The following is a 72,089-nucleotide window of genomic DNA, read 5'->3' as shown; positions in this document are numbered from 1 at the left end:
TGGGACAGGTATATTTACTTTCATTCACTAGAACACTTCCCAGACATTAGAGTTGCTTCTTCTCTGAAATCCTTTAAATGAGTCTTGAATCCCTGGCTCTTTTCCCAGGCCTTCAAGTAGAAAATATGTGCCTTTATGGACATTTTATCAATATGTCAGATATCTTAGTCCTTGGTTTTTTGTTTTTCTTTTCTTTTTTTTAAATTGCATCTTGGATCTTGCTTTTAAAGAGTTATTTATGAGTTGGGAGAACTTATCAATTTAATGGAAGGAAGGAAAAAAAGGTAGAAATCAGCTTTTGTAGCTTGACCTTGCCCATTTCCCGTTTTGGGCCTCATAAGAAACCCTTGGCTCAGAAATGGTCATTAATCCAAACATCCTGCACCTAGTGTAAGGCACATGATAGACATATTTTGCCTTAGGCTTTCACAGGACATTTCCCAAGTGATGGAGGATCCATGCTTTTTAATGTGCACATGATTTTTAAATAGCTTTGCTATAATGCATACTTATTATTTTCTAGTCAGCGCTGCTCCTGGGGAATTAAAAAGCTTATCCATGAAATAACAAGGAGGATTGAGGTACATCCAGTTCTCTGCAGGCACCCTTTCCCTTTATGTCCCAATGTTACAGGAAGTCAAAGAGGGTGCAACACTCTGTCAAGGGATGTTTATTTTATTTATATAGATGTGACTAACAACAGTGGTTTTTCCTGCCTTCTTCCCATGATGTTGCCTTCATCTTGTCAGCAGTCCACAAGAGACACAGATTTAAGATGTCCTTAGCTGTACCAAAGTTACAGCTATTTTTCTTTCTTGACCCAGCAACATCCAGTAGCAGTTGCTAGATGTATAAAATGACCGGTAGTGGGGTGGGATCAGCTTTACTTTTATTGTCCATTACAGCCCTTGTGGGCAGACCTCTCTCTTCCTGCTTCCAAAAGGTCTCTTTTATTGCCATTCTGTTCTTTTCCCACCAAAAGCTTTGGGCTTGGCCTACCTACCATATAAGGTGATTTCAGGAAACATGGGAACCACGCTTCATGGCTGCTCAGTAGAAGGGGCTTCTTTTTCTCTTGGATTTGATTATCCAGCCTTGTGTTTTCAGCAAGGTGTGAAAGGACTGCAGTGAGATCTGGTGGTTCTAGAAAATCAATGCTACTTTGCTATTGGTTTGATGACGTGGCCTGTGGCCAAAAATTTGTGATGTGATGTTGCAGACTTGTGTGGAAATTGCTAGAGCTACATGTCCCCAATGCACTCTGCTTTCAGTCCCATTTCCAGAGAAAAAAAGATGCATAGAGCTTGGCATCCTTACCCCTTATGTTTCTCTACTGTTGCTCAGGCATTTCTCCTCTGCAATTGTTTCACTCTGTTCCCCTCCCTTTGCCATTGAAAGGAATGGGAGCAAGAGCCACAAATTGCAGGCATTGCACAAAGTTGTAATTGTGCAATGATGAAAGATAGGCCAATTCCCTGGCCGCCCAGAACTAGGGAAAGTTGATATCTGTGTATTTTCCATATTCATGGGACTCTATGTGTGCTTGTGTAACATAGTTCCCTTTTTGGCCACAGTCACTTCTCAGTCTTTGTTGGTGTACAGTGAAATAGCACAAAATCTTAAAAGATGCGAAATCCCACACCATTGTTGTATCACGATGGAGATTAGGGAATGTTTTTGTAGTGGCTGATGCTGTTCTCAGTTCTTAAGGGTTAAGCCAGTGGTGGTGAACCTATGGCATGGGTGCCAGAAACGGTACTCAGAGCCCTCTCTGTGGGCACATGTGCCGTCGCCCCAGTCTTAGATCTTCAGCTGGGTTTTATAAAACCTTTTCGCTTTAGGCCTCCGCCACCATGTGCAAAAAAAAAAAAAAGTTTCACTCAGTCAATTTCAACTTCTTATGGGAAAAAAAGATCTTGCAAAGTTGGAATTGATTGATTGAACTTTTTAGTCCCACCCAGTCTGCCGTTACCACCATGGCCACACCCAGCCAATGGGCCACATCCACCCGGCACTTGACGATGCATAAGTGGGTTTTGGGTTGCAGTTTGGGTACTCAGTCTCTAAAAGGTTCGCTATTACTGGGTTAAGCTAACCACTTTGTTTAGGGCCCTGCAGCTGTATAATCAGGACACTATCACTAGATAGCAAAACAGAGGCACCAGAGATAAGATAAAAACCTCACTGGGGGCCAGCAAATGTCAAACTGGTATACGTTTCTGCCAGTCTCCATCTCAGAGATGTGTGAGTATCTCTTTAACACAGCAGAAGGGAAAGACCAAAGATGGTTCCTGAACATGAAACTAAAATGTGGCACATAATTAGTGGTCTGTGGCTTAATCTAAATGGAAGGAGTTGTCCTAATTAAACAGATAATCATTGACAGACACCTCCATTAACTGGGAGTTACCAAGACATTTATTTGCCTGAGCTGAATCTCCCATTGCACTTGAGCAGGCTAGTTTAGAGGGCCAGGCATGGCCAGGAGGCATTGTGCTATTTCCTCCCATCCTTACCGTTGTCCAACGCCTACCACTTGCCTAAGGATAGGGCCGGTCCTGAGAATAACCTCTTCATCAAGCATGCTGATGAAAACCCTGCTTGTTGATTAGGCCTTTAACCCATATTGTCTTGAGAGATCCAGGACAAATAATATTTACAAAAGAAAATGTAACTTGATGGTGATTTGTCGTACAACACAGTTTACACAATTTTGTACAGTTCTTACTCATTCCTATCACTCCTTGTGAAATAGATTAGCTGGAAAAAATTAGGACATTCCCAGGCTTTGAATTTCCAGCTACTTTGCAGGGCAGCATGGTTACTGTTGTGCCTAATCGGCCCTGGTTCATTACTTACAAGGCCACAGAATATGGATGATGCTTGAAGGAATATCCATCAAGACATTAATAATCTATGTTCTTAACATGCCAAATCCTCCATTTATAGTCTCTTCAAAATCTCTTGCTGGTTTTATAAAGAAGTTTATAAGAAAACAATTCCTATCTGTCTATCTAATTTCAATTGATGTGTCAATAATTGATGTGTCAATAATCCCTGGAACTTTTCATCCAGGAATTTAAATTAATATTATAGTTGAAATGGGATGGGTGGGTGAAAGGGCAGTTGGAATTTATGCACAAACATGCCTATAGAGTGTAAAACCTGAGACTTTAAGCAACTCCAGAGAAATCAAGAGGTAAATATCAAGAGATCAGAACACACAAATAGTTCTAGGGAAGTGGTGGGCCAGAAAATAGTGTCCAGTTGCAAAAGTTTTCTGCTAAATATATTCTATGGTATTGGAGTTGGCAATTCTAGGCAAACAAATGAACAAAAACAAAACAAAACAAAAAAAACCTAGCGCATAAGTTCACAGAAGTCTTATCTATCAGAACTCTTTGAGACCTCTGCCTACATAATCAATCTTGTGTAATTCTTTTACCTTTCTCCCACTGAAGTGTCTTTTTGTCTCACATTGTATTCCCTGTAATAATGAAATAGGATCCGAAGAAAAATGTTTTGTGCTCCAAAGTTTCTATTTGGCTTCCTTGAAGCAACAGAAGGAAATGCTGCAATATTTCAGAAATCACAGGTTTCTGCGATTGTCTTCCATGAGAGTATATTTATAACAGGCCGGGGAAAATGATGGCTTTCCAATTATTAGAGAATTATAAAACCAAGTATGAAGTCCATGTGAAAGTTATCAGGAGTTGTAATTTATCAATATTATGGACCACGATTTACTATTTTACACTGTAATCTATTTTGGTATCCCTTTATTAAATCTATTGCCATGACATATTATGAAATGCAGAACCATTCCTCCACATCATTTTTAGGTTTGCAATATTCTAATTATTCTTAGATTTCTGCAACTTTCTCTTTTTTTGTTTCCTATTCTGCAACTACTGTTCCCTTATCTCTGTACTACCCCCACATTCAGTCTCTCATTGTTCAACTCTAGGAATTTTCAACCAGATAGTCTCTCTCTCTCTCTCTCTCAGCTTCCTGGCATCAAATTGGCTCTTGGTCAGTTCAGGATAGGTTAACTGAGAATAAGTAATTCCAGGATCTGGCTTCTTAATTATCCAAGAATAACAAGCTGGGCCAAGTTTCCAGATTCAGAGTCTGACACCTTAGGAAAATAGCCTTCTGTGAAGACTTGGGCTGATCTCTGGCTCCCACACTTTCAGGAGGATTCAGAAGGATTGTTATTGCTCTCATGTTTTCTTTAAAGCAAGAGCAACTTAATTTGTCTGATAGTTAATTAACATAGTTTGATTGTTATTTAGAATAAAATTAACTTACCTGATATTATGCAACAAATTGTTCTCAGGACATGGTGCTGCTTATCCTAGAAAACAAGTCTCTGCATTCTTTACGTTAAAAAGAAAGAAATAATGAAATCAAGCAGACTTCTATAACGCCTACAGCCAAAACTCTTTTGACTTATCAACATTCATATATTGTCAACAAATTACCAATCACAAATGAAAAAGGATATAATTTTAGTATCAAAAACCAGCATGATGAAGTGACGTAAATATGGTTCAGAGCTCTTTTCTAAGAATGTTTGTTTCTGAGTGACATTTGAGGCACCACGACTTGAGCTTCCCTGAAACCAGAAGCAGTCAGACCACAATTAATAACACGTACGCTCGCCAAGCCTAAAGGAAATGTGGAACATTGCAAAGAAGAGACTGACTTTAATCTGGGGCAGGTTTTCCCATCAAGAACTGCCAGGAGGAGAAACAGTTACAAACAAGGCTGATTTTCCTTCAAAAGGCCAAGATTGCTCTGTGCTCTGGTACTGGCAATTTGTTTAAAGAGCAAGAGGGATGGTTTAAGAATACCTAACATTGTTCTCCTAAGGAAAACAGGAATTAAAAGCTAGCAGACTCTATGGAAGCTGAGAACTCTAACAGAAGGACATCAGTGCAAGCTGGGCATTAAGTATGTCAGGGAAAAGTCAAGAAATAGACCAGGCAGTCTGCTGGTTTTGTGGCCTGTGCTTGGTGACCACCCACGTCTTAAATACATTGCTAGAGTGCTTGATTTCAGGTCTACTGAATACAATAGCAGTGATTTGGATTTTTGCAGTCTAGTTCTAGTCTCAGCAGAACATTTTTTTCCTCAAGTATAGTAAATTGCCAATCTGAATGGAAACCTGAAGGTCACTTTCTATAGAACCATGGCTTTTTCAATAGACTCTGTACTATAGTATAGTTCTTTATGATTCTGCACTGATCTTTGGATTTTATTCCTTAGTTATTAGTGTTTCCTTCCTTCTCTCTTTCGATTTTTCTCTTTTGATATTTTCTCTTAAAGAAAAGAAAGACAGTTTAAATAAGCATAAAGAAAATATTTTAATAGCATGACTCTAATAGGGTGGATCATAATCTGCTTGCCAGCTGAAGACCATTACCACAAAAGGTTTGTGCCTTTAATCACTGTCAAGGAGAGTGACTTTCTTCATGTGGATTCCCCCCCCCACACACACCCTGTTAAATTTGGCACTATAACTTATTTTTATTCTCAAAAGAGGATGTTGCAACTCTTTTGCTAGTCATTTACGATGAGTTCCAGGATTTTATCTCCAGTTCAAAGACCACTACATTAACTGTGCAACTTAGCTGAGCATAACTATTAGCTCTGGACAATTCTGCGCCAAAGCAAAAACAGCTGTTCCCAGACTAGCAAAATGGCATATTTCCTTCCCTGTATTAGCCATACAAAATTAATTAAATACTTCAACTACTTCAATAAAGCTGTTATTTAGGATTCCTCATATCTTCAAAGATATTTGTTCCCAGATGTATTTGATCAAAACTGGTTTGTAAAAATATTTTTTCAATAGAGAATAGAAAATTACTTCATGCTACTTAATATGTTTGTCTTAGGTGTTGTTAGTCACTTCCTACTTCCTCAAAAGGTTACAGTAGAAGGCCACTATCAATGCCACAAAGTTTCGTTTCTTTTGAATAAGAAACTAAAGGAAATTTCTTGTGATTTTATTTATGCTACTACTTCTTTATTTTGCTATGGAAGCAATCACACTGCTATAAGCAGATGACACATCACAAACTTGACAGGGACTGGAGAAGCCCTCCAGGGTTGACTTCAAAGGGATCATTCTTGAGCAAAGCAAAACAGCTGAGTCTCGGTTCATCAAGAGATTCAGTTTTATTTTCATGGATGAAGTTGAAATAGTATGGCTGCTTTCACGCAACATGATTAAACCAGTTTTAGCTTGTTGCTGTTGGATTTGGTGATACATATTGACATAAATTGGGATGAGGGCTCCATTTTAGGGGAATAGTAACTTGATTCACCATTGCTTTGAATATTTTGGGTTGAACTTGCCCCCTTTGTGCTGTGGAGCTAATTCTGTTATGCTGATCCTACCCCCAACCAAGTTAAACATGTTTTGTGACACCAGCATCATTGGGTTTAACTCATTCATCAGTGCAAGAATTATTGTAATACACCAATTAATATTTAATAACTGATCATAATCAAATAATATCTTCATTTAATTTTTCTCTGGCATCAGAATTTACTACAATACCCCCTCCCCTAAGTATTTGTTGGAGAATATTATTCTCTGCAGCTCATTTTTGTGAACTGAATTACATGCAAAAAAGTAGCTTTGGTGGTGACATTAGGGTTTGTTTAACTTGCATTTTCTCCTTAGAAAATTGTTATTGCAGTTACCTTGAAGTGGACACCAGTTAACTTGCCTTCACACACTTTCTAAACTCAAAACCCCCAAACTTATTCCAGATTGCATTTCTAGCTGTCTTTGAGCCAGTTCACATTCTATTTCTTCTTCCATCTACTTTACTGAAAGGGAGTGAGAGTAAAACTGTGAGATGCTCATTTATTATTATTTTTTTGAGAGAACTGCTACCCTTTTCCTGTGTATTGCCTTTCTTGAATTCAAGAGTGCTCAAAGGGTGAAAATCCAGTTGCAGCCACTTCAGGCCCATGGTTACTACTTTCTGCGAATTTCAGCCTTTTGTCTCTGGACCTCTACTTCATCTCATTTGGAAGAGCAAATGCTCCATGAAAATCCTAGAGGTCAAATAAAAATGCTGATGAAATTTCAAAATAATAATACATGCAAGGGAAGGAAGTTGGGATATGGAATTTTGGACCTGCCTGGCGACAGAAAAGTTAAAGAGAAACTTGAAATATATTCCCCACTTCCCCTCAAATATTTTGGGTGCTCGGGGTGATGGTGTTCTGGATATTGAAACTTTGAATCTGGGTTGTAAGCCCCTGGTGAGGCTGCCCATCATAACTTTGAACAGTTGCTAAGTGACCAGCCACAATTTGAGGACTATCTGCAGTGAAGTTAATTTAGGACAGCATATTGTATGAATCCAACCCACTGGTTGAATTCAGTAAATCATAATGATGCAATCTGTTCCATAACTCCTGATATCCCACTAGTGACAGGGTCAGTTCCAGAGCTGTGCTTCATCAGGTTTTCTGGTCTCTGTTGCAGTAGTTGGACTTGGAGGAGGTAGACAAGATCAAGTGATCCCACTGCATCTGGTTCTCATCTTGCCCTGCCTTGCTGATAGGAACTCACCGTGTGGGTATATAGTGTGAGGGAAGTCTCTTTCTGTCTGCTGCTGCCTGTGCTGGCTTCTATCCTTGAAAGGGATAGCAGTGAGGTCTCTCATGAAGGGAAGTGGATATGGGTGAAAGCAAGACAACATCCACACTGTGGAGTGTGGAGTAGCAGTTTTCTGTTTAGATATAGGAGAAATAAATACAGTGACACACTAATAGAAAATAGACTCAACAGAGCAATACAACCCAGGGGTATGAATAAACCAGACTAAAGGATGGATAAATAGGTTTTCAGTGACCGGTTGACACATTTCATGTTCTTAAGGGGGCATGCCATCTGTGGGTAGAATTAGAGTTCACTTTTTCTTAAACTTTGTTGAGCCTATTTGGGAACTCACACTGCATCTCAAAAGAGCAGCAAATCCCACAAATAAACTCCAGTTATTGCAATGCCAAAATTCAGTAGCCTGGTTAAAAGAGATCCAGGAATAGAAAAAAGAAATCTTTGATGGTGGGATTGCATGAAGTCCTTGGCTCTTATAGCAGTTACTTGGAGTTTCATGTTTTGATTTGTATGAACTTTCAAGAAAACAAATATATTTAGAATAGGTTTGGATTTAGAACATTTTCCAGGTACTGTTGCATTTCTCCATTTCTGGCATGAGAACTTGGTGTTGCAAGCAAAATTCACAGCTGCCTTTCACAGCATTAGCGAAATGACTGAAATAAACTGACTGTCCAGCAACCTCTTGCAGAAAGAAGCTGACTTACACCCACAGGCAGTACTTCTGCCTAAATAGGGGCAATAGGAGATGACCCTCATGCAACACAAGTTTCAAGGATAGCTTCATGAGCATGAATTGGATGTCAAGGAAAGCACAGATTCCTTCCATTAAGTCATGGGGGCAAGCGATGCATCTTCAAATAATAACCAAAGGAAAAAAAGTGGCAATGGGCTCACTTCAATCAAATTTTTGATCTGTGTTGCTAACAAGTTTCTCCTTCAGAGAGTGGAAGAAAGGACAAGAATCTTTTATTTGACCATAATCAGTAAGGAGACGTAGTTGAGGTAACAGAAGTAGCAGAACCATTGGGGGGATGTGACTCTTGTAATGCTTGAATTCTTGATTTTAAGGAAAATTAAGGCTAAAATGATGATGATGATGATTCATTGCACAGTCAGCCAGAGGTTCCGACTGGATTTGGCATTATTGGTTGCAGAGTCATCCCAATGTTTAGACTGGACATACCATTTTTATCCATCTATCAAGACCTTCTCAAGGACTTGGGATAGACAGATGGTGTTGTGTGATGGTGTTAAAGGTATCGTTATTATGGTTGGTCTCACAGTCAGCCATATTTTTGGACTACATTAAGCATTTCCATCTATGAAATCCTTCCCAAAAACCTGGATAAGTAGATATTGTTGTTTGATGGTGTTAAAGATATTAAAGATATTGTCGCAGGATAGAAGCTGTTCCAAATGAAGGTGCTTTTCTCAACTGAGTGATGGTGATTTTGTCAATGCCAATTGTGTTCAAGTGGTATTCCAAATATTTTGAGATTGCACCCAAGGTTTCTATTACTACGGGTACTATCTTTGCTTTCTTTTGCCACAGTTGTTTTACTTCTATTCACAGGTCTTTGTATTTTGTGATTTTATGCAGTTCTTTCTCTTCTACTTTGCTGTCTCCAGGCATTGCAATGTCCACTATCCAGACTTTTTTGTCTTTCTTATATATAGGACAATGTAAAATTATATCTGCCAATTCTTTTACTGGTGTTGGCCTTCATTTGCATTGAGTTATTCCTAAAAACCTAGGATGTCATATTGAATTGATGTAGTATACTGTATATACAGATTCAAGTAGGGTGGTCTTTTGTAATTAACAGATGGAAATTTTGTCAATGTGCACATTTTCTAAATGTTGTCCAAGGTTTTTAAGTACTGAAGAAGCAAAATCAACTCTAGTTTACCCATGTGAAATTCTGATTAGTTAACAATGGCATTTCATAACCCCCATCCACCATGTGCTCACGTTGCCCAATCACATCCTTTCTGTTTGTTATGGGAATGGTCCACTTCTCTGTCAGACACCTGTTTTTGATGACTTTGGGTCCTATGGTCCCTGGACAGTTTCTTGAAACTCCTGTTTCTTTCCCAGGTTTTCCTTTCTCTCTCTCTCTCCCCCCCCCCCCGGTTTCTATGCCAAGTTGAGTAGCGGCAGAGGTTAGCAAGCATCTTAGCAGTTCATCTTTCTTTGAAAAAGTCAAGGGTGGCTCTGTGATCCTGGGAAAGGGGGCCACTGCTTTAAGGGGTTTAATAGGGTTTGTTCTAAAATTGTTTAGAAATGTCATGGCTGAGAGAACATTTGAGGGTGGCTGACAAAGTCTTACCGGTAGTTGAATTTGGTCTTTGCTTAATTGACATAAGTGCTCCCAAATAAGCTTTCAATAAAAACCTCTTTTATTGGGGAAGAGGTTATCATCTGCAACTGTCTCTTGTTCCTTCCCTATTTAGAATGGCTTGTTTTCCCCTCCCTGGAACTGCTTCTTCTTCAAGTAGTCCAAGCAATCTGCATAGCAAACACGATGACTCATGGTCTGAAATGTTACTCCAATGGATGGGATGGTGAATCTGATGAAATCAATAAAGGCAAGCAAAACCATTGTATTGTTTCCATTCTAAATAGCTTTGGGAATTAAGTCCAAATAGCAGAAGCAATATCATTAAAGACAGATTAGGAATACAAGTCAAAAAAGGCAAGGAAATGGTAAGACAACACCTATCCACTTTAGATGAGTTCAGATCACCAGGACTAAATGGATTACATCCCAGAGTTCTAAAGGACATGATTTTGGAACCACTGAATCACATATTTCAAAAACCCTGGACCAAGATGGTCTTTAATTCCCATCTTCAAAAAAGAAAAATAAACCAAGTTGAGGAAACTACAGCTCAATCAGCCTAACATCAATACATGGAAAAATCCTGGAAAAAGATAATCAAGCAACAGATCTACGAACACTGTCTCGATTCCTACCATGGACGCTGATGGAATTAGCAGAGATGGCCAAATTGACTGTGCTGATAAAAGAAAAGAACATAAGTACTTTTGCTTCTATTTGGAAATCACTTCTGGACTTTGTGCTTGAGGTGGAAAAAAAATGATATCGTGATTTTTGGGTTTTACCAATTAGACTGATTTGCCAATACAGAAATGGCTAGTGCATACTGCTATAGAAATGTAAAAAGTTGAGATTAGATTTTAATGTCTGATTTTACTACAACAAAGTCAGAAGTCAATGCCTTTTGTTTCTTCCCCTCCCCTTCTTCACACATTTTTTGTTTTCTCTTTCTCTACTGTTGTCCTTACTGTACTATTTGCTTTTGTATTTTCACATTTTATGTTATAAATGAATAAAATTTAAAAAAAGCAACAGATCTATGAACACCTAGAAACAAGCAAAACTATTACTAGAAGCCAACATAGGTTTGTCAAAAACAGATCATGGCAGACAAGCCTTATTGCATTCTTTGACAAAGTGACTAAATTAATGGACCAGTAATCTGCTATGGAGATAGCTGTAAGGCATTTCACAAAGTAGACATAACCTACTTCTTGGATTGAAAGAGAAATATGGGGTAGCATCACCGCCAGATGGATTCGTAACTGGCTGACCAATCACACTCAATGTGTAGTCCTCAATGGAACTGTTTCTTACATGGAGGGAAGAATGCAATGGGGTATCCCAGTACTCTTCAATAGCTTCATAAACAATGTAGAAGAGAAGCTTGAAGAGGAACTCATCAGATTTTCAGATGACATCAAACTGGGGGGAATAACCAACACTTTGGAAGATAGGCTAAAACAGGAGTGTCAAACTAGCAGCCCATGGGCCAGATGTGTCACGTGCAGGCCATGGCTCCACAAAGGCAAAACATGCTGCAATACATCACGGTACATCACGTGACGCGATTGAGTTTGATACCCGTGGGCTAAAAATACAGGAGGACCTTGACAGACTTGAACTCTGGGCTCTAGGTAACAAGGTGCAGTTCAATAACGAGAAAAGTAAGGTTTTACACTTAAGCAAGAAAAATCAAATGCAGAGGTATAAAATAGCTGATACCTACTCAACAGCAGTAACTGTGAGAGATATCTAGGAGTCCAAGTGGGCAACAACTTAAATATGAGCCAGCAGTGTGCTGCAACTGCCAAAACTCAATGGAGTCCTAAGCTGCATCAACAGAGTGATAATATCACTCTGATCTGATACTCCACAACCTTTGCTCATTCTTTTTCAGGCTGGTGTTAATTATCATCTCCTCCTCCTCCTCCTCCTCCTCCTCCTCCTCCTCCTCCTCCTCCTCCTCCTCCTCCGCTTCTTCTTCTTCTTCTTCTTCTTCTTCTTCTTCTTCTTCTTCTTCTTCTTCTTCTTCTTCTTCTTCTTCTTCTTCCTTCTTCTTCTTCTTCTTCTTCTTCTTCTTCTTCTTCTTCTTCTTCTTCTTCTTCTTCTTCTTCTTCTTCTTCTTTTTCTTCTTCTTCTTCTCCTCCTCCTCCTCCGTCGAAGGAGAGACAAGTTCTGGCACTAAAGTTTTAATCCTGGCACTAGCACTCATCCTATGAGTGACCTGGGGTGGAAGAAAATACCAGTGGCCTTTTAATATAACCTTCAGCAACTGTCTGGAAGGCAAATCCCAGTTATGACATTTCTAGAATTCAGCAGCTACCACTTTAACTGACCATGAAGCTTTGATCTTTAATATCTGCTAATAATAAAGCATTTTACTGTTATCAATAAAGAAGAGTATTTGTAGCTAGAAAGGAGTGCTATTTGCTGTTTAAATAAATAAAATAAACTGACAGCAAACAGAATTCCTTTACTAGCACTGATGATGTGACCTAGTCTGGGTAATGAAAAGTCTGCAAGAAAATAAGCAAGATCAGAGAGTACTAAGGAACCTTCATTTTATTGATGCCTGATCTTCCCTTCCTATTTACACCTGACATGTGCTGTTGCAATCCTCCCATTCCTTTATTCATTTCCTCATGATTTTGTCATGACATGTAGTAGTCAGGTATGAGATATTGGCAAAATCTTCCAAGGTCATGCCATGAGACAGAATGCTGGAGATTTTGTCTCGAGGCTACTCAGAGTTCCAGAGTGACCTATGTCTCATCATCTCACAAGCTTATGAGCACAAAAACACAGTTATAGCATAGAGGCCTGAAATAAACATTTATAGGAGGAAATACTTAGATGTCATTATCAACCTTGATGCTGACAGTGAATTAAATCCTGAGATGTTTCATTTCCAGGATATTTTTTTCTAAACTATGTGGGATAATTATAGTTTGCTCTTCTAGCTCTTTACAGCTAGTTGCAGCAGCAAACTCCGTGTAAATGCACTTTGCAAAGATTAGTTGTAAGGAAAGGCCATAAGATGGGGGAAATCTAATGTTATCTGTATGAAACTTTTTTTTTTTGTTCTGTAAGCAGCTGGAGGCTGAACTTTTGAAAGCTTACTATAAATAGTTCAAATGACCCTTCTATGGACTAGGCAGCTCTATCTCACTGTCTTAGCCACACCCATTTACAATATCAGAGTAAAACCCTTTTCCGGCATAGAAGGCTTTCAATGACTATGTCATCCCCTCCTGAGGCTGTAAAATAGGAATAACACATTTGTGTTGCTGCCACACAGCATTTTGATAAAATAAACAGAGAAATTCAGCTACCATGGGAGGAATTTTGAAGTACCATTTCAGTTAAATTCTACTATCTGTTTGGTTGTGGTCACATTGGATTTTTTTTAAACTTAACCCTAAGTGACAATTTTGTTTTTACTATCTCCTAACTCAGTGGTACTTAATCCTTTTCCAGGATATGTCTGATTAATGTTTGCACCCCTTACAAAAGTGATTGTGAATTGACTCATCATTCAGGGACACATTCAAGGACAAGAAGCAACAGATGGAAACTAATCAAGGAGAGAAGCAACCTAGAACTAAAGAGAAACTTCCTGACAGTTAGAACAATTAACCAGTGGAACAACCTGCCTCCAGAAGCGGTGAATGATCCAACACTGGAAGTTTTTAAGAAGAGACTGGACAGCCATTTGTCCGAAATGGTATAGGGCAGTGGTGGCGAACCTATGGCACGGGTGCCAGAGGCGGCACTCAGAGCCCTCTCTGTGGGCACGCGCGCCGTCGCCCCAGCCCTAGGCCTTCAGCTGGGTTTTATAAAACCTTCTGGCTTTAGGCCTCCGCCGCCATGTGCAAAAAAAAGAGGTTCAATCAATTAGTCAATTTCAAATTCTCGCAGGAAAAAAAAGATCTTGCAAAGTTGGAATTGATTGATTGAACTTTTTAGTCCCACCCAGTCTGCTGTTACCACTGCAGCCATGCCCACCCAATGGGCCACACCCACCCAATGGGCCACACCCACCCAATGGGCCACACCCACCCGGCACCCAACGATGCATAAGTGGGTTTTGGGTTGCATTTTGGGCACTCTGTCTCTAAAAGGTTCGCCATCCCTGGTATAGGGTTTCCTGCCTGAGCAGCGGTTTGACTAGATGACCTCCAAGGTACCTTCCAACATTATTATTATTATTATTATTATTATTATTATTATTATTATTATTATTATGTCGTCATTCTTTGTCGAACCTTCTGAAATTACATCTCACAGCCCAGATTGGGAATCCCTGCCCTAACTGATGTAATGAGAGCCAGTTTGGCATTGTGGTGATAGCATGAGCTTAGAAACTGAGAGACCATGAGTTCTAGTCCCACCTTAGGTACAAAGGCAGCTGAATGACCTTGGGCCAGTTACTTTTTCTCAGCCCTGGGAAGCAGTCAATGGCAAACCACTTCTGAAACCTTGCCAAGAAAACTGCAGGAAACTGTCTAGGCTAGGGGTGTCAAACTGCCGACCGCAGGCCAGATGCGTCATGGCAAAACCGCGCCCACTCCATTGTCGGCAATGGAAAAAAGTCGTGATACGTTACGACACGTCACATGACGTTGTGAGTTTGACACCCCTGGTCTAGGCAGTCTCCAAGGATTGGACACAATTGGATGGAAGAAAAAAAACTGTGCAATGGGTTAATAAAGAAGCACATTTATTACTATATTATGTATTTATAATTTTAAAAATATTTTCACAATTGTATTTGAGCATAACTGGTTTTCTTTATAATACAATCTACATGTATTTTATTTTATGTGTTCAAATAGAATGTGTAAGTTTAACCAGATTCTCAAAAGTGTTCATGGCACAAAAAGATTAAGGGCTCCTTGTTAGAAGTCAAGTGGATTGGCAAGCACATTATAATAAGCCAAAACAAACATAAATGCATAACCTTGTTTGATGAGAAAGCTGAGATAAACAATTTGTAATTCTCAAATCCTTTCCTGCCCTCCTAATATTCCTTTCATCATGTTGTCAAATTTTGATAATATCTTTTTCTAAAAATCAGGAACTTGGATAATTGGCATTTTTAATTCAGAAACATGCAAAAATTGTGACTAGGTCTTACAAAGTCTAATACAAGGAGGGGGAGGGAGGGAGGGAGGGAAGGAAGGAAGGAAGGAAGGATTTCTCTGTTCACTGCATCTTCGGTCTTTATGATCTATCAGCCATACAGACCTCCTATATTTGATACATAGCAGTGGATGTGAAAACTAAGCAGGCCTAGAGCTTGTATATACGTGGAACAGGCTAATTATCAGAAGAGGGAAACGATTTATTCATTGATTTGTTCTGGATTCAGAATTCTATAAACCGAATGCAATGTTTATAGAGAACAAAATATTTTTGTGGACTAACTTCTTTCCTCACTTCTCCCAAATCAGTTTGCCCTGAAAATCTACCAACTGTACATTTTGTTTATTTGCCATTCTTTTAGGAACTCAAGATGACATACATAGTGATTCGTTTTCGCATTTTATGCTCACAACAATATTGAAGTGAGATAGATGAATCTGAGAGGCCGGGACTGTGTGCGAGTGGCCTAAAATTATCCCCTTTGTGTCTATTTGAACCTGGATCTCTCTGGCTACTCAACATCTGAATTATTCTGCCAATGGGAGAAAGACAATAGTGATGTTGTCTGCTAACTTTGCCCATATCAGTGGTGAGGGTTGAGGTACCGTAAGCAGCTGCTAGCTAAGATAAAACAATGGCAGGCCTGGCCTTTTGGGAATACTGCTCTTTTGTTCAAAGAGGGTGCATAATTAATGTACCTTTGATTCTTCTATTGCTTCAAAAGGGGTGATTATCCATAGAAAACAATAGAATTATTGACATATTCAAACTCTGATTGGGTAAAAGCTACTATGCTGATGTTGAGGAGGGAAGCAGTATTGTTCCTAGAATAGATACTTTATAGATCAGAGAGGTCCAATTGTCAAGTTGTCCCAATAAGAAGATGCCCATTATGTTCCTGGACCTTTTCATAGGTAAGGAATAATTGGTGCACAATTATTTAGCAGTCAAGACTACTAAACTGGAGTGCCATATGTGTCTAGTCGATAATAATATCAATGGAGAGCAGGAAAGAAGGGGGAGAAGGAGGAAGGGAGACTAGAAAAATGAAAGAGGAATATCTCAGAATGGCATGTGACAAGTAAAAAGGAGGCAAGCAGAAGCTTTAAGCAAGTGTAGCAAAATCCTTTGTGTTCTTGAAATCTGATCTGAAGATCCCAATCATTGCAAGGTGTTTTGCTGGGGAATGCTAGGTGCTAAATGTGAAATGTAGAGTTAATAAAGATCATGTTCCTCACATTATGCAGGATCTGATTGCATTCCTTATTAAAATATTTGATCTCCTACATGCTCATATATAAAGTGAACAAAACAAAAAGATGATTGGTGCATAGGAAGCTATCCAATCAGGTTCTATAGGATTTTAGACACAAGTGTTTCCCAGCTATTTATAAATCCAATAAGGACAAAGCCATGCAAACTTATGTTTTGCCACTAAGCTATAATCCTTTCTTAGACCTGGAGTTGTATAGGCACTAAATATTATCGAAAAACAGACAGTACTGTCATTCATTTTTCTCTTGAAGTAGTTGCTAATCCAGTCTAGCGCTGTATAATCAGGAAAAAAACCAGTCCAACAAGGAAACTGAGGCTGCCAGAGAGAACAATTATAAAAAAACTAGATATGAGGCAGTGACTTCCTTGTTCTCCTTGGTAGGGAAAATCTAGTTATTACTGGAAAGGAAAGTATGTGTGGATATGTGCTAGCATTATATTTGGTCACATTATCAACTGTCTCATCTAAGACATGCTCCAACTCACCCTCCTAGTATTATTTTCCTTACATATATGTGATTTTCCCCCTCCTTTCGATGTGTCAGTTGTTTTGAGTGGGCACATTTTCCATCAGTTGCCAAATGCAATGGGTTCCAATGCATCTGTTTACTTCTGGAACATTACTAAGACAGGATCCTCTTTGTATAAACACAAAATCACTTTCCATAAGCTAGTTACAACAAGATGATGACATCTATTAGATCAGGCTCTCAGATAATACGGAATTGGAAAATTGATGAAAAGCAGGAAAACTGGCCAGCAGGACTACAAAAAGATGATATTTCTGAAGTTTTTGATGTGCACACTATTACCTCTAACCACCGCATATGCTGAGAGCCTAAATAAATAGAATTCCTGTTTTGTTTTTCAAAAATCCTTTCTCATAAAATCAATTTTAGACAATGGCCTGATTGATGAAAAACAGCACTTTGGTCATTTGGGCTCTCTCCATTACTCTTCTTTTTCTGTACCAATGACTGCATCTCGAAGGATCCCTCTGTTGAAGCACTGAAGTTTGCAATGATACAACAGTCATTGGTCTCCTTCAAGATGATGATGAGTGTGCCTATAGATGGGAGGAAGATCAACTGGCTCTGTGGTGCAGCCAGAACAATCTGGAGCTGAACACTTTTAAAACTGTAGAGATGATAGTAGACTTTAGGAGTAATTGTTTTGTTCTACCACTTCTTACAATATTAGACAACACAGTATCAACAATAGAGACCTTCAAGTTTCTAGGTTCTATTATCTCCAAGGATTTGAAATGGACATTAGAACCATCATTAAAAAGGCACAACAAAGAATATTCTTCTTCAGCTCAGAAAGCTCAGATTGCCCAAAGATCTGCTGATGCAGTTCTACAGAGGAATTATTAAGTCCTCAATATTATTTATTTATTTATTTATTATTAGTACCTCAATAACCATCTGGTTTGGCACAGCAACCAAACAGGACAGGTACAGACTTCAGCGATAGATAGGACTGCAGAAAAAACAATCACAACCAGCCTGCTTTCCATTGAGGACCTGTATACTGCATGAACTAGAAAGAGGGATGAGAAAATATCTACAGACTCCTCACATCCTGAACATAAACTATTTCAACCTCTCCCTTCAGGATGCTGCTATAGATCATTGCACACCGAAACAACCAGGCCATCGCTCTGCTTAATACTTAATTCCCACAGCACTGTCTCATTTCTCCTCTTTCCTACTATCTTCTCCTATTGGTATCTTATGAATAATAATAATAATGATGATGATGATGATGATGAATGATAATAATGATGATGATGATGATGTTGGAAGGGACCTTGGAGGCAGTGTTGGGATTCAAATACATGAACATCCGGTTCTCTGCGTGGATGCAAGCCTGGGCCTCTGAGGCCTAGAATGGACTTCCGGAAGTGACATCCATGCACTTCTTGTGGGCTGTTCTAGGCCTGGGAGGCCTCTTCCAGGCTTCCAAGGCCTAGAACAGACTTCCGGAAGTAACATCCACATACTTCCAGCAGACCATTCTAGGCCTGGGAGACCTCCTCCAGGCCTCCAAGCCTAGAACAGACTTCCAGAAGCAGCATGGGTTCAGCCAGTTCTCCGAACTCAACAAAATTTAGCTACCGGTTCTACTTAACTGGTGCGAACCGGCTGAATCCCACCACTGCTTGGAGGTCATCTTGTCCAACCCCGTGCTCAGGCAGGAAACCCTATACCATTTCAGACAAATGGCTGTCCAGTCTCTTCTTAAAAACTTCCACTGTTGGAGCATTCACAGCTCCTGGAGGCAGGTTGTTCCACTGATTAATTGTTCTAATTGTCAGAAAATTTCTCCTTAGTTCTAGTTTGCTTCTCTCTTTGGTTAGTTTCCATCCATTACTTCTTATTGTGCCTTCAGGTGCTTTGGAGAATAGCTTGACTTGCTCTTCTTTGTGGCAGCCCCTGAGATATTGGAATACTGCTATCATTTCACCCTATCATATCAATTGTTGTTTGTAACTTATGATTAATGATTGTAACTATGACCTATTACTTGCTATTTATATGTACACTGTGAGCTTATGCACCAAAGATAAATTTCTTGTGTGTCCAATCACATTTGGCCAATAAAGAATTCTGTTCTATTCTGTTCTGTTCTGTTCTAAAATATTTATGCAGAAGTAACTGAAGGACAATATAAGAGTAGACTCCTCTTGAAAACAGGTCTTAATGATTTTTTGGAAAGATTTGGACTGGGCAATGTAGGAGATGATAAAGTCAGGCCACAGATCTTTCATGACAAAGAATAACAATCTGAGCAGGATTTATGTCTTCTGGAATCCAGGGCAACATGTTCAAATGTTTGGTTTCCATGCCACACTGAATCCTACTGATATACCAAATAAGCAAACTTTCTTAGTTCACTATGCTTAGTAAACATGTGTATTCAGCTTATAGTCCAAATCATGCTTATCACATTACTGGCACATACTGTACTTATAACAAATCTGTGAAACATATGGATTACACTGCAATATGATAATATGGAGAAGCAACTTTGAGAGCACATTGACCCTTTAGCGTGAACTGCTTTTCATCAGCCTCTTTAGTACCTGAGGATGCTTGCTTTAACTTTTCCTTTGTCTTTTGCCTGGGTAGGTGGGCATACAGGCAAACAGAACATTGGCCTGCATTTTTATTTTCTGAGACTGTCTGAAGGATCTTTGGGGTCCACAGATCCTGTTGGAAACACAGGATGTGGTTAAGAGTTGTGCTTTGCAGCATCTAGCCTCCTATGCATTCTTTAAAATAAAAGAATAATTAAGAAATAACATAAATAAAACAGATAGCCTGGTGAGCACTAATAAATTAACATGGAGGATATTGTTGTGCCTGAATATCTCCTTGGTAACCCATGCCTTAAGCTAAAATGGTTTAGATCAGGTACCTGAGGAGAACATTTTGCTACTCCTTCCTTCCTTCCTTCCTTCCTTCCTTCCTTCCTTCCTTCCTTCCTTCCTTCCTTCCTTCCTTCCTTCCTTCCTTCCCATCAGAAGCCTTGTTCATAGTTCCATTGCTAGCAGAAACCCCTTTATAGATTCCAAAACTGAGATCTTTCTCTGTTGGAATGCAATAACTTTGAATTGTCCTTTGGAAGGGAATAATAACTGGTGCCAACTGTACAGGTAGTCCTCAACTTACAACAGTTCATTTGGTGACCGTTCAAAGTTACAAGAACACTGAAAAAAGTGATTTACAACCATTTTTCAGATTTACAACCATTGCAGCATCCCCATGATCACATGATTAAAATTCATGTGGCAACTGACTCATTTATGATGGTCGCTGTGTCCCATGGTCATATAATCACTTTTTGTGATCTTCTGACAAGCAAAGTCAATGGGGAAGCCAGATTCACTTAACAATTATGGCAAGAAAGTCATAAAATGGGGCAAAATTCATTTAACAAATGTCTCACTTAGCAACAGAAATTTAGGCTCAAATGTGGTTGTAAGTTGAGGATTATCTGTATCCTTTCAGTGTCAAATCACAATCATCTTTTCCAAAAAGTATATATTTATTTACATTGTTTTGTTTTACCTTAGGTCTGTTGGGTTTTATTGTGCTGATTTTGTTTTTATTATTGCAGATGCTATATTTTTTAAAATTTGTTTGATAAAATAACAAATAAGGAACAGAAGTCTCACATACCGAATTTTTACAGAAATGTTTGAAGCTGGTGATTAAGTATATGAATAGCATATATTAGATTTTATCTGGATTTATTGAGCTCTGTTTGTTAAAATTAATCTGAATCAGCCACATCACTCAAGTGATTGCATGACCAGAAAAGCTCAGAGGCACATTGTTCTGGAGGCATCACTAGGTTTGTTTGCTTTAAAAAGGGTTGGTGTGCATTCTCAGATCACCAAAATGGAACAAGGGTGTGGGGTTGATAACTGGCTGGAAAATTACTAGATATTAAAATACAGCCTGTTTTCTGGGGCAGTTAAACAGGAGTAGTATTTCATAATGGAAAAAAAATGTCACCTGATATCATCTGGAAAAGAGCACTGAAAAAAGTGACTTATGATCATTTTTCACACTTACAACCATTGCAGCATCCCCATGGTCACATGATCAAAATTCAGATGCTGGGCAACTGACTCATACTTATGATGATGTCCCAGGGGGTCACGTGATCACCTTTTGCGACCTTCTAACAAGCAAAGTCAATGGGGAAGCCATATTTGTTAAACAACCATGTAAATAATTGAACAGCTGGAAGGATTTACTTAACAACTGTAAGAAGAAGTGTCATAAAATGGGGCAAAACTCACTTAACAACATAAATTTTGGGCTCAATTGCGATCGTAAGTTGAGGACTACCTGTACTGTGTACATGTTTCTAACAATTAATTAATTAATTAATTAGGTTCCATTTTCCTGTCATTCTTCTCAGCCAGTTACTGTGCTTCAAGTAGCTATATTACAGACAGAAATTAGCAAAATAATGTTGGCAATGAATGGAGACAAATCTTAGCTACAAACATCCATCCCACACATCTAATGACTGTTTAAAAGACACAGCAACAGAACAGTTGGCAGCCATGCTTTTCTTCATCATCATCATAAGTTACCTGAAACTAATACAAGAGAGGTGAATAAAATGAGTATGAAACTGCAATTTTTCTTGAACAAATTTCCAAAATTCAAGTCCATAATAAGCTCCTGGTGTTGAAAGCTTTGGCAATGCTGAACATCATAGTTAACTTAATGACATTTATTGTTATGCCAGATAAGATATGACGGTTTCTGCTAAACATACATTCTCTGTTGGAGTGGCATTTTTTTAAAAAAAAGTTTTTATTTTCCATTTATTCATACAAAATAAAATAAATTCCTAACCATTGGTACCGCCTGCCCATTCCCCCCAGGCTGCGTCCACCCTCTCTAATCCTTCCCTACTTCCCTCCTCTTTCTCTCCTCCCCTCCTACTGTCTTCCCCTCCCCTTCTCCTCTAACCATCCTACTTCCTCCCTACTCCTTCCTCCCCTCTCATCCCTCTCACACACATGAACGCAGCATAGGGGAAATGCCCAAGCGTTTACCATGTCTATATTATCATTACCCACCCACTCACCCACCCACCCACCCACCCTCAACCCTCCCCCCCTCGCTCCCCAGAGCAGAGTACAGGGTTATTAATAAGAAAGTTAACAATAATAAAAAAAGAAAAGAAGAAAGAAAAAAGGAAAAAAAAACATACTTAACCTTTAACTCCCCTTAAATTAAGTCGGAGTGGCATTTTTGATGTTACCCCAACATTCCAGAATAATGTGGTCTCCAAACCTAGTATATAAAGGGATAATTTATAATTCTGGGTGAGTGCTGGTGTTCATGCTGAAAACACTAAAGCAGTGTTTCTCAACCTTGACAATTTTAAGGCATTGCTGGCTGTGGAATTCTGGGAGTTGAAGTCCACACGCCTTAAAATTGTCAAGGTTGAGAAACACTGCACTAAAGAGAAACTGTTGGGTAGGGTAAGAACCCTGGCAGCAGCAGATCTGAAGGACGGAAATCAGTAGTGCAAAAGCTTACGCCTAAAACTCATGACATGGAGTTGGGTGTCACGTTACATAAATCCAAGGCTCTGAACAATGCCTATTCAAAGCTTATTCAACAGGAACCAGGTATTGTTCAGGCCTGCTGCAAGAACACAAGAACAATCGGTCCCTTTCCTGGGAGTTCCCTTGGCCCAAAGGAAGAGGAAGAGGAAGGAAAGGGAAAATGGATGTTGAAAGGAGTGGCTTGTTTAATGCCTCTTTAAAAATCCCCTCGCCACCTAGCAGCCCAATTCAAAATAGACCCTATGTGGTAGGAACAGAATAAATAAAAGTGTTGAAATGGCTTTAAAAAGATGAATTGGTAATGATAAAGCTGCTCATCTAGGCAGAAATGCTGGTGATGGCACTGTTCTCCCTTGCAATTTATAAATAGCAACTTTTGATTTCATTTGCACCAGTCCAAAATTAACTTACTTCCACATTGGCCTTTGCCACATTTTAATCTCAATATTGTTGATAGTTTGCAAGTGCTTTTTCTACATTAGGTTTTATTGTATTTTGAATCTGTGTGATACTCCAGTTAGGCTGAATAGCAGATAGTTAAATTATTGTATAAATATAATACGTACTGATCAACACAATTTACTATAGCTTTCTCTCTTTGTCTTTATCCAACATATACAGGTTCAAATAATGTTTTAAAGGTGATTTTCTCTCTTGATTATACGTGAAGAGGTTTATATATTTACCTGAAAGGAAATAAAGATAAAACTTATTGTAAAGAAAAGGACGAAAAACATCTGAGAAATCATAGTCAGTGCAGTTTCCCAATTTTGTCAGCTAGAATTCCACCTCTCACTGAAACTAGCTTGGAGATTGTGTACAAAGGACACACTTTTTTTATTCATACATATGTTTGAAAACACATATGTAGACACATATACAGCAAGAAAAGACAGACCCAGGACAAAAATTGCCAGTAAAGAAAATACTATATTTGCAAAATTATTGCATACACACAGATATAAGCCATCTTCTTGTACACACACATATACACAATTGCAGTCATGAAGAGAAAATGCAGAAATCTGGGCTGACAAAGCATAAACCCACAAATGCTTACTCTATAGTACTAAGTACAATTAAGAGACTCTTACTCCCAGGTAAGTATGTATAGAATATTATTATACTGAGGGCAAAAATCAGAAGATATAAGGGAAAAAAAATCAACATATGTTTCTGTGCTTGGCTTCAGGCACAAAAGCCAGCATGGTGTAGTCATTAAGTGTTGGACTATAATTATGCACATCCTAAACTTTGATATTTGCGGGAATCCAACTGCAGCCTTGTTTGAATGACTCTTTATGGGAGAACTGTCAGATTCATAAAGCTGAACTCCCAGAAAATTATATTTTACATTTTCCCTTTCGCAGCTTGCGTATTACAGTTCTTTGTATGCCAGAACTCTTTTGTTGGGTGCTTCCCCTTGCCTGATGAGCTGAACAAAATGCTCCTTAGGAAGCAATAATTTGTAGCATTATCTGAAGCAGTGCCCCTTTTTAAGAACTTGTGATTCTGTAATTCATGCTGGCCAGGACTGCTGGAGGGCTAAGCTGTAATGGGGGTGGGGGTGGTGTCATAAGAACATCTTGACTTTTACAACTGTTTCTTACCATAATGTTCCCTCCACTGGTTCCTCAATCAAAATGGTGCTATGAATAGATCTCTTTTTGACACATTGATTGAGCTAATTTGTTCAATGACTGAAGTTTCCTGAACAGATAATGAAATTATTGCAAACGCTTTTTTTAATAAAAGGTAAAAGCAGTAAAAAGTGTTTAATAGGAAAGGCACAGGAAAGATGTAACAAAAAACGAGGATAGACAAATGCATGGATTTTTAATGCTAAACTAATTAACAGAAGAAAACATATACACATATGGTGTTAACAAGACTTCAAAATTAATTATCACGGTATTTTTTATAAAAAAACCAGGAAAAAGAAAAAGAATAAAAAGCTGAAAAATTATGTTGCAAACTGAACAGCTCCTAAAAAGTTTGTCCTTATTTTTCAGGTTTTCTTCCCTGCTCTTCTGAAGAAAAAAATCTAATTCTAACTTTGACAATACTTATCAGCAACGTATTGCTGCTAATCAGGTGCAGTTTTCTTCTTCCAGTTTTGTGCGGGTCATTCTCTGAACTTGTCTCATACCCAAAATATTTATAATTCTTGATTGATTCCACATGATTCCAAAAAGAACAGATACATCTAAAGAAAATATAGTTACTGCGTTGTCTATTTTCAGTTAAAGCAAAGCCATTGATTACAAGTTTGGTATGTCAGGAGCTTGGCTTGTAAATAGATTGGTGAGATCATATTATATTTCACTTAAACAAACAAAAGAAATACTCCAAAGATGCTTTGGAGGCAACTGGACTTTCTTGGTTTTCTTTGAAGATGTTTCACTTCTCATCCAAGAAGCTTCTTCAGCTCTAACTGGATGGTGGGAAAGAAATACTCAAATACACCTTTTCTGCATAACAAAACAAACAGAAGCTTGAAGGAGGCAATTTGGATGAAGAAATAAAATCTCTGCCAGAGATTGTGACCCAGGTCTACCCTCACAGACACACCTACTCTTGAAGGAGTTAAGAGATGAGATGTATCCCTTGGTTTGTATCACAGATTGCTACTGAACATTTCTGTGATGAAATTTCTGAGAAGCAACACAACTCCCTTCTGCACCTATAAATTACTGCAAATTTAAGAGTGCTATTGTTTTTTAAAATTTGTTCTTAAGCTTCTTAAAGTTAAACCACCCTACCCAAAATTCTGATCAAGCCAAATCAAACACACTTGGAGTTGCCTAAGTAGCCCTTATTCTTTAAAGGATGAAATGCATTAAACTTGAGGGAGAAATGTTGGATCTGCCAGAATGAAGAAATCTGTGTTATGGACATGAAGCAACATGACTCTCTTCATACAGCTGAAGAGGCAAGGCTCATTCTGGTCAACAAAGCCTTTGCTTTGCCTTGCAGTTCACCTGGCAGTTCTGGCAGCTTTGGTGGGGGCTTTATCAAGACTTCATCAAAAAAGCACACACACCTACAGGTGCTGTGAACAATAAGCTGAAATTATCAGAGGTGTAAAAAAGCTGGAAGCCTAGAAGAGCCGGGTCTGACCACCTTTCCATTTGGCTGGCTCAGCTATTAATTTTTAAAAGTAGAATATTATTATCAAAAATTATAAAATTGTACAGATGGAAAGGACCCGGGGAAGCACGATGGTGCTCCCATAGTTGTGTTAGGTGGCTTTATTTTTTCCAAATCCAGACCCAAAAAGGAAACCTTTCCTAGCTTGGGAATAGTCCAGAATATGACCTTCATGACACTTGAGGCTTGGGGGCATTCTGGTGGTTTCCTATCCCCTAACAACATCAAGGCATGGTGCTTTCCATGTCCAATTAAATCATTCTCCTTGGCTCCCTTTGGATTTAACGTACTTTCCTATTTTATTGCCTTTGGATTTTTTTTTCTTTTCTTGGGCATGAAAGGTGATTGATTTGTGTACAGTCTACTGAACAAAGTAATGTTGTTCCCTTCAATTCCCATAGCACTCTTTTTATGAAGAAGCTTTGATATCTGAGTAATTCATTACCATAGCAAAGTTGTTTTCATGGCAAAGAGGCTAAAAATAGAGTCATTCAAATTGTCAGGCAAAGTCCTTGTGGAGAAAAATACTGTTATGTAACAGTTTTCAGAGCAAAACTAGGAAAATGTTAACATTAATGTTGCATCTACACGGCAGTCACGTCTGCAGAAGGATCAAAAGAGACAAAATGGCAGCTACAATTGTGCAAGATGACGGCTGCCTGACTCATGTAGGAAAGGGGCAAAGCCTCAATTATGTAGTCATGGCTGCCATTTTTAATTTTCTGGCATTCCCTGCAGATGCCCTTGTGCCTCAGTGATTACAACATTGTTCACCATCATCATCAGAGATAACAATGCTAAATACTGTATAATGTGATATATTACAAAAGGAGACAATTATAAAGGACTATAAAAAGAAATTAAATGAATATTTTGACAATAATTTGGACAAATGGAAAATTTAATGACTGTTTGGGAAGCCATTAAAGTGGTCAAGAGGAGTTACATTATATAATATAATTTAATTTAATATAATTTAGGGAAGAAGAAATCTCAGGAAAAGATGCAAAAGATACTAGATGAAATTAGAAATAAAAAAATTGAATTGCAAAAAAACATCAATGGTTCTAAAATCTTACATCAAATTAAACTTCTACATCAACAATTGCATCTGTTAACAGTCTAAGAAATAGAAACTAAATTGAATTATACAAAACAGATGCATTTTGAATTTGCAAATAAACTAAGAAGATGGCTGGCATACAAATTGAGAAAGGGAAAAGAAAATGATAGAGAAAATCCCAAAAGGTGACATGATAATAACAGACCTCATTAAAAAGTATTTTTATAATTTTATTCCAATCTTTACAAGAAACAGGAACTAAATACACAAAAAATAGGGGATTATCTACAAAGGCAACATTTATGTAAGCTCTCATAAGTTCAGAGACAATTTATGAATGAACCAGTAATATCTTTGAAATATCAGAAGCTATCTGGGTCCAGATGTTTTCGTAAGTCAATACTATAAATGTTTTCAGGACCAATTCTTACAGTTTCACATTTTCTATGGTTTTGATTGAGTTGCTGGTATTTGGCTATTTCCTAGCTAGAAGATGCACTTAGTTATTTCAGCTTAAGTGTCAAAATAGGCAGAAAGGCTTAAGCAGTTTTTGTTTTGTTGTTTGGGTTTCACTGACAGGGTTGATGGTCGGGGTTGGTGAGTGATATGAATAGCAAGTTTGGCATTTCCTTCTCTTTTTGTCATCCATCCATCCATCCATCTAGTTCCAGGGTCCTGAAATGTTTTTATGACCACATCTCATGTGAAGGCTGAAATTGACAAAGCTGGAATCAAAGATCCTGAGATAAGGCACAATGGTTATCAAAGCATGAGTTAAATATTCTGTTCTGTTCGTTTATTTAATGTATTTGCCAGCCATCTTGCTTCAAGGTGATTCTGTTATTATGTAAAGGTAAGGGAAAGAAATCTGAGATTTATAAACTCTGAATATAATGGGTTGGATTATTAGATTTTATAGTAAATTATATGTTTAGTTTTGGGGGTTTCTTGATATTCTTTGGATTTGTCAGATTTCAGTTCCAAGAATTTCCCATCAATTCTGATGATCTATATTGTGAATTTGAGGGTTTATAGCTTCAACACATCTGAAAATCGCATTCAGATGTGATACCAGGATAATTTTTTTTAAAAAAGGCAGAACAAAAACTCAGTTTGAATTTATTTTATTTATACTTAAGTGAAATTAATTAACTTCAGTATATACATACACTCCATGTACCACCTTATTAATGGGATGTGAGCAACAATATGTTGGATTTTTTTTTAACCCAAGCTTTACCTAAAGTGAATACCATGCACATGTTTGGTAAAACTTGATTTTGTTTATTACTGTGCCAATTGGCCAAAATGTACTAAAACTGATTCCAAACATGGTAGAAACCTTTCTGTTAAAATTTACATTAAATTTACATTTCTCTGATCTACCTGCTTTTCCACTGGGCCTTTTTTTAAAATGACTGTTAATACCAGTGCACTATTGAAACATTAGATTTTCCTTTCCTTTCCTTTCCTTTCCTTTCCTTTCCTTTCCTTTCCTTTCCTTTCCTTTCCTTTCCTTTCCTTTCCTCTCCTCCCCTCCCCTCCCCTCCCCTTCCCACAAGTAGCCCAAATACAAATAAAAATTGATGAAATGAAAATAATAAATGCAGTGAGAACATTGTAAATGGTAGGGCTAAAGATGTGATTGTGTAACTGGAGAGCTGTTAAAAATATAGATATAGGTTGCTTATGGAGCAGCTATGTGATTTGTTTAAAGTGTATGTGACGATTAAATTTGTGCGATGCTTGAAAGAGTGTCATTGTTTCTTATCCAAAGGAAAGTGAGCAAGAATGAACACAAAAAATCACAGCAAGATTAATTTGTTAAGTGTTCCAGGGAAGGTGTACTGCAAAATGCTAACAGAAAGACTGTGAAAGGTGAAAATGAGGAAAAATTGTGTAGTGCAATGCAGTTTCATCCTATTAAGTAGATCATAGTTTAGGCTCTCAACAAGTCAATGAGAAATGTATGAAAAAAATTATTGCACATGGAAAAGTACCCAGTTTATTGTAAACTTATTTATGTAATTTATTGAAACATTTACTGTGCATTAAAAAGTTTAGAAAAAAGATGTAGTAAAATGAATGGGGTTGAATTATGAAATGTTTTGCATAAATGTGGACTTAAAAGTGGGTTGATGAATGTGATAAGAAACCACTGAGGTGGCTGGACATATACTGTTTCCCCCAAAATAAGACCCGGTCTTATATTTTTTTTGCCTCAAAAAAAGGCACTAGATCTTATTTTCGGGGGATATCCTATCTTAGAACCGCTGCAGCCAGCCAGGAGGCCCTATGGTGCTTCACGCCAGTGCTGCTGGTTGTGGCAGGACGCCGTGTGGTGCTTCAAGCCATTAGCAGGAGGCTGCATGATGCTTGGGGCCATTGCCGCTGGTTGTGGCAGGACGCTGCATGGTGCTTCAGGCCATTTCCAGGAGGCCTCATGGTGCTTGGCCTGAAGTGCAGTGCGGCATCCTGCTGTGACCGGTGGCACCAGCCTGAAGCCCCATGCAGCGTCCTGCTGTGACTGGTGCTTCACCAGCGGAAAGCACCATGTGGCCTCTTGCAAACAGTCTGAAGCACTGCACAGCCTCCTGCTGAAGCACCATGCAGCCACCTGCCATGAGGAGTGGCACCGGCCCGAAGCACCATGTGGCATCCTGCCACAAGGAGCGGGAACGGTGTGATGAGCCACGCAGTGTGACAAGTGTCAGGGCATAGGAGGTCTGATTGTGGCAGTCCTACTGGTAAGGTAAGCGGGTGTAGGGTGTGTGGGGCAGCTCCACCCCTACCCCCACCCTAGTTTGATTTTTAGGTTTGCGCCTCACCCCAAAACTTGGGCTTATTTTGGGGGTAGGGCTTATATTAGGCCTACCCAAAAAATCAAGCTAGGGCTTACTTTTGGGGTATGTCTTATTTTTGGGAAAACATGGTAAAGAGATGACTTTCAAGAACCCTTCAGTTCTTACAATCTATGATTCTATGTATGAAGATCAACCTGCAATGTAAATAACATGAAAGAAAAACAAAGAGATTGAGAGGAAAGGGAAGACTCCCCCTCCAAAAGTCATGAAATTTTTGAAATCCTGAACAAAGTAAGAGGAGTAAAGTTTAAAGAGCAAAATCCAGTTATTAAATGAGAGAAGTAAGGATGATTTGCATGGCTAGAAAGGAATGGAGTGGTATAATGAACGATATTGGTTTAAATTCTTTTCTTATCTCAGGTCTTTAATTTTGTTGGTTTACTATTTCTTACATTTCTTATGTACCGTTTCAGCTTTCCCCATAATGTTGCTTACCCCAAAATGAAACATGATAAAAGAAAGATATGTAAAAAAAGGATGCATGTTAACATGATTCCTCTCTATCCGTGGTTCTGAGTATTTCCTCATTCAATCAATCAATTTGGTAACAAGTTTTTTTTGGGGGGGGGGGGATGCACAGAAAGCTCTGGGAGAACTCATGAAATAGTGAGGCCTCCAATTGTGCCCTTCTAATATAAACCAAGGGGTTAAGGGGTAGATTGGAATAACCAGGAGAAGATGGCAGCAAAAGAGGTCTACAGAGATATCGTAGATCAAAAGGATAGTAGGTAAGTACCGTAAGATAGTGTTGGAAAACACAGAAAGGCCAAATCTATTGGTTAAGCCAGTAGTGGCGAACCTATGGCACGCATGCCAGAGGCAGGACTCAGAGCCCTCTCTGTTGGCACGCACGCCACAGCACCAGCAGTAGGTCCATCAGGCTGCCACCGCCGCCCAAAGCAGGAGCCCCACCCAGCACAAAGGAGGTGAAGTGGCAACTAGCAAGCTCGAGTAGAGGTGGTAGAGCAGAGGTCACCAACCATTGTCAATTGGTGGACTGGAAGAAAAGGGAGGGGGAAGCATTTTACATGCATGCATGAGTGCACGGGGCCGCGAGCACGCACATGCTGCAAATGGGGTGGGGCTAGTGCCTGCGTGATACTCACTAGCCCTGCCTGTTCTGACATGATACAGTGCCTTGTATCTGCACCCTGCGGCACAGTGGCCATTTTTGTGCCCCCCGGTTTTGGCGTGCCAGAGGCAGCACTCAGAGGTGCCTCCCTGCCCCCCCCCCCGAGGGCACCACAATGCTGATGTGGCCCTGGCACTTTGCAATAAATAAATGGTTTTGGGGTTGCGGTTTGGGCACTCAGTCTCTAAAAAGTTCATCATCACTGGGTTAAGCCATCACTCTTTTGATCTCACTTTCTAAGTATCCAAAGGCTGATTATACTTTTTAATATAACAGCATCAACTGAATTTCTGCCAGCCGGAGTGTATTTTGAAAGCCAGAGCTAAAAGCTCAGATGCCCTGTGCTAAGATCAGAGGCTTTGCCAACTTTCGCATCCATGGCAGTTTAACAATTCCAGCCTTAGTCCAGGGAACAAAACAAAAGCTGGCCTCATCTTAGAATCTGTTTCCCTGGTTTTTCATCTCCTTCACTGAAAGTAATTAAATCAAGTGGGGAAAACATTTTGTTAAAAAAAACCTACAGTGAAACAAAATAGCTGTGCATAACTTGTGACCTACAACACTGAAATCAGTGAGGTTCCTGTCAATTCTTATCCCATGCTCTATTTTATAGGCCAAGAAAAAGCAGAAGTTTTCAGCATAAGCAGAAGGCTGAAAGAATGAAAGCAAATAGAACCCTACTTATTTTGATTTGGTTGGTCACCGTGTGCATAGATCTCAGCAGAAAATATTCCTTCTGTACTTTCCCCTTTCTGAGTCTCTTAATGATAAAACCTAGTGTTCTCACATAGTGCAGAACTGTCAGATTTACTAGGAAGACAATACCTCTCTTCCCATCCTAACTTCCTTCTTCTGGTTTCTTCGTGTATTAAGTTTAATTGATCTGATTCTCTAAGGCAGGGATGTAGAATCTCTGGACTTGAGTGGTTGTTGAATTACAGTTCCCAGCAGCTTTCGCTGGTGTTAGCTGGGAGTTGCTTTTCAGCAGTATCTGGATGGCCAAAAATTCCCCCTTCCATATCTAAGTCCTTATGAAACAGGCAGTAGGACAGCAATTTCTGCTGGATTTGCAGAACCATTTTGCTGCCATTATTTGTACTCACTCCACCAAATCTAGTAGAGAAGTGATGCTCCAAGTCTCTTCTATCAAAGAAGGTAATTTTATTGAACTCTGGAACTGTGGATAGGACATGCCCTATAAAGCATCCTTACCCTGGAATTTTGGATGGCCCCAACTTTGTTAGACCTTTTTAAAGTACTGAAGACCAGGCATACGGGTGAGATGAACTCTGTAGCTGTTGCTGTGCTTCCTCTCCGCCCCCCCCTCCCTGTGAATAGGATTACCATTTGTGTTTGGATGTCTAGAGTTATAAGTTGTGGATTTTTATGTATATAATCTTGTATATTGCTTATTGTCAGATGGGTGAGATTGGTGGTTATATAAATAAATTATTTTCTCATGACATTATTTTATCTCAAACTCATAGAGCAAAATACTATCCCCCTCCACAGTTGTTATTTATGCTGACCAGGTAATAAGGATGTTTGCATATCTAGAGCATCATTGGGGAAAGCTAACACAGAGTGCTACCAGCACTCCCACTACAATAAAAGTTAATAATAATTCCAGAGTACGAGTAGGCATCATGTATCTCTCTGTTTAAAAGCCTTCTCTGTAGTTGCAATAGCTGTTCTGTGTATATTGCTTTATTTATTTATTTTTGATAACACTTTAATTTCCTTTTCCTTTTCCTCTCATCATCTCCCAAGACTCCTTTTATTTATGTAGAATGATAGGCTTTTTTCCCTCCTGATTACACATGCCTGGCCTCTCCTGCTTTGTTCTTGAGCATGACGTAAGTTGACAGTCCCATGGTTGGCTTCTTAACTTATCATTATTACTGCTTGGATTGAAATAGCAAGTTACTTATTTTCTTTTCATGGATTTAATTCTTAAATATAGTTCTGATTAAGATTTCTTATTCAGCTTCAGCCTTATCCCAGCTGTTATAGTCATATATTTCTATGTTTAGCTTTGCACCAGTGAGGGTGCTCTTTGATGCATTAATAATCATTTCACTGAAATTAATAGAGATCAGTACAAAAATATACTTGTGTATCTGAATCATTCTGATTTTGATTTGAATTCATAAACTGATTCAACACATGGATCAACAATTGTTCCAATTGTTCAGACTTTCACACTGATTTGGTAAAAAATGCATTTGTACATATGCAAAACGCCTGTCAAATCCCATTCACTCTGGCTTGTATGTTTCTAGATCAATTCAGAGGCATCCAATTTGATTCAATGCTTTGGCTTCAGAGATTCGATTTGAAGACCTGAGCTGAGTGGCCAATTTGGTTTAATCACCTTCAAATCAAATATTTGTAGACTGTCCTTAAAAGTAAAAGTCCTCTGAAAATAGCTTTTATAATATAATAATTTCCAAATATAAATACATTAATACAAAATAAAATTAATCATTACACAAATATGAAAACAGGCATCCATGTCAATACTGAAAATGAATACACGTTTGCAACTAGAAGGACCTTCAGTTAAAAAGGACATGAAAGTAAAAATAATACAGGAATGCAGATTTGGAGGACCTAAATCTGTATAGCCTCTGATTACTTTGGATCAGAGTTCAAAGCTGGTTTACAACTAGCTCTTTTTAATGTGCCATGGAGAAGAGGGCAAGCCTTAATAAAGCTAACCATCTGCCTTTAATATAATGTAAATCACATTTACAATTTGATTACAATAATCCTCAACTTACAACCAACTGCACTGAAAAAAATAACTTATGACCATTTTTCACACTTATGACCATTGCAGCATCTCTATGTCACATGATCAAAATTTGGATACTTGGTAACTGGCATGTATTTAGGATGGTTGTGTCTTGGAAGTCATGTGATCACATGAAGGTCATCAAAGATCGCTGTTGCGCCCTTCCGACAAACAAAGTCAATGGGGAAGCCAGATTCATTTAACAACCATATTACTAACTTAACAACTGCAGTGATTCACTTATCAACTGTGGGAAGAAAGGTCGTAACATGGGGCAAGACTTGCTTAACAACTATTTTGCTTAGCCATGGACATTTTGGGCTCAGTTGTGATTTAAGTTGAGGACTGCCTCAACTACACCAAAACCCTTAACTGCCCTAGCATTGATTAAGGGTTGGCCTAGCCATGTGTACTTTATCACATGTAGCCCTTTCATACCACTAAGATAACAGGACTGATTAGGACTAGTGGTTTACTTTAAAGTTGATAACACATGAAGCTGGTTTTTACAAGAATCCAGGCCATCTCAGTTTAAAGACCTCTCTCTCTCTCAGTCTTTCCCCAATGGGGGCATCATCTGCACTACACAAAAAAGTTGGGAGCAAAAAAGGGGGATTTGGGGGCTGGCAAGTGGACAGAACATGGGAAGGGATTGAGGATTTGATAAGGTGGCCTAGTAGAGGCTGCCTTCGGCCAGAGGTATCCAACCCCTGCTCCAAAGGTTTAAAGAAATGGCTCTCTATGAACAGCTTTCCATCTCCAGAAATTGACAGAGGAAAGCAATGGCTTATGATGTTGATTGTGTGTGTGTGTGTGTGTTGTGTTGTGTGTGTAGGTTTACAGTGACACTTTTCCCCTCTCTTATATTATGCTTCAGGATTTTGGTCCATGTTGATTATGCAACCAAAAGAAGTTTATGCCCAGAACCAAATGGAAGATTTTGACCAAACGATCCAGGTTATAAAAATAGCAATAATTATACAGTGCCAAGATTATAGCTTTCTACTTACTGTTTGGGATCCAAAACAAGAAAGCAACCATTAAAACAACCTGAGTGAGAAATTCTCTACTATTCTGCAACCCTTTGGTTTCTAAAATTGCTGACATTCGGTCACTATTACCCAAGATCTATCTTCTTCTCCCCACCCTTCAACCACTGTGGCTGCACAGCAAACCATGCTCTGTGTATTAGGAAAGATTTAGAGAAGCTATTTGGTAAAACTGTCAGTTCTCAAAGGCTGTGCAACAGATAAGAAATACTGCATGTAAGGACAAAGGAAAAGTAGCAAGTGAGCAATACATTTTTTTTTAAACAAGAAAAAACTAATTCTTTTTTTGCAACCTCTTGCATGCTTGAAAATGGTTGCTAAAATAAGATTGCAAAAAGGAGAAAAAACAAAGGGCAATGTTGAGTCCTCGGCTTAATGGCGAATAAGCACAGAACATCTCGTAATGTCAAGAAGACTTTATTGTAGTCTCTTCTGCTCCATTACAGCTCTGAGGCTCATAGGCCTATCTGCTTCCCTTAAGAATGTTTCCCCTTGCTGAATGGCAACAATTGGCACGCTCCGCGCCTCGTGCGCGCGAAGCCGGCACCAGCCAGTCTGGTCCCGGGCAGCTTGCAACTGCCCGGGACCATTGCAACGTCCTGAGCCTGCCTTTGCAGGCTCAGAACACAACACCCCTTCCCTCCCAGCTAAGACTAATAAACTATATGAATAGTTACACGCGACCACAACACGAGCATGGTGTGCCAACCCATGCTCCAAATGGTACAGGCTATTGTTCTGGGCATTAATAACCAATGCCCGTACTTCCATTGTTCCCAACAACAGACACCCTTTCACTGTTTCTGCTTTGCCAGCAGAGTTACAAAGTCCTCAAGATACTTAGGAGATCTCTTGACTCTCTGTGATTTCCTTAGACCCTGAGAATCCCCAATTTCTTTTTGCCCAGAGGATGACATGAAGTTGCCCCCTCTTTCAGACCTTGGTGGTCCCCATGGACCGTGCCCCGTTGCCTGGTCTGCTTGCTTGCCCACCGGGCTCATCAGACCAGGACTTTGTTCTCTGGTTGACCTGCCTAGTTGCAGGCTCTCTGGCCCCTCTATAAAACTGCCACTGTTAGGCAATTCTGTAGAGCCTCCCAGGCCCACACTGGACCTATCAAGGGGCTGCATTCCTTCACTCCTCAGTCCCGTAACAGGACTGTCTGGGGTTTCAGTATTTCCCCAAAACTCAGTTGCCCCCCCATCTGTGCTGGAGGTGTCAGAATTGGGATTTGCCTCCCCGGCCACCTCTCTGTGTGAATACCTCCTTCTGGAAACAGTAGCAGTACTGTGCCAACTAGACTGTTTGTGTGCCAGCTCTCTTGCAATGTTTGAGTTATTAGGATGCTCCCAGTTATTCTCCCTGACTGGAGTGCTGAATGGTATTGGTGAATGATGAGTATGCCCCCTGGGTAAGGTGACCAACTTTTTTACAACAAAAAGGAGGACACGAATAAATTGAAGAAAAAAATATCGTAAATAAAAGAAACATTGTATTTATTGTATTTATAATACAGAATACACTATAATATGATAAATGCATAATAAAAAACAGTTGTAACAATAATATTTTATATTGTAATTATGCTTACATGCCTATTAATTATTTAAATGAGTACTTTTCCATTGAATGAATATTTTTTGTCAATGTATCATCTTCTAACAATATATTGGAAATATCTGAACAAGAAATATCCTTCATATTGAATTTTACAGCAAGTGCTGCAGCTAGAGTATCAACATTCAATCTCGATTTCTCACTTGTCCAAAAATCTACATGGCTGGACTGCACGGGGGTGGGTGGCGGAAGCAGGTGTTGTGAGCCAGGCGCTCCAGCATGGCCACGTAGGTGCGCAGGGCAAGGTGGTGGCAGCACAGGTCAGCACTGCGTAGACCACCAGCTGGCATGGCTCATGGAAGGTCAACTGCCCACTGTGCCCCTGCCCACAGCTGCCCCGCCAGCACCGCTGCCCTGCCATGGAAAGCCGGCCCCGCAGCTCACAAAGCACCAGCCGCGCCAGCTCTGGCCCTGCAGCCGCCCCCCCAGCCACCCCCCAGCCCCACCACCTACCCTGAGCATCCCCACAGAGCCGGCCCCACGGCTCTCAAAGGCAAAGCACAGCCATGCTGGCTCCGGCCCTGCAGCCGCCCCCCCAGCCGCCCCCCCAGCCGCCCCCAGCACCACCGCCCACCCTGCGCATCCCTGTAGAGCTGGCCCCATGGCTCACAAAGGCAAAGCACCAGCCACGCCAGCTCCAGCCCTGCAGCCACCCCCCCCCAGCACCACCGCCTACCCTGCACATCCCCGTAGAGCCGGCCCCGTGGCTCGCAAAGGCAAAGAACCAGCTGCCCCGGCTCTGGCCCTGCAGCTGCCTCCCAGCCGCCCCCCAGTACCACTGCCCACCCTGCACATCCCCGTAGAGCCAGCCCCGTGCTTGCAAAGCACCAGCCGTGCCAGCTCCAGCCCTGCAGCCACCCCCCCAGCCGCACTCCAGCACCACCGCCTACCCTGTGCATCCCCGTGTAGAACCAAACAGGGAAGATCAAGAGAAACTTACCACTCCAGTCTCCTCCAGGTACCTTCGGAACTAAGTAGGAGATGGTGTAGTTGGGTAGCAGTGAGGGGTGCAAAGTTCCTGCAACTTGCACGTGCAAAGTTTGCCCTTTGGGTGTTTTGGCGCGCTCAGCAGCAATTCCTATTGGCTTTCAAAAGCCAATAGGGGGAGTAGCACAGCTCATGCAAAAGTTGAAAAAAACCATCAAAAAAGGTCCCAGAACGCCTTCTGAGCATTCTGTGAGGGGAAAAAAGCCCTGCAGATTAGTCTTCAAATACAGAAAAAGAGGACATTTAGGAGGACACTTTTCGAGGGAGGACAGAACTCACAAAAGGAGGACTGTCCTCCCAAAAGGAGGACGGTATATGGAAAAGGAGGACATTTAGGAGGACACTTTTCAAGGGAGGACCGAACTCACAAAAGGAGGACTGTCCTCCCAAAAGGAGGACGGTTGGTCACCTTACCCCTGGGTGACTCCCTGGCTGGAGTAGGCACTGGTGCCTGTGTGCTTTCTAGTTCCCATGGATTTCTGTTTGGAACACTTGCGGAATCTTGGAATAGGCCATCTATGGCCTCTCTGTTGGGGCCCGGTTGCTGCCAATACCCATCCCTTTGCCCATAGTGGTTCCCCTCCCCTCCCCGGAAAAGGCCCAGGAGTTTCTGAGGGTAAGTCCAGTCTTGTATGCAGCTGATCGATATGCCACTGAAGGACACAATCGTCATCCAACGAGACCTCGTATGACAAAGGGCCAGTAACCTTGCATACTACAGCAGGAACCCACAAGTGACCTGGCCCGTAATTACGGGTCCATACCGGGGCATCCACTTGCAGATACCTCGGTGCCCTGGGTTGTGTAACCTTAGGAGGCAGTCTGTCCAGGTGCAACCTGCCAAGTTTGGTGATCAGTTTGCGCCCCCAGAGAAGTTCAGCTGGGCTTTTCCCAGTAGAGGTTGAAGGTGTGGTGCGGTAGGCAAGAAGAATGTCTGCCAACCTGTGGTGCCAGTCCCCATAAGTCAGTTTCTTTAAAGCATCCTTGATGATGCGGACCATCTGTTCAGCCATACTGTTGGTGGAAGGGTGGAATGGTGCAGAGGTGGCATGACGAATCATGTTGGCCTGTAAGAAAGCTTGAAATTCGGAAGAGGTGAATTGAGGGCCATTGTCAGACACCAAAACATCCGGAAGCCCGTGTGCAGCAAAAATCCCCCTCAGTACTTGAATGGTCTTGGCAGCGGTGGTTGATGAGACAGGTACAACCTCAAGCCACTTTGAATAGCTATCAACAAGGACCAAGAAGAATTGACCCTGAAAGGGCCCAGTGTAATCAATGTGCACCCTAGACCAAGGTGACTGTGTTTCCTCCCATCTATGTACAGGAGCCTGGGGCATTTCTGGGCGTGAGCGCTGACACAGGTGGCATGCATGCACCTTAGCCTCAATTTCCTTGTCTAACCCAGGCCACCACAAATGGCTGCGTGCAAGTGCCTTCATTCTTACAATGCCAGGATGGCCCTCATGAAGGGAAGCCAAGACCCTAGATCTCATTGAGGTAGGAATAACAACTCTGCTGCCCCACAGCAGACAACCCTGAAAAGTGGATAACTCATGTTTCTTAAGCCAGAAACTCTGAAACTCAGTACCTAGACAACTCTCTGGCCATCCAGACAAAACCCAGGATAATAAACGAGAGAGTGTGAGATCTGTGGCTGATTCAGCAGCCACATCCCTGGCATTTAAAGGTGACTCTGGCAGCGCCTGAATGGAAAGGGTGTTGATGGCAGGGGCGGGGTCTGCCTCTACCACTTGTAAGGGTAATCTACTGAGGCCATCAGCCTGGCCCATTTCTTTGCCAGGTTTGTGAACTAAAGAAAAATCATAGGCTGACAGAAAGATGGACCATCTCAGCATCCTGGGGGAGATGATATGGGGGGGGGTTGTTTGTTTGTAGTAAACAACCCCAACAAAGGCTTATGGTCAGTGTAGACCGTGAAGTGTCTGCCATATAAAAAATCATGGAATTTTTTAATCCCGGCAACAACAGCTAAGGCCTCCCTGTCTACCTGAGCATAGTTTCGCTCAGCAGCAGACAAGGTTCTGGAGTAATATGCAACAGTAACCTGAGTTCCATCAGGTCTTAGGTGGCTAAGTACTGCTCCCACCCCATAAGGGGAAGCATCACGAGCGATGCACACAGGGAGAGTTTCATTAAAATGTGCAAGCACATTATTGGATGTAAGTAAGGCCTTAACCTCATTGAAGCTTGCTTCATGTGCTTGTGACCGCTGCCACACTGCCTGTTTGTCCAGAAGCCTATGAAGTGGTTCAGCTACATTAGCTTTGTTAGGAATGAATGCATTATAGAAATTCAAGAGGCCCAGAAAAGCTTGTAGTTCAGCTTTGGACTTAGGCCTAGGAGCTTGCATGATAGCTTTTAGCTTGGACTCAGCAGGATGAATGCCATTTGCATCTATTTTGAATCCTAGGAAATCTGTAGAAGGCACCCCAATTTTACATTTGTCTTTTTAAAGCTTGAGGCCTGTTTTCCGGAACCGCAGCAGGACAGTCCTCAATCTCTCAGTTAAATTTTGAGTGGAATCTCCAGCTATTAAGACATCATCAAAATAGGGGCAAATATATACCCCTCAAAGTATTTTCTATTATGCTTTGGAAAATTCCAGGAGCCACATTTACTCCAAATTGTAGTCCTTTGACTTTGAATGCCCCCCTGTGTGTTACAATGGTTTGTGCTACAGCAGCAGCTTCATCAATAGGTAACTATTGATAAGCCTGTGCTAAATCTAGCTTTGCAAAAACACGCCCCCCCTTGAGGGAGGCCAGAATATGGCTGACTACAGGTACAGGATAGGCATGTTGTTGCAATGCCTTGTTTAGAGTGCATTTGTAATCTGCACAGTTGCGAATGTCCCCATTAGCCTAAAGAGACGTGACTATGGGAGTTTCCCAAGGACTTGAGTCAACAGGTTCTAATACTCCTTGCTGAATCAATTTGTCCAATTCAGCATCAATTTTTCCTTTTAAAGCAAAAGGTATTCTCCTTGCTTTTACTCTGATAGGAGTGACAGTGGGGTCCAGCTTTAAGGAAACTGTGGGCCCTTTGTATGTACCCAGCTGCGGGCTGAAGTCATCTGCAAATTCTTTGCAGACTTCTTGTAGACCTACTGTTTCCAAACTGTTAAGCCCTGTAACTTGTATTCCCAAGGCCTCAAACCAATCGAGTCCTATGAGACTCGTGCACTCGCCCCCAACTACCAATACATCTAATGGACCTGCAAAATCCTTGTATTGTACATTAAGGGTGGCCTCCCCCTTAACACACATTTTGGAGTTTTGAAAGTCTGTTAGAACTATATTGGATGGCCTAAGCTTGGCCTGGAACCCACTGCTAGAGCAAATCTTTCTGAATGTGTGAATGGAAATAATTGAAAGTGCAGACCCAGTGTCTAGTTCCATAACCAATGGAACTCCTTGCAACTTCATCTTAAGTGACAGTTTCTTTTTGAGGGCTTGTATGTGCCTGTTCTATAAATGCTTCTTCGTGATGCACAGAAACCCACCCTGTTTTGGCTGGGGACCCTGGTACCTTTCAGGCACAATTCTTCTCGGGGTTGTACCTTCTGACGGCCCAGACACACAGCTGCTATGGGGCCTTGTTTTCCACATGCTCTACAGATTGCAGAAAGGAACCTGCAGTCGGTCCTCTTGTGGTGGCCTCCACACCTGAAGCACTTGGGTACAGCTGAAGACTTTTCTTTGCCTTCCTTCTGCTTCCTTTCTTTGGCTGGGTAGAGATGATCCACCTCGTTTTCAGGATCCTCTTCCGAGCTCTCCTGGACTCCCTCATGGTGCACGGAAACAGCTTCTGGAGTGCTCCTGATAGGCCTCATAGTCTTGATTGCCCCACCTGCTGCCTCTTCTGCAGTAACCTCTCTCAAGGCATCTTGGAATGATATGTCTTCCTTTGCAAAAAGTCTCTGCTGCAAGTCTCTGTTCCTAAGCCCACATACAAATCTGTCTCTCAACCTTTCTTCTAAGTCTTTAAACTCACAAGACTTAGCTGCTCTTCTCAAAGCTGCAATGTATTTTTTAGCTGATTCACCAGCCCGTTGATCCCTCTGTTCAAAAGTATGTCTCTATGCAATAACAGACAACTTGGGTTGAAAATGTTCTTTTAGTAAATTTTTAAAATCTGTGTAGGTGACAGATTCAAGAGGCGCAGGGGCTGCTAAGTTTTCAGCAATTTCAAATGCATCTTGACCACAGACACACAGCAAAGTAGCGGCCTTTAAGCCATCTTCTCTTACCTGGTTTACTCTAAAATAGTTTTCTACTCTGGCCACATAAGACTCCCATCTTTCTGGGTGCGTAACATCAAATTTGGAGAGTCTCCCTATCTTCGCCATTTTCTCCTTTGTAAGGAAGGAGTCTATCAGCCAGCTTATCTCCAGCGACGCTGTACTGGCAGGCAGGTGCTGAATTTAATGCCGTCTTCCTAGCTGCTCTCAGGACTCCTGGGTAAGCTTACAATTCTTCTTAATTAATTGTAAGGCATCCCACCTTCGTCGCCAGTATTGAGTCCTCGGCTTAATGGCGAATAAGCACAGAACATCTCATAGTGTCAAGAAGCCTTTATTGTAGTCTCTTCTGCTCCGTTACAGCTCTGAGGTTCGCAGGCCTCTCTGCTTCCCTTAAGAACGTTTCCCTGGGCTGAATGGCAACAATTGGCACGCTCTGCACCTCACGCATGCATGTGAAGCCGGCGCCAGCCAGTCTGGTCCCAGGCAGCTTGCAACTGCCCAGGACCATTGCAACGTCCCGAGCCTGCCTTTGTAGGCTCAGGACACAACAGGCAACATTCAAAACATGGCTTTACCAGTAATCCCCTGAATGAACAGAGATATTTCTGCTCACCCCTCATATCATAACTGTGTGTGTTTGTGTGCATGTGTGGATTGGGAAGCTCAGGTGAGCTGCACACAGTCTTTCCTGGATGTCATGAAAAGCACCATGGATGGGTAAAAAAAGATGTGGGTGTGACTTCTGATTTCCTGTCAACTTCCCAATTGAGTTTCATTGTGGGAAGCTTGCAGGGAACATCAGAAATCTTCTTTTCTTCCTCTATTCTACCTTCCCTGCCTCCTTGTCTCCTTCTCCTCTCCCCCTTCCTCCCCTCTCTCCCTCTGTCATTTCTTCCCTTCCCTTCCCTTCCCCTCCGCTCCCCTCCCCGTCCTCTTCTCTGTAGTCAGGTAAGTGGCTACTGTTGGGTGTGGGAAAGAGTGAGGTATTGCGAAACTGGCTGGGAAACTGTCATGAAACTTTGAAAATAAAGACCACATGACAGCAACAGCAGCACAGCAGCAGTCAGTAGCAACGAAACAGTCATAACTTTCCCAAATTTAATTCCCTTGGCAATCATGGGTCTTGAATTTTGGACACATTCTGTAACCTAATCCATTTGAATTATATTGGTTCAAAAATTGATATATCATGTTGATATATCAGTTGAAGGTCATGTCAAGAGTTTCAGTAGAATATAGATTATGATGATCCAGAGACAGAGTTATAAAGATGTCAGAGGCATATTGCTCTATGGCTGCCCTCACACTTTGAAATTCTTTACCTTTCTAAACTTCTTCTCTCATGGCATTTCATCATTGTTTTCTTACAAAATTATGTTGTAACCTACCCAGAATCTTTTTAGTTGGGCATATTATAAAACTGTAAAATAAACCTTTTCTTTCCAGATTCTAGGAGTTAGAAAGAAGAAAAGGAGTCTCAGTTAAGTGGATTCCTGGTTTTGCTCAGACCCATCCTCTGCTTCAGCCTCACCTACCCCAACTAATTGCATCCAAGAGAGCAACACTTTCAGCAGAAAAAATGTTTGACAGATTCTAAATAATTTCTTATTCAGGGCAATCTTTAAAACAGATTAACATTATTGGAATATTTTGTAGAAATGTGTTTTAACTGACAATAGCTTATTGTTTCATAATCCAAGGAAATATTTTGTCCTATGTAAACTTATTTTGTAACTGCCAGTTTCATCTAGTGAGAAAGGCAGCGAGAAAAAGAGAGAGACCTCTGTCTAAATGTTTTTACTTAGTAATCTGGCTTGCTTCAAATATCGAAGCCAATTTTCTTTTTTTAGTGTTCTGTTGAGGTGTTAATATTTCCAGGAAGTGACATTGTAGGAGAACCATAGTTTCAAGGCAGTTTGGGTTCTGTTCTTTTTTAGTGACTCACTGAACAGAGATAATCTTGTTGTGAAACTGTTGGTATGTCCCCTGGGAATGCCTAGCAAATGTCACCTGAATGTCCATAAAAGCACATCCCCTGACTCATACCATAATTGGCTAAAGCTGGGCCTACTTGTATTTATTGGATTACGCCATCATTTGACATTAAGAGGAAACTAGACTACTGCTCATATCAAAGGTGATAACATGTTCCCACAGTCAGATTTCCAGGTATTTAAACCCCTTTTTGTTGTTGATGAGGTTGAACCTTGATCTTAGCTATTGTACTCTGCAATTTAGATGTCAGAAGCTCATGTGACAGAAGGCTTTTCTAAGAATTATATTTATTTATTTATTTGTTCTATTTGTTTTATTTATTTCTAGGCCGTTCATCTCACCAATACAGTATACCGTAATAAAAAGTTTAAAAGTGCTAAAAATGATTGAAATTAGAAAAATTACACAACCAAGTTAAAAGTTAAAAAAAATCAAGATGATGGGTGACCTAGGGGGTGAGAAGCTTCCCTACCCTATCAGCCACCCTCAACACATGCTGGGGCTTCAGGCCAAGTTTTTAGATTTTTCCGGAAAACCAGGAGTGTGCAGGAAAGTCTCACCATTAATCATTTCTCCACAGAAACAAGTCAACGAGAAGGCTAGGCTAAAAATAACTGTTCCCTCGTCTGCTTATCTTCTCATTTTTGTGTGGTAATGTTTGCAAACCTCCACATGCAATGTTTATTAGTTTTTTTCAATTTAAATAAAACAGTTTTATTTAAGCTCAAGAATGACATGCAACAATTCAGCCAAAGTACAGTTCTTTATTTGTTTACACATAATAGACAGGATCTTGCCAGGTTAAACCCTTTCTATACTTAGCCTAATGGATGTACCCTTGGAGATTCTAGGGAGTTACTATCTGAACTTTCTCTATTTCCTATCCAACTCTGTACTGGGTTTGCTTCTTGTCTCTGCCCCCTATTTCTGGAATGTGCTCCTTCCTTCCTGGAAAATTGCCCCCTTACTGTAGTCCCTCACATCATAGGAACCATCTCTCACAATTTTGATGATTGAAATCAGGAAGGTGTAAACAAAAGAGGAGGGTGCCTAACAGTCTTCTGCCATTTGTCCAAATAAAACTTTTTCTTTTCCTGGGTTAAAAAAATGCAGGAATCTAGGATCTTTCTTTTGTTTACTGTAAATACAACCAGTCGTAATTTTCTTGATTACAATGCCTTAAAATTACTTTGAAGACGTAGGATAAGAGTATTGACTTTTTAAAACTTTGGTGTTGAAGAAGACTCCTGAGAATAAGGTAGAAAAATAAGAAAGGCAAGATTAGATTAGAGATAGATAGATAGATAGATAGATAGATAGATAGATAGATAGATAGATAGATAGAAAGATAGATAGATAGATAGATAGATAGATAGATAGATAGATAGATAGATAGATAGATATGATTGATAGGTAAATTAATCCTTCGGAAAGCCCAAATAATATTAATTATTTTAGATTCTTATGAACTGTCCAAAATAGCTTTATTACTTCTAAAATAATCATTTGCTTTACTAAATTTCCACTGCTTAGATTATTCAAGAAGGAAAATAAATTATTGCCCAAGTTGAAATGAGAGGAGCAATTTCAACTAACACAACAAGCTTTGAAATATTTTCAAGGACTGTAGCTTTCTTGACCTGCACTACAAAACAACATGTTGTTTATTGAACTTTGGCCATCTCCTTCATTACGATGCTTCAGCAGTAGGTGCCCTAAATAAGTGCAGTTGCAAATTAAGAGAAAGTTACTCTTTACCCTCACTAAGCTTTTTTTATCTGTAGGGTTGCAAAGGTTGCTAACATCAAAGCAACTGCTGAAGCAGTTTAAGTCACAGTCTGCTGATAATGGAACAACCATTATTACCCATAATAAATTTCAGTTTGTGGAAAAGCCAATACTACAGCCATCTATACTGCTTTGGAAAAGTGATCTAGAGAAATGTAAAATAGCAATAGCACTTAGACTTATATACTGCTTCACAGTGCTTTACAACCCTCTCTAAGTGGTTTATAGAACCAGCATATTGCCCCTAACAATCTGGGTCCTCATTTTACTGACCTCGGAAGGATGGAAGGTTGGGTCAACCTTGAGCTGGTCAGGATCGAACTGTTGAACTGTTGGCAGCCAGCAGTCAGCAGAAGTAGCCTGCAGTACTGCATTCTAACCACTGCACCACACCACAGTCATAGACATGACTGGCATCATGTCACATTATTTCATTTTTTGATTGTTGTCCATCCTGTAGATTACCATGTTGAACAATATTTTAAACTGTGGGATAATATTATTCAGCAATGCAGAGGCCAGGGAGGTTATTCATTAATAATAAGCTCCCTATCCTCTGTGCCTTCTCTGTCATTGCACCTGTCCTGTGGAGCAGCATTCTCCCCCAAAATGTGGATGAATGCCAATCCTGTTGGCCTTCCTCAAGGCACTGAAGATGTGACTTTTTCCTCAAACCCTGGGGTCACGTGAATAGGTGAGCTTATTGGCTGTTGCTATCTCTATAAAGCTAGACAACTCCTGATCATTGTTTCAAAAATATTTTCTTACCTAAACAGAGAAACAAAATGACTACTGGCAGGCAAAAAATCTGTGGGAGCAGGAGTTACTTCCAATTTCCTGCCAGCTTTCCCATTGAGTTTCCTGGTGGGAAACTGACAGAAAGCACTGGAATTTTTTTCCCCTTCCTCCTCTCCCCTCCCCTCCCCTTCTCTTTTCTCCCCTCCCCTCCCCTCCCCTTCCCTCCCTTCCCCTCCCCTTCCCAGCTGGCAGGCACATGACTGCTGCTGATTGGGGGAAGGGAGTGAGAGATTGTAAAATGGCTGGGAAAGTTGAAAATGAGGATCGTGAGATTGTGGCAATGCTGCAGCAGTGCTGAAGCATCAGCAGCCCATTAATGCTAAAGCAGCTCCAACTTCATTCTCTCAGCAGTAATGGTTCCCAGCATTCTGTTATTAGCCCATTTGAGGTACCCTGGTTGAAAGGGTTTTGCCCTATGATCCACAGTTTCTCCCAGTTAAAAGTTTTGGATGTGAGAATTTTAATAGTATATAGATGAAAGGGAATTTTTTTCAGTTGTGACACAATGTGTCTTCATTGTTATTGTAACTGTTTTTAATTAGTTTGGATTATTATTTTTGCTTTATTACTGTTCACTACTCAGAGCCATTGCAGCAAGATGGGTGGTCATATAATTGTGATGAAGATGGTTATGATAATATTAATAATGTCATCTCTTAAGCTTCTTCCATGAGGAACAACATATGCTTTATAAATACGAATGAGTTAAGCCTCTTGAATTCCCCTTGATGATAGAGAAACGCAACACCACATAGCCCTTTTTACCTGCTGGGTCTATCTGTAAAAACACATGTGCATGCCAGCTGCCTTGCCCAATCTCTGCTGACATGACATAATTTCTCACATAGCCTTTATGCTCTTCCCAGCTTAACCTTGGCCACAGAGCAACAAAGCTGCTGAGTTAATGATCATAATGATATCAGGAATAGTCTAGATTTGGGGATGCCTGCTGACCAAGCAGGGAAAGAAATCTCAAGGTATGTCCCCAAAACCTGCCTCACAATTTTGCTAGATGGATTTAATTAAAAAAGGCAAGTGCTCATTTGTTATTCCTGTTAAATGCTACTAACCCTGCATTTCCCAGAAGCACTGACCTACTTGAAGTGTAAACAGAAAGACTAATCCTTGCCTATCTGTTATACTCCTTCCAATATATTTTAAAGCTTGTTTCTTAGTTACTCTGGGCCAATTGCTGAAATGTAATTTGTTGCGTCCTTGGCGGGAAAACAGACACGAGAAGCAGCTGGAGTTCTCAGTTTCTTTTATTCAGCGTTCAGCTTACAGGAAGATGGCTTCAGCTTACAGGAAGATGGCTTCAGCTTCGCCCAACGCCTCGCAGCCTCTTATATAGGCAACTCCCGGGTAAATGGGTTACTTTTCCCGCGCCAGCACCCGCGCATGCGCACGGCGCTGGCGACAGCCTGTCTGGTCCCGGGCAGCTTTGCACCTGCCCGGGACTGCCTGCAAACGCCCGAGCCGTTTGCAAAGGCTCGGGACATAACACCCCTTTCCCCCGGGCTAAAACTACTACCAACATACAACATTTATTTTATATGACATTTTGCTCCCCAGTGCTCCCACTGTTTACTGGCCTTTGCCTTGCCAGCAATGTTATGTAGTCTTCTAGGTACTTGGGAGATTTCTTTGCTCTCTGTGACCTTCTTAGCTGTGGATTACTGGCATAAGTCCCCTGACTGGAGGGAGGCGTGAGCCTGTTCTCTCTATTGTGTCCTGGTGTCTTCCAAGGACTGTGCCCCGATGCCTGGCCTGCTTGCTTGCCCACCGGGCTCGTCAGGCCAGGGCTTCTGTTACTTTGTGACCTGGTTGACCTACCTAGCTGTAGACCCTCAGGCCCCTTGAAGTGATAGCCGCTGCTGGGCGTCTCTGTAGAACCTCCTAGGTCAGTCCAAGACCTGTCAGGAGGCTGTCCATTCCCTGAACCCCATTCTGTGTTCGGGCTCGTGTGGGTTTCTGTACTTTCCCAAAACTCAGGTGTTCCCTGATTTGTGCTAGGGTTGTTGTAGTCGGGACTTGGTTCCTCGACTAACTCTGTGTATGTTTGACCCCCTGTAGGATTTGGGGTAAGGTCAGGCCAACCTTGGGAATTGTGTGCCAGTTCTCTTGCGGGGAATGATTTGTTGGGATGCCCCCGGGTATCCTCCGTTGCTGGAGTGCTGTGTGATGTGTGTGGAAAGTGAGTATGCCCCCGGGGTGACTCCCTGGCTGGAGTAGGCGTGAGTGCCTGTTGTGTGGGTAAGCTCCATGACTTTCCTTTTCGGAGCAATTGCAGAACCTTGGGACGAGCCGTTTGTGGCTCCCTCAGTGGAGGTGGGCAGTAGCTCTTGCCCTTCCCTTTGCTCCAAAGGGTCCCCCTCCCCCCCTGGAAAAGACCCAGGAGTCTCAGCAGAAAAGTCTCGCCTAGAGCGAAGTTGGTCGATGTGCCGACGCAGGACACGACCGTTGTCCAGGGCAACCTCGTAGGAGAGAGGACCTGTGATCCTGGACACAGAAGCGGGGACCCATGTATGACCAGGCCCGTAATTGCGAGCCCAAACCGGGGCACCCACAAGTAGTTGTCTAGGTACCCTAGGATGTGAGGTAGATGAAGGCAGTCTGTCCGGATGCAACCGGTCAAGTCTAGTAGTAAGTTGGCGCCCCCAACGAAGTTCAGCTGGACTTCTCCCTGTAGAAGTGGACGGTGTGGTGCGATAAGAAAGGAGAAAGTCAGCCAACCTGTGATGCCAGTCCCCGTAGGTGAGTCTCTTCAAGGCGTCCTTTGCGATGCGCACCATGCGTTCAGCCATACCGTTGGTGGACGGGTGAAAAGGCGCAGACGTGGCATGACGAATCAGGTTTGCCTGTAAGAAAGCTTGGAATTCGGAGGAGGTGAATTGAGGGCCGTTGTCGGACACAATGACATCGGCAGCCCGTGTGCAGCAAAAATCCCCCTCAGTACCTGAATAGTCTTTGCAGTGGTGGTGGATGAGACAGGCACAACCTCAAGCCATTTTGAATGGCTGTCAACAAGGACCAAGAAGAACTGGCCCTGAAAGGGCCCAGCGTAGTCAATGTGCACCCTAGACCATGGGGACTGTGTTTCCTCCCATCTATGCACAGGAGCTTGGGGCATCTCTGGGCGAGATCGTTGGCACAGGTGGCATGCGTGTACCTTAGCTTCAATATCCTTATCTAAACCAGGCCACCACAAGTGGCTTCGTGCAAGAGCCTTCATACGGACAATGCCAGGATGACCCTCGTGGAGGGATTCTAAGACCCTAGTCCTCATTGAGGTGGGAATGACAACTCTGTTTCCCCAAAGCAGACAACCCTGAGAAAGGGACAGTTCGTTTCTTTTGGACCAGAAACTCTGAAACTCAGGACTAGGGCAGTGCTCAGGCCACCCGGACAGGACCCAGGAGCGGACACGTGAAAGTGTGTGATCTGTACCCGTTTCAGCGGTAACCTCCCTGGCACTAAGAGGGAGCTCGGGCAAGGCTTGGATTGATAGAATGTTGACAGCTGGCGCGGGGTCAGCTTCTACTACTGGCAGAGGCAACCTACTGAGGCCATCAGCATGGCCCATTTCTTTCCCAGGCTTGTGGAGTAATGAAAAATCATATGCAGACAAGAAAATAGACCACCTAAGCATTCTAGGGGAAATGATGTGGGGAGTCTGCTTACGTGTGGTAAACAGTCCCAGCAGAGGCTTATGGTCAGTGAAGACCGTGAAATGCCTGCCATATAGAAAATCGTGGAATTTTTTAATTCCAGCAACAACAGCCAGAGCCTCCCTGTCTATCTGAGCGTAGTTGCGCTCGGCAGAAGACAGTGTTCTGGAGTAGTATGCAATAGGAACCTGAGTTCCATCAGACCTGAGGTGACTCAGGACAGCTCCAACCCCGTAGGGGGATGCATCACAAGCGATGCACACAGGAAGAGACTCGTTGAAATGTGCAAGAACACTGTTAGAAGTGAGCAAGGCCTTGACTTCTTTAAAGCAAGCCTCATGTGCTTGTGACCACAGCCACACAGCTTGTTTGTCTAGTAGCCTGTGAAGAGGCTCAGCTACACTAGCTTTATGTGGAAGAAAAGAATTGTAGAAATTCAGGAGGCCTAGGAAGGCCTGAAGTTCGGCCTTAGACTTTGGCCTGGGTGCTTGTAAAATAGCAGTTAGTTTGGATTCAGCAGGATGAATCCCAGCAGCATCAATTTTGAATCCCAGAAATTCAGTAGAAGGCACCCCGATCTTGCATTTGTCTTTTCTGAGCTTGAGGCCTGATTCCCTGAATCTTAACAGGACAGCCCTAGGTCTTTCAGCTAGAATGTGTGTGGAGTCTCCTGCAATCAAGACATCGTCAAAGTAGGGGCAGACCCCTGGTATACCTCGTAGTGTGTTTTCCATTACGCTTTGGAAAATCCCAGGAGCGACATTTACTCCAAACTGTAGCCTTTTTACTTTAAAGGCTCCCCTGTGGGTCACAATGGTCTGAGCTATGGCAGCATCATCATCAACAGGCAGCTGTTGATATGCTTGAGCTAGGTCAAGCTTTGCAAAAACACGCCCCCCCTTGAGAGAGGCCAGGATGTGACTGACCACAGGAACAGGATAGGCATGTTGCTGCAATGCCTTATTGAGTGTGCATTTGTAATCAGCACAAATGCGAATGTCCCCATTTGCCTTTAGAGGCGTGACAATGGGGGTCTCCCACGGGCTGGAATCAACAGGTTCTAGGATTCCCTGTTGGATTAGTTTGTCTAGTTCAGTGTCAATCTTACTTTTTAAAGCAAAAGGGACCCTTCTTGCTTTAATCCTAATGGGAGTGACAGTGGGGTCTAGCTTTAAGGACACAGGTGGTCCTTTGAATGTGCCCAGCTGGGGGCTGAAAACATCTGCAAATTCTTTGCAGACTTCCTGTAGGTCGAGTGTTTGTAAGCTGTTGAGTCCTGTGACGTGTATCCCCAGGGCCTCAAACCAATCGAGTCCTATGAGACTCGTTCGTTCACCCCCTACTACTAATAAGTCTAGTGGACCTTCAAAACTCTTGTATTGCACGTTAAGGGTGGCCTCCCCCTTAACACACACTCTTGAGTTCTGAAAATCTGTTAATACAATATCAGAAGGCCTTAACTTGGCCTTAGACCCACTACTGGAACAAATCTTCCTAAATGTATGCAATGAAATGATGGACAGGGCAGACCCTGTGTCTAGTTCCATAGATAATGGAACCCCTTGTAGCTTCACGTTGAGTGACAGCTTTTTCTTCATGGGCTTGTGTGTGCCTGTTCTACAGATGCTTCTTCGCGAAGCGCAAAACCCTACCCTATTCTGGCTGGGGAATCTGGTACCTTTCAGGCGTTCTTCTTGGGGTTGTGCCTTTCGTCGGCTCAGACACACAGCTGCAATATGCCCTTGTTTGCCGCATGCCCGGCAGGTAGCGGAGCGGAACTTGCAGTCGGTTCTCCTGTGGCGACCTCCACAGCCGATGCACTTGAGCAGAGCCGAAGAGCTTCCCTTCTGGTTCTCTTCCTTCGCGGGGTGTAGACGGTCGACTTCCTCGTCCGGATCCTCCTCGGAGTTTCGTCGGACGTCTTCCTGGTGCACGGACGCACCCTCTGCACTGTTTCTGATCGGCCGCATGTTTTTGATGGCGCCGCCTGCTGCTTCTTCTGCGGTGACTTCCCTTAAGGCGTCTTGGAAGGATAATTCTTCCTTGGCAAAAAGTCTCTGTTGTAGCTCTCGATGCCTTAGCCCGCACACGAATCGGTCCCTCAGTCGTTCCTCGAGGTCCTTGAACTCGCAGGGCTTGGCGGCCTTCCGTAGCGCGGCGATGTATTCCTTGGCTGTTTCACCGGACCGTTGATCCCTCTGCTCGAAGGTGTGGCGCCATGAGATAACGGACACCTTGGGGTGGAAGTGCTCTTTCAGCAGCTTCTTCAGGTCTGCGTAGCTTACAGACTCTACTGGAACAGGTGCTGCAAGATTTTCTGCGATTTCGAAGGCGTCTTGGCCGCAAACGCAAAGCAGGGTGGCGGCCTTCAAGCTATCTTCCCTCACTTGGTTTGCCTTGAAGTAGTTCTCCATTCTGGATACGTAGGACTCCCACCGCTCTGGATGTGAGACGTCGAATTCCGAAAGCCTTCCGATTTTCGCCATCTTCGGATCTTCAGGAGACGGGTCTATCAGCCAGCCTACCCCCGAATGCGCACCGGATTGGCGGGTAGCTGCCGAGTCGACGCCGTTCCTCTTCCGCCGCTCAGGACTCCTTGGGTAAGCTTACACTTCTTCCTTTCCAGGTAGTGCAAGGCATCCCACCCTTCGTCGCCAGTGTTGCGTCCTTGGCGGGAAAACAGACACGAGAAGCAGCTGGAGTTCTCAGTTTCTTTTATTCAGCGTTCAGCTTACAGGAAGATGGCTTCAGCTTCGCCCAAACGCCTCGCAGCCTCTTATATAGGCAACTCCCGGGTAAATGGGTTACTTTTCCCGCGCCAGCACCCGCGCATGCGCACGGCGCTGGCGACAGCCTGTCTGGTCCCGGGCAGCTTTGCACCTGTCCGGGACTGCCTGCAAACGCCCGAGCCGTTTGCAAAGGCTCGGGACATAACAATTAGCAGGTGCAGTTGCTTAATGTATGGACAGAAGAGAATTGCCACGGAACATCCTTTCTATCTTATTGGATGGGCTGCATACATTGACCCTGTGATATGGCCTAATACAGGGGTAGGCAACCTTGGTTCTTTTATGACTCATGGACTTTAACTTGAAGTCCACGAGTCATAAAAGAGCCAAGGTTGCCTACCCCCGGCCTAATATCTGGTTTGTGATTATGACATTCTCTGGAAAATGGTGTAATTTATGCCAACCAAAATCAGCCCAAAGTTCATTAAAATCAAAAAGCTTCCCTGAGGAAAACAATAAATAAATTATAATCTGGAAAATTGCTTTACCTTGCCACCATTTGTTTCAAAATGATTCGTGTCATCTAAAAAAAAAGAAGTATAATTAGAACTAGCCCTCACAGCTTGTTTGAGACAATTCAAGAAACATTGGCAATTTAGGCACCACAATGCCCTAAACAGTATATACTGATGTCCCAAATTAGATATTGACTGTGTGTGTATGTGTGTGCGTGTGAGAGAGAGAGACTCCCCCCCCTTTTCTCTTGAAATAAAGTACTTCACCTCCTGAAAACAATCAAAGAATTGTTGAGTCAGAAGGTCCCATGAAGGAGGTAAATGCAAACTGATTGTCAAATGCCCAAAATGCAATCACATGACTGGGCTGTGCACAGCAGTCATAACTTCTAGGACAGACCATAAGTAGCCTTTTTGAAATTCATTGTAACTTTGACTAGTCGTTAAACAACTGGTCGTAAGTTGAGGACTACCTGTACTCTCATCAATTCAAATGTGCCCTCCACCCTAAAAAACAGGGGTCTTCAAACTTGGCAACTTTAAGACTTGTAGACTTCAACTCCCAGAATTCCTCAGCCAGCCAGGGCTGGCTGAGGAATTCTGGGAGTTGAAGTCTACAAGTCTTAAAGTTGCCAAGTTTGAAGACCCTTGCTAAAAAACATGGATTCAAGTAGCAAGAAAAACCTCTTACATCTTTTTAAGTAAAATAATGAGAAATGATAGTCAGAGTTTTCCATGAATGTTTCCAGATAACGCTTTTGTTATGCAACTATTGTCTACTTATAACATTCAGATTTTCTTTCATATTTTTGTTACTAGAAAGAAAAACCAATTAAGTGGGGAAAAAACAAACTTGCCAATGTGGGAAGGTCCAGTTCCCTATCTCTGCTGAATGGTATTTTTGACAATTTGTCCAATCTAGAATCAAAGGGCCTGTTTAGAAATGCTTATAGCAACCAAAATATTGTGCATATTTTGTTGGTTTGTACCAACAAAAGGGTTTGAACAAATATCAAAGCAGCAGCTGTCAGATTCTGTTTAGGGAAAAAAAAAACATTTGACATCCTTTAAAGATGTTTGAGATAACTTGTAAACACAAAACTTAAGCAGCTTTTCCTGACTGCTCAAAAGGAAATGTGATAACAAAGCCTTTACTATTATATGATCAGCTAAAGCTGCAATGAACATTACATCAGTTCAAGTTATGCTGCTGTCCCAAATTGCTAAGAAACAAACCCTAGTTTTGCCAGGAAAAGAGTCAAGAACTAAATGCTGCATTATAATTCTTCTAGAAGGAAGGAAAACCAGCCAGTAATCTTTCTGCTGAAGTAAAGCTATTGTTCACAGATACGCAAGAACAGTCTTATTAGTGCCCACTGGCTAAGAAAATTGACCCTCATGTTTATATAAAACAGTGGTTCTTAACCTTTTTAATGCCGCAACCCCCAACCGGTCGTAAGTAGAGGACTACTCAACCGGTCGTAAGTCAAGGACTACTCAACTGGTGCAGCACTGTTTGCAGAATGGGACTTTTGGCGGGCTCAGCAGGGCAGAGACAGCCTGGACAATTCCTATTGGCTTTTGAAAGCCAATAGAATTAGACTCTATTCAAGAGAGTCTATTCTATTGGCTTTCAAAAGCCAATAGAATAAAAGGGAGTAGCACAGCTAAGGAAAAGGGGGAAAAAATGGCGGACTGCATTGTTTGGCGACCCCCATGAAATGGTCGTTCGACCCCAAATGGGGTCCCGACCCACAGGTTGAGAACCACTGATATAAAACATTGCCGATTAAAGGTAGGGACAAACAATTTTTCTATTGAAGGAGACATGTTTAAAAACAATCCAGTCCTTTTGTATGGAGTTTTGAGGTGAGGTACAGGTTTTAAGCCTGTTGGTGTCCCAAAGCACTCATTTTGTTATAAAAAGAACACAGTGAGAAATGAAAGTCTGAAAGTCTACACTTTCCTACATTGCCTACAGCTAAACAATAAGCAAGGATACTAATATACCTGCTTTCACATATTTACCACTAAAATTGTTTTGCTTGTATGATGTGATGGGAAAGTAAAATGGTATGCCTAGCTTTAGAAATTTTGTTTTGCTATCATGCAGAAGTCATATTCAGTTTTGGTTAGCCTAGGTCAAATATGTCAAACTGCTGGCCCGTGGGCCAGATGCGTCATACCGAAACCGCACCCACCCCATTGCTGGCAATGGGGAAAAAGTTGCAATATGTCACGCGATGTCACATGACATTGCAAATTTGACATGCCTGGCCTAGATGGTTACCCATTCTGATGTCATATGTTTCAACATCCAAAGAGGAAGGGAACCAGCATACAGGCAAAGTGGAGGAGCAGAAAATCCCTGGGATGCTAATGAAACAACAGAAGGAGAAGAATTGAGTAAGGACCATTTTCACTCTATGGATGACAAAGAGTTGCAACCCAGCAACTTGGGGAAGGCCAGACATTGTCAATATCTATGTTTCTTTGCATTCAGTTCAAATGCCATGCCTTACTTTTTGGCAAGCAAATGTAAGAGCTGGTCTGGTCTGTGATACATACCTTAGTGACAGACATGATGTTGCAATTAATGAGGTCCTGTTGAGAATAACACATGGATTACATGGCAGTTGTGCTGATTTGAAGAAAACAAGATGCTCAGAAAATTCAGTTTGGCCTCAGTTTCTAGAATGAGATATTTAAAAATCTGTTCCCACCAGGGCCACACGAGCTTTCCTATTTCATGAGGATTAATTTGCTTCTACAGCAGTGTTTCTCAACCTTGACAATTTTAAGGCATGTGGACTTCAACTCCCAGAATTCCACAGCCAGCAATGCTGGCTGTGGAATTCTGGGAATTGAAGTCCACATGCCTTAAAATTGTCAAGGTTGAGAAACACTGTTCTACAGGATAACCCAAACATTATTTAACTAGATGGCTTGTCTGTAGCACAAGTCAAGCTTCCCCAGCCGGACATTTTTCCTTTCTATGAAATTGATATTTTGCTGCAGAAATAAACATCTTGACTGCCTACGATCCAAAACAACCCATTACCCTTCCTCAAACATCCAATTGTGTCCAGAAATGCATGTTTGATGCTAGTCAAAATGTCAGGCAAGAACAGGCAAATGTCATGCAGAGTTCAAGCTAACTATTATGTTTTGCCTATAATACAAGAATCTCCCCAGACTGGAAGTCTTCTCTTGGGAACAAATAGATAAGGCTCCAAGGAAATCAGGGGGAGTCAGTCCTAGCCCTTTGGCAGTTGTATAGTAAATCCAGGCTTACTCTGCACTTGAACTTTCCTCCCTGCCAGGTCAAGCACTTCCTGACACAAAACTTCATAAAAAAATAATTCAAATGTGAATCAAGCTTCAATCAAATTTAGAAAACTTGTTTATTGGCTACCTATTCAACAAAATTTAGTACCGTATTCCAGAGAAAATGGGAGATGATCATGATAGAAATACTACCTGAAACATTATTTAAGCCCTGATAAACAAGAAAAATTTTGTGAAGAGGCTCAAGAGACTCAGCCTTGAACACTGGAGTATAAGAACGAGGGGTAGTAAAGCACAGTTGTGCTTACAATACTCTGTGTTATAGCTCATCTCAATAAAGTATAATTTTATCATCCCCGTAGAGTTAATTCTCTGGTCTGGTCTATGTAGTGTGACTGATACTACATTTTGTATGAAAACACAAATACATGATCTTATTACTATTATAGAAGAATCCTTACCTCATCTTTGTCTGGAATATTAAGAAAATGGCACGGAAAACGATTAGGTAGCATTCCAACATTGTTAACTAATAAAAAAGAAAAAAAAAAGCAAATTAGAATCATGAAGTACAGGGGAACCATTAGAGCCTCTGGATCACATGCAGCCCAGAGTCCCACTCTTTTGATCTCCAGAGCTCCTTGGCTCCTAGATTGTATTGGTATTTTTTTAAAGGCAAAGCTCCATTTTTCTCGGCTGAAAAATGAGAAAAGAGACCAAACCATTTATGCCCTTGCCTTTGTTTTTAATGAAATAATAGGTTCCCAACCCTGACTGAAGATGCTTTTTTCTGAAGATAAGAGAATACACAGAATTCATTCACAGATAAACACGATTGTTGAAGTCTGTTTTCTAATAACACTAATGTCAAATCAACCAGGTCTGTCTGATGAAGACAATTTAATGCTATGTACATTTAAAGGATACAATGTTTTGTTGAGTAATTTATTGGGATGCTTTTCAGACATGATTCAGGCTGAGCTGTAGTACCAAGCAGCATTGGTAGCATAGGTGGATAACTTTTGGAGGGCTCTGGATGAGGGTGATGGCTTTTGATACTATTGATCTTGTTGAATTGGCTCCAGGAACTGGGAGTGGAGAACACTGTTATGCAGTAATTCTCCTCCTTTCTCCGTGGTTGGTAGCAGTCAGTGCTAGTGGGGGAGGGGGGGGTCCAATCCTGGGCCCCTATTATGAGGGGCACTTTATGACACAAGTCTCTCTCCCTCCCCTCCTTTCTAATTTCTAAGAAGCCACTGGGAGAGGTCATTCCCCAACATGGGATTTGGTATCATCAGTAAGCTAATGTATGGATGATACCCAATTATATATTTCTACCCCATGCTGGGCAAGTGATACTCATCAGATGCTGACTGAATGCCTGGAGGCTGTAAGGCTTTGGATGGGAAGAAGTTGCCTGTGACTCAGTCTTAGCAAGTTGCAGTGGGATTTTGGACCCTCTGGGTCAGAAGAACAGAGACTTCTAATTCTCCTGTATAGGTAACACTCTCCTGTATAGGGAAAAGGTAAAAAGGGCAACTGACAAAAAATGGTTTTTATTAGTATCCCCAAATAGTACCACTACTACCAAAATAGTAGTTAAAAATCAAATTATTTTCACCTGTCACTGGTTTCTTCTACTGAAGGATGATTTTTAAAAAAACTTCTCAGAGTTCTAATGTTCAAAAATTGGTCACATTTAACTAATTCATAAAAAAGAAAGTCTCCTTTGAACCAGCTTAATTTTGGGTGACTTCATTTTTCCATTTTTGGTTAACTTACCCAAAATCCCAATTTCTAATCCTTGAAGGTTTTCTTCAATGTTTTCATATATGTCATTTTCTGTGAAGTCAGCTTGTATGATTTTCACAGTTCTCTTAGTCGTTTGTTCTGCATGGAGGAGAAGGAGGAGGTTTTATATTAATTTATTTCCCCCTATAATTGTATTAAGTTTAAATAGATTAAATCTATGAGGACACCAAAATAGGGACCTTATCTGGAATATTACATCCATTTAAACATATTTGGAGCCAGTTTATTGCTTATGAGAATGGCAGAATCACTGGAAAACAGTTACTATATGACTTAGTATCAGACATTCAATTAATTCATACCCAATGCTGGAAGTCACAGCAGCTTCCAAAATTTATTGTAACTTTTATTAAAATTTATATCTATTTCAGTAAAAACTACACAAATTTTGTTTACCTTAGAGGTTAACAGATGAATTAGCATATAAGCTTTAGTATTAAATGTTGGTCACAATCCTTAGTAAGCAAGACACAAAGGGATCATATGTTGTGCCATGAATAAATCAATTTTTGTCTGCCAGCAATTTTTCTATTAGATTCAGTAGCATTTGCTTGAGGAAGATATAGTGAATCATGGGACAAGATTACCTCTACTGCTGTTGCAAGATTTCTTTAATGGATGACATGTTAGTTCAATAAAAATAGCTTTGGGTCAAAATAATGCATTCTTTTGATCTATTGATCACAATGACATTTGAAACATAATATATATCGTTCTCACTTTGTGTCCATTTGTTCAATGGCGCTGAAAAAGATTTATGACCTGTTCTCAAAATTGTGGCTGTCGCCAGGTCCCTGCAGTGACCTAATCACAATTCAGGCAACTGGCACACATTTATGATGGTCACAGCATCCCACAGTCGTGTGTGTGTGTGTGTGTGTGTGTGTGTGTGTGTGTGTGTGTGTGTGTGTGTGTGATCACCATTTGCAGCTTTCGCAGCCAGCTTCCATCAATTAAATTCAATAGGGAAGTTGGCAGGAAGTTGCTAGTTGTGGTCAAATGATGTTGCACTTAACCCACAGTGATTCATTTAATGAACTGCTAGTCCCACTTGCCGAGTGAATGTGAGGATTATTTGTACAGGAAGCCATGATGGGTTCATTTAAAAAAAATAAAATCGAATTCCACAATTGCACATTTGAATTTAATTGAATTAAGTCTGCCATTTCTACCCATGCATTATCCTAGAACGTAAAGCTTTCTGCCTGTAGTATTAAACCAGTGTTTTTTTCCTCTATTCCCTTCTTCCAAATTAACAGTCAGTCTGATTAAACTTGAAAGCTTCCCCATTGTTTTGTATCATTTTTGCTTCATTGCAATGAAGAATTCTTCTGCTGTGAGGCTACAATGTGAACATGAGATACCTTGGGCAAAGCTCCTTCTTGTTAGATACTAACCAATTTCCAAGGCTACCTTCTCCAAGTTTTTGAGTGACCGACTTATGAGAACCACATTTAATCCGTGCTTGGCAAGCTGAAAAACAAAGTTCAGCAATATTTAAAATTTTATGCTGAATTAATGGACCACCTCCTATGTGAAAATGTGTACTTTATTTAAATGCTGTAAATCCAATACTACCATTAAGAAGAATGAGCATGGGAGGTTGTGGGTGTGTCTTTATATATTTACTGTGTAAAATTTAATGAAGAATGGTTACAGGAACTGGGCATGGCTAGTCTAGTGAAGAGAAGGACCAGGGGAGACAAGATAGCAGTGTTCCAATATTTGAGGGGCTTTCACAGAGAGGAGCGGGGTCAACCTATTTTCCAAAGCACCTGAAAGCCAGACAAGGAATATCAGATGAAAACTGATCAAGGAGAGATTCAATCTAGAAATAAGGATAAGTTTTCTGACAGTGAGAACAATCAACCAATGGAACAGTTTGCCTCCAGATGTTGTGGGAGTTTCATCACTGGAAGCTTTCAAGAAGAGACTGGACTGCCATCTGTCAAAAATGGTGTAAGGTCTCTTGCTTGGCCGGCGTGGGGGGGTGTTGGATTAGATGACCTACAAGATCCCTTCCAACTCTGTTATTCTAATTCTAAATGTTATTCTAATTCTAACAATACATTCTTTTTATATGATTTCATGGAGAAAATTAATGTGGTTTCTAAAAGTCAAAAATATCTCTGCATATAATCAATTAATCAATCTTTGTATGATTGTGTTACAAAAATGATCTCAAAATTCTCTTCTCTGTAAACTAGAATATAAAAATAATAAAGTTGGAAGGGAGCTTGGAGGTCATGTAGTCCAACCCCTTGCTCAGGCAGGAAACTCTATACCATTTCAGACAAATGGCTGTCCTGTCTCTTCTTAAAAACTTCCAGGGTTGGAGCATTCACAGGTTCAGGAAGCAGGTTGTTCCACTGATTAATTGTTCTGTCAGGCAATTTCTCCTTAGTTCTAGGTTGCTTCTCTCTTTGGTTAGTTTCCATCTGTTGTTTCTTGTCCTGCCTTAAGATACTTTGGAGAATAGCTTGACTCCCTCTTCTTTGTGGCAAACCCTGAGATATTGGAACACTGCTATCATGTCCCCCCTAGTCCTCCTCTTCATTAAACTAGGCATTCCCAATTCTAGCAACTGTTCCTTATATGGCAACCATTCCTTATATCCAAGACTATACATATTATTGGGTGACTACCCAAAATAATTTGCTTTTTAACCTTTTAAATTTTGTAAAGCTATTTTCTTTCCTGGTTTAAAAATATGGTGTCATAAAACTAATGTTAGATCTACACAAGAAGCATATTTTCACTGGTTTTCACTGGTTTGTTGTTTGCCGTGCTTCATCACATATAGATCCCAGCTTCCTTCAGCTGGAATGGCAAAATTCTGTGCAAACAGGTGGCTTTCATCTTACCTCCTGGAATCTGATGGCATGGAAAGCATCTGATGATACTATCAACTTACTGGCAGAGAGCTCAATTCACTTCCTGGATAGCTAGATTTGAAGGCATGCTTAGTAATGTCCATAGAAAACTTTATCATGCAAAACACGGTCTGCTTGTATCAAGTTATTCTAAACCTAGATAATTATTGTAGGCAATGATTGCCCTTTTATTGAAGTAAAGATAAATAGCATATATATACTGTATTCCTGTTCCTACACAACAGGGGACATGATGGCTCAGAGGTTGAAGACACGGGCGCTGCACAATAGGGTGAGCTTCCATTCCTGCCCCAGCTCCTCTCCACCTAGCAGTTTGAAAGCATGCAAATGCGAGTAGATTAATAGGTACCACTTTGGTGGGAAGGTAACAGTGTTTCATGAGCCTTTGGCATATAGCCATGCTGGCCACTTCACCACAAAAAATGTCTTCAGATCATGCTGGCTCCCTCAGCCAAGAAATGGAGGTGAGCACTGTGCTCTAGAGCAGTGTTTCTCAACCTTGACAATTTTAAGGCATGTGGACTTCAACTCCCAGAATTCCACAGCCAGCAATGGCTGTGGAATTCTGGGAGTTAAAGTCCACATGCCTTAAAATTGTCAAGGTTGAGAAACACTGCTCTAGAGTCAGACAGGATTGGACAGGGAAACCTTTACCTTTTACCTCTTATGCAACTTGATGGAAAAGAAATTAGCCGTTGGAAAAGAATCCAATGCAAGTAGAAATTTAGATGAATTCTCACAGATAGGGGCAGGGTTAGTTTATGTTATCCTTTAGCAGTGTGGGTGAATGGCAAATCTTTCACTCTGCCACCCACCATCCTGCCAGTCATCTGTAGCCTCTCTGGTTCTCAGATGTCAATTAAATCTGAAGAAAAGGGGCATTTGTTTTTTTTCTACCACTCAGGTACATGCACGGGCATGTACCAGAGTGCTAAACAGATTGGTGGAATGATATACAACCCCAAATACCATTACTGTAGCAGCAGCAGCAGCTGCTACCCCCTTATAACTATAGCATTAGTATTTCAGCAATGAAGTAAAACTAAAACAAAAACCTGACACCTCTTCAGAAAGGAAAAAAAATATTTCAAGAAGTTGGAAGAATAATTTTGGCACAGTATTAATGATAAACTATTTACACAGCACATTAGAATGTATTCTAAACTATCTGAGCCCAATATAAACATGAAATATATGTTTACCACCTCCAATGAGTAGGCTCTTCCAATTCCACCTCCTGCTCCAGTGACCACTAAAAAAAAAAAGAATATAATGTTTAATTATCTTATTCCTTTTATAACATCTTAATATGTATATATTTTCCTCTCACTTTCATCTTTAGACATAAGACATGTAGGGGCCTAGCAAATGCATTTGAGCTAATTTATATTAGAACAAAGTTTTTTACTACATTAGTTTTGAAATAGCATGGAAAGCAGCAACTGGGGAATTTGGTGATTTGGTTTTGTTATAATAATAATAATAATAATAGTAAAGTTGGAAGGGATCTTGGAGGTCATCTAGTCCAACCCCCTGCTCAGGCAGAAAACCCTGTACCATTTCGGACAAATGGCTGTCCAGTCTCTTCTTAAAAACTTCCGGTGTTGGAGTATTCATCACTTCTGGAGGCAGGTTGTTCCACTGGTTAATTGTTCTAACTATCAGGAAGTTTCTCCTTAGTTCTAGTTGCTTCTCTCCTTGCTTAGTTTCCACCCATTGCTTCTTGTCCTGGCTTCAGGTGCTTTGGAAAATAGCTTGACTCCCTCTTCTTTGTGGCAGCCCCTGAGATATTGGAACACTGCTTGTAATACGCATCAATCAAGTTGCTTGTTTAAAATCTCTTTAAATTGTAGTCCAGGGCTACTCTTGATGGAAAGTGGAAAGACCAAGTGAGATTACTCAAAAGGCTGTACTTTAAGAGAGTTTGAAATTAACTAAAAATAGTAACAGTCTGGATATCAAAAGTCAGAAGGAGGTAAATTATTACTTAATTTCTTGGACCCTGCTTTAGGAAAATATGGACCCAGTAAAATTCACTGAAAATTCTTCACTTGGACATAATAACAGATCTAAGCTAGGAGCTGTACAGTAGTATAGAAATTCCGTGCATAATTAAATTCATGCAGAGAAAATATTGTTTATAGAAAATATAAGAATAAGATATCCAATCATGATATATCTAAAAGTAAAAAATCTGTTCATTTTCACTGAAAAATAAATATTGGTGAATTTAATGGGATTTTATATAGACATAGGAAATAATATCTGCATAAATGCTCTAATGTTTCTTAATTACCAAACATCAGAATGTGATGCTTTCAATAAGACTTGTTCCTAGGGGAGAGCACTTAGGATTGCAAATTAATTTCACAATGCTTACATTGCTTATATTTGTTTCCTTCCAAGAGTAGCAAAGTTCCATACAATGCAGAAAATTGTAAGAGATTAGGAAAAAGAAAACCTGAGGCAGTTCAGCAATCATAAGCCTAGTACAGTTGTGATACAATCCTACCAACCTCTAATAAGATAAGCTGTTTGTTTGTTTTTTCTTCCAAGGATACTTGCAGGTTCAAATGAGAAATTAAAAAAAAACCAACCAGTGGTTCTCAATCTTTTATATCTTCTCCATCCAATCCCTCTAACAAACAATCTAAATCCCACTACTGTAATAAAAATGATCATCTCTTCCCAAGAATGGCAGTTATATGTTTACAGGTGATCTAAGATAATTATTATTAATGGTTAAAATTCCAATCTTATTCTGTTATGCATCCCACCATTAAAGAACTACACCTAGGCAATAGAAAATTTATCTGCATGGACAACATGAGGACAGCTACAGAATCATACTGGAATAAAAATATACACACGCATACACACAAAATAGCAATTGCATTCTTGAAAAGCATAACATTTAGTATTAAAAATATTATGGAATTGCATAACACAAGCAAATAGTCCGTTTGTAACTCTCCATGCCATTACTTGCCCATTTTAAACAGTTTCCAAATAAAGGAAAATAGTGTTCTATACTCTGCAGTAAAAAAGAAAATGAACAATGTCTCAGAACAATGAAACAAGTTCCTATTTCTCAAATTTTTTTAGAGATAAATGATATGGAAAACTGACTTTCCAGCACTGAGCTAATATCTTTCCCCTCCACATTGGCATATAAGAATAGCAAAGGTGCCTTTACCTGCCCATTCTCCCATTGAACGAAAATAAGATGAAGGCAAAATATTCCATATGTAAGGAAGAAAATACTTCAAAAACCAAATGCACTTTAGCAGGAAAATGGAACAACAGATGCCCCCAAGGAGAGCAAGCAGCAGCTGGAATTCATCCATGAGAAATTGATAAATGGAGAGGTTGGACAAGTGTTGAAACGGTCCTCTCTTTCTTCCAACCAACAACTGCTTTGAAAGCTGAGCTGGCAGAAGAGAAATAAATATGCCCAATCATAACTTCTCAAGTCATTTGAATCTTGTTTGATGGAATACACTCAGAATAATAACAAAATGATGTCTTCATCCTGTTATGCAAGAGTGTAGAAGACAAACAAACCAAAACATTAGTTCCAGAGCCAACTTGATAATTTTCTTCTTTTACAAAAATAACATGATGTTTGGGCTTCTTGGGATGAGCTCACTCCTAACATATGGACGCTGTCATGATGTCATCATCATCTGAAGATGATGATCTGGTCTATCGATTTGTTACTGAGGGTCACTGTTATCTCCTTGTTTATAAATGCATTAACCCTATGTAAGATTTTTATATATCATCATTGAATTTGCAGTTGTTTCTGGCAGCATGCTTTAATAGAGACAGAGCAATCTTCTACTCATTAAATACACGAGGTAACAAATATAGGATTGCAATCCATATGTCACCTTTCCTCCAAATGGAATGATAAGTAGCATTACTGTTACTACTAGTATTATTACAACTAGCACTGTGGATGAGCAGCCAAATGGACAGGAGCACAGTAGAGAATATGAATTTGTTTATTATTATTTATGAATGTGTACAGAGATGTGCATGGGTGTTTGTGCATTTGATAAATTAGCTCAGCTCTCAAACAGCATGGATAGTATGGAACCCAGAAATCCACAGTTGTTTTCTTACCAGCATGGACTTATTATGAGGAGGGCCCAGAGTGGAAAATGGGCATCAATTTTGATACGAAAAATAATATTCTATTGCCTTGCCAGAGCTTGACTTACTGATAACCTGTTTTCAATTGATTAAAAACCACAACCCCATACACAATGTGGCAAATCTGATCATGGATTCCCCCCCTCCCAAATAATGCTTATCAGGCTCTTTTCCCAAAACTGGACAAGTTCTAAATATGTGGATTTCATTTCCAACATTTCTAAGCAATGGCCAGGCTGTCTAAAATGGAAGACCACACATCTGGAAGTGGCCAAGATTGGAGAACATTGTGCTAGGCTAGTGTTTCTTACACTTTTCTCTATCAGGACCCCTTCCCATTTTTAAAAATAATAAAAAAATAATGGAGAATATGTTTTGTTTTTTGTTCGTATGAGTTATATTTATCTATATCAGTATTAAAAATTAAAATTGATGCATTTGCTGCCACTACTGCTTCTCACAATTATTTAATGGGACTTTAATATTGTATTATTTTTCAACATAGGCTGACAAATAATTTTGGATACCTGAATCTTGGGGAACCTCCAGAAATCATAAGACCACTTCCAGATTATGAAATTTAGCAAGAAAAGGTGAGTAGGTAGAATGTATGGACCCGCAGGATGCTTGGAAATACATCCCACCCAAAAGGTATCGTCCCAACAAAAAACCCACTAGACTGTAGTTGTAGCATTTCAATATTTTTACAAATGTTTTAATAGGTAATGGTGGTGTCCAAGTTGCATTCTTGTAAATAAATACAATTTCTTTTGATTTTCCAGTGTTATAAGTCTTTAATTAAACAGTTTAAAAATATTGAATTCAGGTGGGACAGGAAGGCTGATAGACAGCAAAGGAAGTTTCTTTGGGGCATATTTGTTTTGCCCTGAATGCTCCATTGCCTGCAAATGGTGTGGATAAATTGAGTAATTCAGGTTACAAGTTATATTGTTTTTGGCTGCTACTTTGTGGTTCCTTTCAAGTAAGACTTATATACCACATTGTCTTGCTTCCTTCGTGGACTATACAATAGGTATGTATTTCCTGCATATAATTGCAGATGAATTTAAGATACAATGCAAAATCTAAATAGACTTTCAATAAATATGTTTATAGAAGAATATTTCTCAGGAGCTTATTCTAGCAAATAGAGTTTTGTATAAAATTAAGCTAGCATAGTCTTCTGAAGGATGACCTTCCTACACAGAAAATAGATTACATTGTAATAAAGCGTCTAAAACAGGATTAACAAAGGCTAGCATTCATAAATTCACTGCCTTGCCTATTTAAACAATGTAAATCTCCAAGCTATTGGTTCAGTAAGCGTTTGTTATATTTGCAAATTTTCTCACCATTTTGGTTTGAAATCTGTGCAAAGGTTCCCTACCATGTTCTATCAGAAGAAATACAACATTATCACAGTTCAAAGATGAAAATAATCAGTTCCTGGGAAACCAAATACCCTCAAACCACTCTATTTTGCTAGCATTGATCTGGAGCCTTAACTGAAGCTTCTTGATGATCTTGTAGAGCATATTGCAATAATACAATCCAATTACTGAACCAATCTTTTCTGCTGCCTCAAGGTTTGGGAAAAAAGCACTTTGACAACTGTGAGGAAAAGCCTTACATTTTGTCTCATTCTGTTATTTCAGTTTAAATTTTAAAAAGTGGTCCAAGACACTGACTTACATTTCATTCACTCAGTAACAATGAAGTTATGCTTTACAACAAGTTCCCAAATTAAGTTTTCTTTCATGTAATCTTCTTGCTATTTAGGAAAGGCATTAAAAACATATAAAACCTGTCATGTTTATATGTGATAACAGCATCCACTTGATGTATGAATAGAAGATGCTAATGGATCCGTTTATCACAGTGTTTCTCAACCTTGACAATTTTAAGGCATGTGGACTTCAACTCCCAGAATTCCACAGCCAGCATTGCTGGCTGTGGAATTCTGGGAATTGAAGTCCACATGCCTTAAAATTGTCAAGGTTGAGAAACACTGGTTTATCATAAACCCTCAAGCCTGTAATTCTGTGCCCATTACTCTGAACAAAGTAGGGAAAGGGGTAATTTTTTCATGAGCAGGATTACCCTGTGAGATCATGCAGGCCAGACACTGAAGCACATTTAATTCTATGCTAATACAAAAAGCTTTCACATGGGAACACCCTTTCCTCCATAAATTTCTTTTAGAGAGTGTGAACTATCCTTTAAGAGTATGGTGGGGCAGTGGTTAGAGTGCAGTATCGCAGGGAAACTCTGCCCACACCCTGGCATTAGATCCTACCAGCTCAAGGTTGACTCAGCTTTCCACCCTTCCGATGGAAAAGGATGAGGTAAAATGAGGACCCAGATTGTTGGGGGCAAGATGCTGACTCTGTAAACCATGCAGAGAGTGCTGTAGTTCAGCATGCCCCGATGCTTGTTATGGATGGCTCGTCTGAGTTTTCGTAACATTTCACAGTTACGAAATTGATGGTCAAACCATGCTCCATGAACTTCACTAGCAGTACTCCTTTAACATCTTCACATTTGGCGGGATTTTCTATTATCGTGAACCAACACTTCCGGTGTGGTGTTGGTTCACGATAATGCTCACCCGCACACCGCTAGATGCACCCAAGAACTTTTGAAGCAGTTCCGTTGAGATGTTTTTGATCACACACACACACACACACACACACACACACACACCCCCTATAGCCCAGATTTGGTGCCGAGTGACTACTACTGAGGAATTTCAAACCTTGTAAGATGTTATGACAACTGCCTCAATTTGAATGGCGATTATGTTGAAAAGTAATGTAATGTTGCAGTTTTTGAATGTGTATAATAAAAGTTCTGTATCTGCGCGGGTCTGTCATTGATAACCAAATGGAGGTTTATTTCTGAATTTCCGTTGTATAAGTCTAAGTACTACTGCTATTGTTCATGCTATCCTGGCAAGAAAATGTTCTTGAGCCTGACGTTCCTGGAAGGATTCAGACTGTGAAAGCTTCCTTTGCAGCTGTGCAGGGCTCAGATTTTAAAGAAAAAGAAAAATACATTTGGGAAGGACAAGGTCAGGGAACTGAGGGAAAGGGAGCAAATGACAATAACAGCATTGCAACAACGTGATTCCAGTTCTGCCAATTTTGTACTTGTGTTGTGACTATCTTGTTTCATCCTCTTCTGAATAAAAGAGATGGTGAATAAAGGATATCTGTCAAAGTCACCATGCACCATCACTGTATGGTTCTTCACAAGAAGGTATCAGCCAATGGAAGAGGCTGAGACTTTCTCCCAAAGCTTGTTTCTGGGTATTGAGCTGAATACTGCCACCACATCTATGAAGGCAATGTGCCATTTTCCTCATGGGACATCCTGGGTGTATGTATGAGTCAACAATGTTAAAAGGGAGATTCCAGTGGGGAAAATGTCAGACTGAATGTCTCCAGAAATGCTACTGATGAATAGCTTGGTACACTATTTTGTCTTCTCTTTCAATTACAGTTTCAATATACAGTATAATAAGTTTGACTCAGTCTGGTATGTGGTGGATGCAGTCAATATATGTAAATAATCTAGTTAGTATTACATACTCCCAATGGCTTTACTTTTTCTTTTCTTAAGCAGAGAGATAACTTTAGTGGTTTCCAAAAGACAAAGGCTCAGCTAGGGGTGTCTTCAAGACAAAGGTCTAACATTGGCATACAGCCGGCATTGTCACTGCTCATACTTTGGGAAAAGTGACATCTGATATCCCACCTGGATCTTTTGGAACGGACAAGTAAAGCAAAATACCACAGTTCTTTTTTCCTTTCACTCTCTTACTTTTTGAGCAGGTTTTCCCATTTTCTTTCTTACCTTCCATAATTTTCCATTTTAGGAGAGCTAATTTTTCATCTCAAGAACAATGCCTGGAGATTTAGAAAAGCTGGGAATTACACTCTGTAACTTTTATTCTTCTGTTATTCTTTTCCTATTCCTATTCTCCTCCCCCCAGGATGCCTTTATAGGGCACTGCATGCCAAAACAACTAGCCACAAAGACAGTTTTTCCCTCCATGCCATCACTCTGCTAAACACCTAATTCCCACAGCACTGCCTTATGCCAAAAGATATTTACTCATGTAGTCGAGCTGTATTGCTATTATCCTTCTCATCTTTCCTATTGCCTTCTTCCATTGGTATCTTATGATTCATCATTTTGTTGTTTGCATCTTAGGATTTATGATTGTATCTTATTCATGATTTATCACTTTGTTGTTTGTATGTATACTGTATGTACCAGAGACAAATTCCTTGTGTGTCCAATCACATTTGGCCAATAAAAAAATATTCTAAATTTTATTAACCTCACACTCTTGTTAAAGCAAGGGTTCTTATGAGTAGTTTAATTTATGCCCAACATAGTATTAGCCGGCAGTCCTTTGCACATGGATTATCTGATCCTAGCCATGTTAAAAAAGGAGTGGGATTACATTTGTCCCGTTTGCTTTTCTAGTTGAGGATTATACTAGTCCTGAAGCTTCTGATTATGAATAGAAACACATATTGCTAATCTCTGATTAGTAATAGTCAGTATTTGAGCTTTTACTACCTAAAAGGAAACTACACTGGAAGTCAGGTAGATGAAACCATAAAATCCCAACAGTGCTAGAACCAGGCAAGTAATAATTTCAATCTTAATAAACCAAACTTCCCCTGTACTTTTGTGTTCCAACATGTTATCACACCATTACCAGCTTGGCAATGCAATTTAGATGACATGATTATTGGCTTCATACCGATTAAATGTTTGAAGAATCCCATTGTTGCACAACATATACTATAGAGTGGACATTTTTCCTGGCAAATGGAAAAAATCTATACAAAGAAAGCGTATTGACAATGGATGCAGCCAGACACACCCACACTTATTCATATTTATTCCCTTCCCTATACAGGTAGTCTTCGACTTATAACAGTTCATTTAGTGACTGTTCAAAGTTACAATAACACTGAAAGAAGTGACTTATGACTGCTTTTCACACTTATCACTATCCCCATGGTCATGTGATCAAAATTCAGCTCCTTGGCAACTGACTCATATTTATGACATTTGCAGGGTCCCAGGGTCACGTGATGACCTTTTGCAACCTTCTGACAAGCAAAGTCAATGGGGAAGCCAGATTCACTTAACAATCATGTTACTAACTTATCAGCTGCAGTGATTCACTTAACAGCTGCAGCAAGAAAGGTCACAGAGTGGGGCAAAACTCACTTAACGAATGTCTTACTTAACAACAGAAATTTTGGACTGTTATGGTTGTAAATCGAGGACTACCTGTATTCACCCTTTATATAGCTTATTCACAGTAGGTATTACATATTGTTTCTATTAAAAACCCATTTCCCTCTACTTTTTTGGTTTACACTCCTTTTCAGTCTAGTTATCCATTAGCACCCACCATCTTGCTCTTCCCCACTTCTATGCAACTCAGCACATAAACAATTTATCCACTTATCTTTTATTGAAAGGGATAATACAGCTTCTTCCTGGTTTTCTTACCTTCATTTTTTGTAGTTCGGGATTAACCTTTTCTAATGAGTACATTCTTTGTATTCAGCTTCTCCCTAAAAGGTGTCTGTGTTTGTACACACACACACACACACACACACACACACACAAACAATACTCACTTTCATTTATCATTTTGTCATTATAAATTTTTAAAAGCCATAAACAAATCTTTCTTCCATGAGTTAACCAAGTCAAATCACTCTTCTTTTTGAAATAAATAGCAATGCTTTCATATTCAATTATGTTTCTTTTCTCCGGTTCATGTGGGCTAAATTTATGTATTTATTAAGTACAAAGTGATTTACTTGATTGCCTTAGGTCACCAGTGAAAACATTTCAATACCGTTTAAGTTGTTTAGAGTAGACTGCAATATATCTACCATCTGTAATTCTGAAGTTTAGAATAAGGGTAACGAAATTAAGTATTAGAAGAAATGTTTTCCAAAATTTCCCCAGAAGAAACTCTGAATACTTTGCAACAGAGATAAGATGTAGAACCATAAAGCTATTAAAACTAATTGTTCTCCTTCCATAAGAAATGATGAGAATGTAATAACTAGCTCCAGTTTAGAAAAAATACTTTCCAGCGATTCACTTCACTATTTGGGTGAACTGCAATTTTTGGTATATCTCTAGCAATGGATATTAAAAGAAGTATAATGCCAAATAGTCCATAAAGGAATAAAAACCAACAGAAACCAAATATGAAACTAGAGAGTGATGTGAATGAGTGCAGCTGTTGATTGCAATCCCAAATTAAGTGTTTGTCTATAGCAGGGGTAGGCAACCTTGGCTCTTTTATGACTCGTGGACTTCAACTCCCAGAATTCCTGAGCCAGCTATGCTGGCTCAGGAATTCTGGAAGTTGAAGTCCACGAGTCATAAAAGAGCCAAGGTTGCCTGCCCCTGGTCTATAGTATTAAAATGTAGCTGTTCTGACTTTTTGTCCTTCTGCTTCAAATTAAAATGTGGCTAAATGTCCACTAAAGGGAAAATCCACGTCTTTTTTTTCTTGGAGTTAGTTACAAGCTGCAGATTCCCAAGAAACACCCAATGACATTTATACCTGAGGAAAATACAGTTACCCTGGCTCTTTCTTGCTCCACGGATGACAGCCATCAACGGGACACAAGTGAAAGGTGCTATCACTGCTATGCCATCCTAGGTCAAACACAGCTATGTAAGTGTAAGTGTATTAAATAAGTCAGACCTAAGTATTCACAACAGAGCCAATAGGTAGGAGAATGATCAAAATCTGGTTCCTAATTCAGTGATCACACTGCATCATTCTTGTTTCAGGTAGCCACTTAGGCAAACACAGAAGACCGCCATATATAGCTTGTCCTCAATTTATAACCGCAATCGAGTCCTAAATTTCTGTTACTAAGCAAAGCAACTGAGTTTTATCCCATTTTACAACCTTTTTTTGCCACAGTTGTTCAG

General features: G+C 40.5%; 1 protein-coding gene across 1 annotated transcript; it reads right to left on the bottom strand.

Moving 5' to 3' along the window:
• Positions 1 to 52,850: 52,850 nt before the first annotated feature.
• LOC120310088 (testosterone 17-beta-dehydrogenase 3-like) lies at positions 52,851 to 64,403 on the bottom strand. The gene is made up of 7 exons (XM_039348076.1): positions 64,132 to 64,403; positions 62,141 to 62,187; positions 59,439 to 59,514; positions 58,012 to 58,119; positions 56,691 to 56,758; positions 55,510 to 55,545; positions 52,851 to 53,009 (listed from the first exon to the last, which is right to left on the bottom strand). Exons 1-7 carry the CDS (start codon positions 64,280 to 64,282, stop codon positions 52,971 to 52,973), a joined length of 525 nt encoding a protein of 174 aa, XP_039204010.1. The 5' UTR covers positions 64,283 to 64,403; the 3' UTR covers positions 52,851 to 52,970.
• Positions 64,404 to 72,089: the final 7,686 nt, after the last annotated feature.

This window comes from Crotalus tigris, unplaced genomic scaffold (assembly GCF_016545835.1).
Source record: "Crotalus tigris isolate CLP2741 ecotype Arizona unplaced genomic scaffold, ASM1654583v1 scf7180000018122.1127207, whole genome shotgun sequence".
In the NCBI taxonomy this organism is placed as follows: domain Eukaryota; kingdom Metazoa; phylum Chordata; class Lepidosauria; order Squamata; family Viperidae; genus Crotalus; species Crotalus tigris.
This window is presented reverse-complemented; position numbering and strand designations above follow the sequence as displayed.

Excerpts from the sequence above, each read along its gene's own strand:
- LOC120310088 (XM_039348076.1), bottom strand. The coding sequence starts at position 64,282 with ATGGATGAATTCCAGCTGCTGCTTGCTCTCCTTGGGGGCATCTGTTGT. Across the intron at positions 59,515-62,140 it reads GAAGAGCCTACTCATTGGAG|CTTGCCAAGCACGGATTAAA; the intron begins GTGGTAAACATA and ends TTTGTTTTTCAG. Across the intron at positions 55,546-56,690 it reads ATATTCCAGACAAAGATGAG|GACCTCATTAATTGCAACAT; the intron begins GTAAGGATTCTT and ends TATTCTCAACAG.